At 52.9% G+C, this 68,159-nt stretch overlaps 18 protein-coding genes across 18 annotated transcripts; 11 read left to right on the forward strand and 7 right to left on the reverse strand.

Moving 5' to 3' along the window:
- Positions 1-2,262: 2,262 nt before the first annotated feature.
- Positions 2,263-3,252, forward strand: JN550_011796 (uncharacterized protein; the record flags this gene model as incomplete). The annotated part of the gene is made up of 4 exons (XM_049310200.1): positions 2,263-2,640; positions 2,702-2,900; positions 2,949-3,062; positions 3,116-3,252. The coding sequence occupies 4 exons, from the start codon at positions 2,263-2,265 to the stop codon at positions 3,250-3,252; spliced, it is 828 nt and encodes a 275-aa protein (XP_049166187.1).
- Positions 3,253-9,023: 5,771 nt separating this feature from the next.
- On the reverse strand, positions 9,024-9,929 carry JN550_011797 (uncharacterized protein; the record flags this gene model as incomplete). The annotated part of the gene is made up of 1 exon (XM_049310201.1): positions 9,024-9,929. One exon carries the CDS (start codon positions 9,927-9,929, stop codon positions 9,024-9,026), a length of 906 nt encoding a protein of 301 aa, XP_049166188.1.
- Positions 9,930-14,797: 4,868 nt separating this feature from the next.
- Positions 14,798-17,456, forward strand: JN550_011798 (uncharacterized protein; the record flags this gene model as incomplete). Its single annotated transcript, XM_049310203.1, has 5 exons — positions 14,798-15,073; positions 15,129-15,289; positions 15,355-16,683; positions 16,749-17,176; positions 17,245-17,456. 5 exons carry the CDS (start codon positions 14,798-14,800, stop codon positions 17,454-17,456), a joined length of 2,406 nt encoding a protein of 801 aa, XP_049166189.1.
- A 1,571-nt stretch (positions 17,457-19,027) lies between these two features.
- On the forward strand, positions 19,028-20,700 carry JN550_011799 (uncharacterized protein; the record flags this gene model as incomplete). The annotated part of the gene is made up of 3 exons (XM_049310204.1): positions 19,028-19,233; positions 19,298-19,315; positions 19,377-20,700. 3 exons carry the CDS (start codon positions 19,028-19,030, stop codon positions 20,698-20,700), a joined length of 1,548 nt encoding a protein of 515 aa, XP_049166190.1.
- Positions 20,701-21,513: 813 nt separating this feature from the next.
- On the reverse strand, positions 21,514-25,152 carry JN550_011800 (uncharacterized protein; the record flags this gene model as incomplete). Its single annotated transcript, XM_049310205.1, has 1 exon — positions 21,514-25,152. One exon carries the CDS (start codon positions 25,150-25,152, stop codon positions 21,514-21,516), a length of 3,639 nt encoding a protein of 1,212 aa, XP_049166191.1.
- Positions 25,153-29,252: 4,100 nt separating this feature from the next.
- On the reverse strand, positions 29,253-29,768 carry JN550_011801 (uncharacterized protein; the record flags this gene model as incomplete). The annotated part of the gene is made up of 1 exon (XM_049310206.1): positions 29,253-29,768. The coding sequence occupies one exon, from the start codon at positions 29,766-29,768 to the stop codon at positions 29,253-29,255; it is 516 nt and encodes a 171-aa protein (XP_049166192.1).
- Positions 29,769-31,732: 1,964 nt separating this feature from the next.
- On the reverse strand, positions 31,733-37,318 carry JN550_011802 (uncharacterized protein; the record flags this gene model as incomplete). The annotated part of the gene is made up of 8 exons (XM_049310207.1): positions 31,733-31,960; positions 32,014-32,322; positions 32,379-33,342; positions 33,403-34,008; positions 34,064-34,414; positions 34,462-36,152; positions 36,210-37,071; positions 37,134-37,318. The coding sequence occupies 8 exons, from the start codon at positions 37,316-37,318 to the stop codon at positions 31,733-31,735; spliced, it is 5,196 nt and encodes a 1,731-aa protein (XP_049166193.1).
- Positions 37,319-38,934: 1,616 nt separating this feature from the next.
- On the forward strand, positions 38,935-40,651 carry JN550_011803 (uncharacterized protein; the record flags this gene model as incomplete). The annotated part of the gene is made up of 2 exons (XM_049310208.1): positions 38,935-40,274; positions 40,327-40,651. 2 exons carry the CDS (start codon positions 38,935-38,937, stop codon positions 40,649-40,651), a joined length of 1,665 nt encoding a protein of 554 aa, XP_049166194.1.
- An 820-nt stretch (positions 40,652-41,471) lies between these two features.
- On the forward strand, positions 41,472-42,420 carry JN550_011804 (uncharacterized protein; the record flags this gene model as incomplete). The annotated part of the gene is made up of 2 exons (XM_049310209.1): positions 41,472-41,487; positions 41,540-42,420. 2 exons carry the CDS (start codon positions 41,472-41,474, stop codon positions 42,418-42,420), a joined length of 897 nt encoding a protein of 298 aa, XP_049166195.1.
- Positions 42,421-43,358: 938 nt separating this feature from the next.
- On the forward strand, positions 43,359-44,273 carry JN550_011805 (uncharacterized protein; the record flags this gene model as incomplete). The annotated part of the gene is made up of 1 exon (XM_049310210.1): positions 43,359-44,273. The coding sequence occupies one exon, from the start codon at positions 43,359-43,361 to the stop codon at positions 44,271-44,273; it is 915 nt and encodes a 304-aa protein (XP_049166196.1).
- Positions 44,274-44,983: 710 nt separating this feature from the next.
- Positions 44,984-45,958, forward strand: JN550_011806 (uncharacterized protein; the record flags this gene model as incomplete). The annotated part of the gene is made up of 1 exon (XM_049310211.1): positions 44,984-45,958. The coding sequence occupies one exon, from the start codon at positions 44,984-44,986 to the stop codon at positions 45,956-45,958; it is 975 nt and encodes a 324-aa protein (XP_049166197.1).
- A 250-nt stretch (positions 45,959-46,208) lies between these two features.
- On the forward strand, positions 46,209-47,399 carry JN550_011807 (uncharacterized protein; the record flags this gene model as incomplete). The annotated part of the gene is made up of 2 exons (XM_049310212.1): positions 46,209-47,131; positions 47,189-47,399. 2 exons carry the CDS (start codon positions 46,209-46,211, stop codon positions 47,397-47,399), a joined length of 1,134 nt encoding a protein of 377 aa, XP_049166198.1.
- Positions 47,400-47,524: 125 nt separating this feature from the next.
- Positions 47,525-48,571, reverse strand: JN550_011808 (uncharacterized protein; the record flags this gene model as incomplete). Its single annotated transcript, XM_049310214.1, has 1 exon — positions 47,525-48,571. The coding sequence occupies one exon, from the start codon at positions 48,569-48,571 to the stop codon at positions 47,525-47,527; it is 1,047 nt and encodes a 348-aa protein (XP_049166199.1).
- A 1,361-nt stretch (positions 48,572-49,932) lies between these two features.
- JN550_011809 (uncharacterized protein) lies at positions 49,933-50,898 on the forward strand (the record flags this gene model as incomplete). Its single annotated transcript, XM_049310215.1, has 1 exon — positions 49,933-50,898. The coding sequence occupies one exon, from the start codon at positions 49,933-49,935 to the stop codon at positions 50,896-50,898; it is 966 nt and encodes a 321-aa protein (XP_049166200.1).
- Positions 50,899-52,979: 2,081 nt separating this feature from the next.
- JN550_011810 (uncharacterized protein) lies at positions 52,980-58,564 on the forward strand (the record flags this gene model as incomplete). Its single annotated transcript, XM_049310216.1, has 3 exons — positions 52,980-53,229; positions 53,318-56,110; positions 56,169-58,564. 3 exons carry the CDS (start codon positions 52,980-52,982, stop codon positions 58,562-58,564), a joined length of 5,439 nt encoding a protein of 1,812 aa, XP_049166201.1.
- Positions 58,565-58,941: 377 nt separating this feature from the next.
- On the reverse strand, positions 58,942-61,435 carry JN550_011811 (uncharacterized protein; the record flags this gene model as incomplete). Its single annotated transcript, XM_049310217.1, has 3 exons — positions 58,942-60,436; positions 60,517-60,730; positions 60,886-61,435. 3 exons carry the CDS (start codon positions 61,433-61,435, stop codon positions 58,942-58,944), a joined length of 2,259 nt encoding a protein of 752 aa, XP_049166202.1.
- A 1,084-nt stretch (positions 61,436-62,519) lies between these two features.
- On the reverse strand, positions 62,520-65,193 carry JN550_011812 (uncharacterized protein; the record flags this gene model as incomplete). Its single annotated transcript, XM_049310218.1, has 4 exons — positions 62,520-62,728; positions 62,787-64,087; positions 64,140-64,603; positions 64,660-65,193. The coding sequence occupies 4 exons, from the start codon at positions 65,191-65,193 to the stop codon at positions 62,520-62,522; spliced, it is 2,508 nt and encodes an 835-aa protein (XP_049166203.1).
- A 477-nt stretch (positions 65,194-65,670) lies between these two features.
- JN550_011813 (uncharacterized protein) lies at positions 65,671-67,346 on the forward strand (the record flags this gene model as incomplete). Its single annotated transcript, XM_049310219.1, has 2 exons — positions 65,671-65,726; positions 65,786-67,346. 2 exons carry the CDS (start codon positions 65,671-65,673, stop codon positions 67,344-67,346), a joined length of 1,617 nt encoding a protein of 538 aa, XP_049166204.1.
- Between the last annotated feature and the right edge of the window lie 813 nt (positions 67,347-68,159).

Here is a 68,159-nt window from a genome sequence, read left to right on the forward strand (position 1 = left end):
CAACCAACCAACCAAAAGTAAAATTATTCTGTTGATCGGTATATATGGATAGCCCGTTCTCTGAGCCACGGTAGAGGACACACGTCTGCGTTGGGAACTTCGTCTATGAATAGCGAATGAGAAGAGAGTCGAAGATATTCTTGTTTCGTCGCATGGCTGGTTTAGGTGTTCGTTCGGCAGCTACCGTTATTGCTTTGCGGTCGTCGTCTTTCGAGCGCTATACAGGAGGATGAATGGTGTGCATCATATGGCTAAGGTCCTGAGGTAAATGAAAACTGAAATTTTATCCACGATAGGCTGGTAGAGCTGCGGGTTGCTGTTGTGTGCGTAATGCGCAGTGGACAACGTTCCGGGTTTGTGTTGGCTTCGGTCCAGGGGACTGCGGGAATCTATCTATCGCCAGTCAAGCTGATCTTCGGGTCAGAAAGATTTCTGAAAATACCATAGCGCCAACCTATAGGTCAAGACCTTCAGTACAGCTTCTCTGTTTCGAATTTCTCACAGACGCAACAGTCAATACGGACGGCAGTAAGGTAGGTGAACGAGTAGAGAACTTGATCAGGATACTTTGCATTGAGGTTTCTGCCAAGTCGTGACTCACAAGACCAGCTTCCATGGCTCATATTAGGTCGAACGTCGTCGGCTCAAGGTTCTCAGAGGACTGGTGCTTTGTCTTTAGCTTGGTAGATTCGGTATTCTGGTCTTGTATCATCATAAGACTGCTGCGCAATCCTCTTGTCACTCAACAAGAGTCAGCAGTTCAATAGCATAATATTGAATAGGGTACTGTTGTATGTCGGCATGAAGCTTGGCGGATGCTCAAGAGACACGGAAATGTCTAAGTTTGTCATCAACAATCAAACAATGGAACAGTGGTTTGAGGCATGGGCCCATGTATTTCTCCACGGGGAAAAGGTGGAAAGAGCTCGACCGGTATCTAACTGAACTCTTGATGCCGACAGGGTTGTGCAAGTATCGAAGTAAAAAGCTGGGTCCGAATTCAATTTCTCCTTCAGGTTTCTAGTAGGTCTACCGTCCTTCTGCCACACTACTCCACTGCGACTAACTGGACATATGTAACCAACGCTCATTGCAACTCTCTTCCCAGTCAAAAGCCATGATTACGTCCCCATTACTGTTGGTGTTAGGATGACACAAATCCAACCAAACACGGCTGCATGGCCGGCCTCGGGTTGTGGTGGTAGATGCCATCCGTCTGGGAAAGTGGGGGAAGATGGGCCAAGGTGGCAGGGCTCGAGATCATCTGGGACGAATACTCCAATGGCCCCCGAACAGTTTGTATGTTTTAGCGTCTTGTTTGGCGCCCAGAAAGAGCCGTCAGGTCCAAGCGACGAGACTCGTCAACCCTGCGGGAATCATACACTATGGTATAGAATGGATGCATCATATCCGTCCGACCCGCTATTCATTTCCAGTCATGTTTTGGGGCCTACAGGCTAAATGCACTTTTATGTAGATCGTTCACAGGACAATCGTGTCTGATTGAGTCGATGTGCTCTAAGACCCTGTGAGAATCTTGAAGCAGAGCCAGGTAATGGCTGTCGTGGCCCGTTCCAGGAGGGTGGAGTCCCGCCTTTTAATAGCTTGCTGGAACCCCACGCAGCATGCCGAGACAAGGATCGACGATGTTCATCGCAGGGATCTGAAACGCCACAACGTCAGGCCATGACGGACATGATTGGCCAGGACACACTGTCAGGGCCGGGGACGTCGTCAAGTCTTGTCGCAAGATGGCGCTGCCAGGATGAGTGATTGGAGCCGCGCCAAGACTTTGGATCGTTGTACGCTTCATCTATCCCTGCTGGGCATCGGGAAACGGACGACATAGATGGTATGGAGTATCAGTAGACCACCGTTAGCAGAGGCCAAAATAGAAGCGCACAACAGACGAAACACTCTCGTCGATATGCCTGCTGAAACCCGTCAGATGCGCTGTTGCCCGTCTAGCCAGCCATCGAGGTTCTAGCACGGCGTCAACAAGCTTCATTGTCAAACGGATGACGCGGTCCTGGACAGGAAAGGTTTCTATAAAAGTTGCCCTTCCCGACGATGGTGGTACGATCTTCTTGGACTCACCATCAGCAGGCAAGATCTTGAGTTGAGCTCATTCTATTCTCTATACGCACCGTTCTTCTCATTCTTCGTCGCCGGTTCGACCTCTTTTTTCTGTCCCAGTTTATTTCTTGCTTGTCTCGTTCCGTCTCCACTAGACCGTCAGACCCCATCCAAACTACCGTCAACATGCAGCTGACCAACGTTTTCGTTTCGTTCCTTTTCGCTTCGGCAGTGTCGGCAAAGGGCAACAAGAATGGCACCGATAGTGTCCAGGCCCAGTGCGCTCAGATGGCCAAGCTTACCCAGCAGGTCGACCTTGCCGCCAATGAGACCAAGCTGGCCAACAAGTTTGACAACAACCAGACTGCAATTGATGCGTTCAAGGCAAAGGTTGCCGACAAGCAGGCCAAGCTGAACACTCTCAGCTCAAACACCACTCTGACGGAGGCTTGCGCCGTAGTCTTCGCCCACGCCCAGTCCGTGCAGGCCTGCAGCAAGATCCAGGACTGGGAGCAGCAGATTGCTCTTGCTGCCAACGACACCAAGCTGACCAGCAAGTTCGATGTAAGACATCACATCCTGATCAGAAATCTGACACACACCGGCTAATATGAGTTTATCGCAGGGCAACACGACCAAGATCGATGCTTTCAAGGCCAAGGCTAGTTCCGCCGCAACCAAGCTGGCCGATATGACGTCCAACAGCACTTTGACTACCTTCTGTTCCGTACAGCAGACTGTCCAAGAATGCAGAGCCATGTCCCAGCTCCAGAAGGCTGTTGCCATGGCTAGCAACACGACTGCTCTGCAAGCTAAGTTTGATGGTATGTGCTGAATGAACATCGAGTGAATCGCATACTGACTGTCACCAGGAAACCAAACCAAGATCGACAAGTTCACCGCCAAGGCTGCGAAGGCACAGTCTAAGCTCGATGCCTTGATGGCCAACTCCACCCTCATGAGCACTTGCTCGTCCCTGTCTCAAGGTAAGCTTGCATAATAATTTAAACATATAAGAAGATTGCTAACCGAGGCGTAGCTGCTACCAACGGTAACACTAACGGTGCCGCCACCACTGACTCCAAGACTGCTTCTGCGGCTGGTAGCATCGAGGCAGCTGGCAGTATGATTAGCGCTGCCGTCCTCGCCATTACTGCCGCTATGTTTGTTTTGTAAATTCCTGAATTGGAATATATGACGAGCTGCATTGGCGGATGTGGACATTGAGAACCCAATGAATACAACAGCGCACTGAGAGAATCATGCGTTTTGACACGGATTTGCCGAAACCAGTTGTTTTGATGGTATAGACGCTCGGTGAGCAGTTTAGGAACGTAGCATCTGCAGCAAAATAAGCGTAATGTACATATGATGGCCAACCAGATGCACATTCACTTGAAAACAGTAACGTAAATAAAAAAGAGAACAAAAATAAAATAAAAAGGCTATTAGTCGCCACGGTTCATCAATCTCTGAGGAATGGTCACTGTGATACATAACGTCGAAAGTGTCAGGGTTGGAAACAGAGCAATGTCTCCAATATTGGCCGCATTTGCGCCACAAAGCCGTTCACGATTTCTGCCGAACCTGGCTGCCTCCATACCTGCTCCACCGTGCCGCGCGCCGTTTCTTCATTCTACGGTGTTGAAGCGTTCAGTGACCTGTGACTAGTGAAGCCTATATCCGGATGCATACGGCGACAGCAAGGAACGCTCATCATTCTGTGGATATGCTCCAAGGCTGACAGCACAACTCCATCATGTAAAAGATCCCATCCGTAGTTTGGTATCAATTTGGCACGAAAGTTGTGCAGCGACGATGCTCCCCTCTACCAGGCTTAGGCCTCTACTTCCTCAGTCGATATCGCAACGTGTGTTTGCATCGATGACGATAGGCCAGCGTTCCTTCCTCTTAACTGCATGGCACCGTCAAACTACATGGAAGGCATTCGAGAGTGCCTGCTTCGAATGAAATGTCGCTCTGGTTGAAATTACAGGATGCGAGATGCTGATCTGCTGTCTTCTCTTCCTTCCTCTTTACCCGCCCACGTAACATCCGTAGAACAAATATTGCTATGCACTTCTTCCTCGCTCTCCTCCTCACTCCTCCTCTCCTCGTGGCTGGGCTTCGCGTTATGCGGTCCCTCCTCGCCAGCCTTTTTCTATGGTCGGCGCCGGTCTTCGGACTGGCCGCCACCCGGCTGAAGTGTTTCTGCCGTGCAATGTTCCTCGACTTGGTTTGGGCTATCCTCCCGACCTGGCTCTTGGGCGTGTTGTGGGTGTCGACCGGTCTTGTTACCGGCAGACTGGCGGGTCTCTGAGCGAAAACTATTTTTGAACCAATCGTCATCAAGGTATCACGGCGGGTGACGATGCGCCCAAAAACTTCGTGTTTGCGGTTGACGCCACTGGTTTGAATGTCACTGAAGCCGGGACGGTAGCCATCAGGCATCCGTTAAGGAGCACTTCAGTGTCACCTGGCTGAGGCATTACATCCCGAATCTTTTGAAAAATTACACCTGAGTGGTGACCTCAGTGGAGCATCGCATCGATCAAGTAGGATGCGATGTGGCGATACTGTTCAGAGCACGCTCCCTTTACTGCGCTCAGCTCTTGCACCGACTGGTGATGCTGGAAGCCAGCATTGCACACCGCTGGCTACCAGAACCTTTCGACAACGACAGGCATCCCAATACCGTCAAGCACAAATCAAGGACACGACTCAACAGCAACTCGTCCAACTCTTCAGCACCAACAAGCTACGGAGATTCCTTGTATCAACAACCTCAAGATAATTCAGCACTCATCTCAGCATCTGTCTCGTTTGGCTATCATTACTCAACTGGGAATCTCGTTGCTATGCTTTGACCCGCTGCCAAGGGATGGTCACAGCCATAGGAGTCATTCGGGTGCTCAGTTTCAGCAGTCTTTTGAGGAAGCAGTCGCAACGCAACGGCATACCAGACTAAGATAATACTCCCATGGCATTTAGGTAGACTCACTGGCCTCCAAACTACTACCGAAGTGAGTAGGTGGTCATTGGAATCGATGCGGACATGGCGTTTCGCAGAACTGGGTTGGTGTGGAATATGTTGGGCAGCTTGTGTTCTCCGTAGCATCTTGGATATTAATCCATTCACAACTTGCCATGTATCTGCATGTTTTAGTCTCGCATCAAACCAGGGGGATTGGCGGTTAAGAAAAGGACTCTCTCCTTTGCGTAGCCCCTTGCGTATTGCCTATTTCGAACCTATTGTCAAGCCATCTAATCCCAAGCTCTGTGCCGGAGACCGCACGGTTCTGTTGTACCTCTGTGTCCAGATGATTGCCATGCAGGTACTGCGAATCACTCATGATCTCTCCAACAGTCACAGTCCCTTAAAAGACATGCCCCTCAGTTGGTTCACATCTCAGGTCCTATGCTAAAGTAGAATGGTGAGGAAAGGCGTTGTGCCCATCAGGAAATGGAGGTCCCCAGTCCGAAGGAAACGAATCATAATAGCATTCCACGCGGCGATGACCAACCAAAGTCGAACCATCATAAAAGCATAAGCTGCCCGTTTGTTCCTTTTTGTCAATGGATCAACCAGTCTCCCGATAGGTCCCTTCAAACCTGAGCTCATACGGCATTCCACGCTAACCAAGTAAGGTGTAATCAACAGACATCCTAGAGCCACGAGCCTGGCAAGTTGTGCATGCTTAGGGAGAAAGTATGGGTGGCCTGCGAGTGCCGTTTTCTCTGGAAATCTGGCAAACATGCGAAATGTGATCGAGCTGGGGAGCCCAAAGACCCAAAGTAGGAGTGTTTCGACATGTGCACATATAATGGCGACCATGTCTAGATGAAAGGTGGTGGTCGACAGAACAGTTTGACAGAACAGTTTGAAAGAGACCCATGGTAACCTGTGCAACGGTAATATTTTCGAGGATGGGAGAAGTAATCTGCCGAATGCCTTGGACAATTGCTGGGTTTTAGGAGCTTAAGTATGTCGTAGGCCAGCTGTTTGTAGGTATGGTGTGCGCTGAGCAAAGCAGCATTGAGTGCCAAGCCTCGCTGCCGGTGTATGGCCAAGAAGCATTCAGATAGATCACTGGATGCGGAATTTGTGGTTTGAAATGCTGGTCTTCGGAAGAAAAAAAGATGGGGGAATTGCTTGTTGTCCAGGTGGCAAGGATTTATGTAGGGTGGTAACCTTCAGCTAGGCTAGGCTTGACAGTCGTCGCTGGTGCTGCAAGCTGGCCCCATAGCCAACAGTCTACCTAGGTAGGTAGGTACCTTGAATAATCCTCTGGAATTTGCAAACTTTAAGAACGAAAGAAACGTAAATGATTAATTTTTCAAAGCTTGATGATACGCTGCAACATGACTTTCTTTCATTTTTTTAGAGCTTACATATGGCGTATTTGCCTCCATTTCTGGCTCCCAGAACCTCCGGGTTTGGGCGACTACATGCTTACTAGACAACTCTTGTATAAATATACGTCTTTACGACTATCAGAGCCTGTGCGTATCGCGTAATGCATGACTACCCCAGAGAACCCCCTTAGATAACCATGAATGCGTCAAACGCACTAGCGCAAAACACTGTATGAAATCCTTCTCGCCAGTCGGGTATCTTTACGTATGTTTCCATTGAGCTGATGATCACAGACAATTACCACCCTTGGTTCAGCGTCGTGAAACCTCAAATGCTCAAACAGCCCTGCTATACTGCGCACCGCCAGGAGCATGAAGTAAAGTCGACATATCCGTTCCACGTCATCTCGATATGCATGGCTACTGTCTATTGGGTTGGCAATGCTCTTGGAATTGTTGCGCCACTCCCGTTGGATGCTGTTGCGTAGCCGACCCTGTCATCATATGCGGTGCTGGACTGTATTGCATAACCTGTGACTGCTGGAAAGACTGCTCAGAAGCTATTATCTGAGGGGGCCATCTATTCTGTAGTGTTTGCATGGGTTTTGTATATGGGGAAGGTCCCCCGTCAACATACATCCCATTTGGATGATAAGCGGAAGCTGTTCTTTGTTGCAAGCTTATGTTTTGGCCAGCATACTGCTGCATCTGTATCTGCATTTGAATTTGAGGAGTTGGTATGATCTGTTGGTTCTGAAATAATGGAGGCGGGCTGTTTTGTTTTCGATAAGCAAGGGCTCCAGGCTGGTATTGCTGTGCTTGCATCAGAGAGGTCGGTTGGGGCTCAGCCACAGTTGTCATATCTGTCGGTGGTGCTACAGAGAAGCAAGGTGTTTGTAGCACCTGAGGAATTTCGAAGAGGCTTTGGACAGGTAAGATTGAACCACGACTTCTCGAATTCCTGCTGCGCTCAAGTGAACTATCACGGTAAGCATCAGCACCCGATACGCCGTTTCTGGGAAGCACGGCGCCATCTTGTGAATATACAAGGTCTTCCAAGTCGTGACCTGGTTGGCCACCTATCTGAGGCACTCGGATGTAAGTTTCCGCAAAGGAGTTTTCAAGTTGACCTGCATTGACTGGTTGAGCTTCAGGTTGTCCGCTAGTCGTAGGTGTAGATGCATGTGATGATTTCTTTCTTAATTGAGCTGTTGCTTGGCCAGTTGGCATTGGCGATGACATTTGATGTTGGTAGGATCCTTGTGAAGATGCCGTAGATGAACGTGGACGAAAAGAAGGGCTTTCTCCCCTGGCTGGTTGATTACATGGAGTTCCAGCAGCATCCGTGATATCGCTGTGGCTGACTTGTCCGAGAAATATCTCGGTGGTTTCAAGCCACGCACTCAAGGTCAATTTAGTCTCCTCGACCGCCGTATCATCAAACTTCGGCAGCCGTGCCAATAGCGATTCCCATCTTAGCCCCCGCTTGAGTTTACACTCGGAGCAGCAGCCCAGACAATTGGAGTAGCCGGTCAAGTGGCATCGGCGCAAAGCGTCGATGCTCGTTGGAGGCATTTTTCTGCCTTGCATAACGTCGCCACAGGACTCGTATGGTTGTTCTAGATCTCTGGTGTAGTTTCCACACGGTTGTAGAGGGTCGGTAGGACGTTGAACCAGCATTTGGTCGCAGACAATATACCTCCTTCGACACATGGTGTAATGCTGTGTAGAGGACAGCGCTGCTGGGTCTGCGCTATCTTGAAAGTCTAGCAGTAAGATACTCCAAACTGCGATGCAGAACTTCGTGAATGGGAGTAATGAACTAGACCAGGGTATGGCGGCTTGAAATTGAGAGCAATGCTTTGCCGGAGGGCGAGGAAGGGTCATGTGGATAGATAACATGGTAGGTTCGTGAGAAGAAGAAAGGCAAGACAGGTGTAATATTGCACCTCAAAATTGAGGCAAACCGCTCAATGAAAAGAAAGTTTGCAGTTTGTGGGCACGGCTTTCAAATGGCCTGGGTATTCGGGAATGACTTCTAACTTTTCGAATAACAACAATGGGCAATCTGCCCACAGGAACTTGAAACCTAAAACACAAGGCAGTAGGTACCCACATGCGCCGTACATCAGTCAGCAGCTATGATTCTCTATCATCTCACGGGATCATGTTGGCTTCGACTACGTTCTAGGCGTCATCCGAAAGTCTTATGTGTGGCCATTCTGACTGTGGTGGTGGGCTTTGGTGGTTCATCGACACTATATCGCATTACCTGGTTGGCTTCCTGTGGCTCATTTTCTTGAGCCTAGTCCCTGGAGTTCCTCTCCTGGTGAGGCTTTGAACAATACCTAGAAGCAGGCACCTGCTTGATGAGGTCGCAAGGTTCGAGCACTTGGAATAATGCAGCGTTCTTTGAGAAGCAACCGGAAACTCTCAACTTATAACAGACAGAATCCAAGTGCGACGTGCCAAAATGGGAAAAACGATAGAGCTATAATCGCATAATTGAAGGTAAATTATGATTATTGATATTACCTCGAAGGCAGGATGATATTTAATACTAGTAGTCATCCACACTTAAACTCCCCCAACTAGATATCAAACCAGCTATCCTTCAGTTGCGGGTCTTTAAATGTTTTCCACTTCTCCTGAACAAGCCCGTCAGCAATTGCAGTCTTCGCAAGTTGATCAGCCCGTCCATTGTACATGCTCTCAATGCGCCACAGCATGACTTCACAGCCATGCATGCCGTAAAGACGGAGAAGCTGGAGAAGGTACTTCCAGAGGTCGCGGTTTTCCACCTTGAATCCATCCGCCGTCCACCAATCGTTGTCAAGCCAACCCTTGACGCAGTTGGTCGCCCCGTCCACCACGTAGGTGGAGTTTGTCGCGACGACGATGGCCTCCCAGCCTTCTCTGTACCAGTACCGCCACTCCAGGGCAGCTATCACAGCGCGAAGCTCTGCTCGCTCGCTCGTGTGCGGGAAAACCTGCCCATAGGGGCCTTCACGCTCGAGGGAATGCCGCACACAGCCCTTGAGGCTGCGTCCCGGCTGGCAAACGGAGAACCCGATACCCGCCTTGACAGTCGATTTGTCGTCGATTGAGCAGGCGCCATCTGTGTATATCAGTGGGATCTTGATGGCTTGTCGAGGCCCCACAGCTCGCGGCATGCTCAAGGTGTAGCGGTAAGGGCGGAATCCAGGAAAGCTGTGGAAAGTCCAGGATTGCTCTGGAAACAAGGCCTGGGGAGTGGTGCGTCTATACATGCCCGGCTCACTGAACAGGTCCGGGTTGAATACTGTAGGTAGGAAGATGCCGCCGTTGAGCATGGCAGACTTGGCACTCCAAAGCCTGAAGTCATATGGTAGCTGCTTTGGACTGCGATGCTGGCGCATCCAGTCATGGTCTTTGGTTATGAGTGTGGTGATGAGTTTCGTAGTGCACTCATGGCAGTCACACAAGTCTGAGTAGTGAGGACGCGTGATGGATCCCATAGTTGAAGATGCGCTCGGCCGTCATTGGGAAGAAAGGGCCAAAACTCTTCAGCTCGCCAAGTTCTCTTCTTTTTCTTGTTTTCAGTTGAAGAAAGTCGATTGGAGAAGTCCGCATCCTTCGGCGTGCGATGCGCGTTAATAAGTTAGTTCAGATGATCTCGACGCTAAATGCTTGTTGATTTGGTTGACATAACTCTATAGTCCGAAAACCTTTTCTGAGACAATCAAATTGTTTGGGGTTGAACCTACCGGCTTAATGGTTGTAGTTTATCTCAAAAACAAAACACGGTGATACGACCGGAGGTTTCAATGGTCGACGAGCCAACATGTGAACACATCCGCTCTTCATTTTAGGCCAAAATTTCCATTGTCCATTCCAGGCCAGAAAAGCGACGAACTGGTCCACTTTCGGAAACTCTGTCATGTACGAAGTTAGATGTATGCCAGTGTCTAACATCTCACAACGGCCAATTGCTGACCGACTTGATATCACGCATACGGATAGTATGCAAAGCGTCATCATATTGTACCAGTATTAGCCCTTCGTAGATAGGATTTTGTCCTGATTTTCTGCTGTTTCTCCCTGGAGTTTAGATATTCGTACTCGAAGGCGGTATTGTTGGTTTTGACCCTGGAACTGCCACAATAGTTGATTTGGTCCCCGCCAACATTGAATGCTAATACTATTCTAGACACAGTGGACTTCTACACCTGCAACATAAATCGCGCAAGACAGGATTCGAAAACTTCGGCTCTCATTACTTGATGAGCTTTCGTGCCGTTTCCATGACATGATCGGCCTTGCTTCGTAGATTGCGTCCTTTGGGCCCGGCTAGAAGAGGCTCACGTCTGATAATCCCTTTGCATGGGCCTAAAAAGCGCCACGCATGACAGAAGCGCTGGGTCTCGAGCTTTAGTTGCTCCTTACCCTTGAGGGCAAACGCCCATGCTCCCAAACCGGAAGGTGTTACACGCCTGGCGAGTAGTGACGACATGCGACTGAACACCAACATCGAACCGAGCTGTTGGGACAGCAAGCAACACTCATCTCACGATTGGTATACCTATCTCATTACTAAATAATTTGTCTCCAGTTACATCTAGACATGTGAGCTGTGATGAAATCCGCCTTTGATTCCATTGTGTAGCTGAAGCTCTACTTTGGGGGAGTGTATTTACACTGTAGAAAAGCTCGAAAGATCTGGCAACAGACTGGTTCTGGAAGCCATACCACGTGAGACTTGGGCAACGGAAAATCTTTGAACGGTTTTGACTCTCGATGGCGGCTCGATAGTGGCGTTTCCATCTAGCGGTAACTCCATAATTGTCAAGAACATCAGCCTGACCATCATATCATGGAAACCTGATATGATAGCAACCTTTTGGCCAATCATATCGTACGAATCACTAGAAAGATCGTGGCATGATATCAGATCCGAAATCCTCGCTCAAGGTATCGAGCTACGAGGAGAGATGGGCGATACGAACCAAGAGATCCCTCGCCATCTGGGAGATACACACCCAGTTTCCGGGACTGTCATAGTCAGCACTAATATCTTGGCCTTGCTGGGCATCGTCTGATGCAGTATCGACCTGCACCCATGAGCCAATGGTGGGTCGAGTTCGTGGAGGAACTGTTAGCTAGCGGTTAAATGTGGAATATCCGAAACCCCAACCTCACGTAGAAGCAACCGAGTGGTTCTCAGAAAGAGGCGAATGCTGATCAAGTAATAACTACTATGTGAGAAAGCCGTATGCGATTAGAAGAGTGGCACCATATACAGCTCGGGCTGCCTCTTAGTCGTTACCGAGTGTCTGAGTGGTGTCAAGCATTGAAGACACGGGCAGGCACGAGTTCTCAGCGTCTTGGGCACGCGAAGGATCATTGACCCAGTCGTCCAGCACCACGAGCTGGCGGTCACAGTTGGTTGTCAGCATAGTCTGTGTACATCCTGATGCCCCTTATCTTTGGCCACTTCCCTCTCCCGCAGACAGGCGAGCTGGGACATGCATGCGACTTTCGGCTACAGAGGGCCGCCTCAGGTCCCATGTTCAGACAAAGACGAGGCCGATGGCCGTTTTTACCATGTTGGCATTGAGTGGGTCCGCTGAAGAACTGGAGATCATCGATTCCGACCACCTGGATAGCCCCCCTGGGGCCGAGGCCTCACTCAGGGTCTTCCCACCCATGCGATGCTGCCGCGGGCGAGGGCGCGCTCGCCATCGTGACCTTCTGAGGCGCAAGCGCACATGTCTCGAAGCCTGCGAAGAAGCTTCTCCGCCAACCAGCTTCCTGAAGCGGAAGTCCAGTGCAACGCTCGCACCAAGTGTCACGCATGGGCCGAGTTGTGGGGTGATGGCTGTCAGCATCTAAACGTGGTGCTAGGCCCAACGGAGCAGGATTCAAGGACGCTTTCTACAAATGAGGGCTTGGCCCGCCGGACCCCGGTTGAGACCCCCGCGTGGTGACAGGGGTCGTGCTTGGCGATCATTTGGGGCACAGAACTCTAACAGAACTCTAAACAGAGGTATGTTGAGACGATTGGGCCTGCTGTGGGAGTGAGGCAAGGTACCTCTTGCATCTTCAGGGCCGGGTCGTGCGAATGTGTCAGCAAAGCCAGCCTTTTGGTCCCACGGGATACCGACCCGATATCCTTCGTAGGAAGAAAGTTGATGGACACCTCGACTCCCTGGACTGGGTCCGCACATTAGGTGTGGGGTTTTACCAGAGGTCGCCACAGATAGGCAATGATATGGGATGCCAAGTCGCCGTGAGGAGCCATCATTGGATGTTGGGTGTTCGAAATCCACCATCCCTGACCATCCTGCCACCGCAGAACACGAGAGGTCACAGTGTTTCCCGAACGGCTCTCGCGCGTGGATAATAGCCAGAAGTGGCCATAAAGGCACTATCTGAGAGCGCATCTGAGGACGACGGCCAGGGGCAGGGCCGGGGTCGTGGTCGCGACCAGTCGGTGATTGGTGTGGCATCGGTGAATTGACGACAGCCGGGACGCAAGGGGGGGTTGCTGCACGGCAGAAATCAATGCGTCGACGATAAGTTAGCTATACACACATTCGGATTCAAGCCTTGGGGGATCCTCCGCCAAAGTCTTGGGATGCCGCCATCTGCAAACTTGGCGAGAGCTTCTCTGTGGCCAAGAACTTCTCTGTGGCCAAGAGCGGGAGGCTTCACAGCTAGAAAAGCTTGACCTCAGCCGCGTTCTGGGCAGCAAACAACGACTGTCGACGAACGCATGGCGACATGGACGCCTTGGAACGACCGTTGAACGACGCCGTCGCCAGACTTCCGGAAGATGCTCGCAACTGTGCCACAACACGGCTCGCTTTCTAGCCGAGTCTCCCAGGCAGGGTGTAACTCGTAACTTAGTCTCAATCCGTTCAGCCCCCTTCATCCTGAAATACTGCAGATCAACCAAGTTCGCCAATCACGGCCCCGTGGCGGACTGACAACGCCATGGCGCAGCCGAGGGCCAATTGACATGGTGAACCGAAATGGCAAATGCGCCAACCATTGAACACAGTCAGCAGCGTATAGTCAGCGGTTCTCTCTGTGTCCACCCAGTGATGAGTCTCAGTCAGACCTGAGAACACCTTGCGCAGCAGTTAGCCTAGTGCCGGCTTGCCCGGCGGGCGAGTTGCTCGCATGCATTGGTTGCTGACGACATGCACGGTAGAGCAGCAGGGTGTCTCTCTTTCCTGTGCGCGTTACACGGTAGCAGCAGCAAGAATGCAGGAAGCATGAAGCATGAAGCATATCTCCCACATGCCGACTCAGCTGATAGATTGCTATCTGAGAGTGGTTTCTTGGCCCAGCTTGGCGGTTCGTTGGCGCTGCACGCCGTCAATTTATTGCCAACGGTGCTATGCCATGACGGGCCTTCATTCGCCGTTGCGCACGAGCGCAACCCGGACCCCTGCTGCCCAATCAATGCCGTCCGGGGCAGCAGCCATGGCCAATGTACAGTATCGTCCGCGAGTTTTGATAGCGCCCGTCCTGGGTCTGGTCGGTTACACGGCTGCAAAGCTGGACGACATGGAAAGCCATGCCGATGGCATGGCAGCATCACATCGCATCTCGGCTCCTCTTTGTGTGTATGCGCGTGTGGCAAGGGGTTTGCAGACCCATATGTGCCCGCTCAGGTCTCGACGACCCTCAACCCCTACTTGGCGCAAGACCTCACGGATTGAAGGCTCTTTTTAGAGACACAGCGAGCGAGCGATTCCGACGATCTTCGGCTGATCTAGACAAGCAGTTGATCTTCGCTTGGCCCGCGCCAATTACCACCCCTAAGTTAATGCTTGGAGAACGCAGCGCAGTTGGCAGGCAGGGCAGGGTCTTATCAAGGGTGCTCTATCCTGGAGGGGGGATCAAGCATCGTCGCTCCGTGCCCACAGTGTTTGCCAAGATTTCCACTCTTTGGGTCCACCTGCGTTCTCGTCCTTCGCCCATGGATTCGGGGGCCTGCGGAGATGGCTGCGGCTCACTAGCCTTCTCATCTTGCTGGATAGGGAAGGTGTTGAGAAAGTTTCAAGGTGTTCCGACATATTGGGACACTCTTTCCATCCCGCCAAGACTGCATCCGGCCACCTACCTGCCATCCGGCCTGAACCCCAGCGTGCAGCGCTGTCGCCGGGCTGATAGTAGACGGGTTAAGACGTCTCGGCCTTGCCACCCCAGCCATATACCTGCTCATGCAGCACATAAATAATACCCCCTAGGACCCCTCCCCTATGAACTCTGCCTGAGAGATCACGCTCCGACCTTGCTGGACTCTCGGCGTGCAGCTGCTCCAACAAGTCAACACAATCTTGCCCCGAGCCCTTAGCAAAGGAACAAGGCGAAGATGGGCTTCTCATGGCGTGGGAAGACCAATGCGGCACCGGTCGAGGGCGATGAAGCCTACACGTCCGGTGCCACCTACGAGGTCGGCGGCGAGACGGTCCACCCGGAGGCCGACTTGAAGAAGTTCAAGCGCCTTCACAAGTGGGACCCCTTCCTGGACACCGAGAAGCTCGACAACGTCGACAATGCCTTGGCCTCTGGTGATGTCGAGAAGGAGGCTGCCCTCGAGGGCTCCCTTCTGGTGGAAGACAGCCCGTACCCCGAAGTTCGCAGTGCTGTGAGTAGACCGGCCTTCCTCTGCCCAATCATGCAGGTTCTAACGCCCGCGACAGGTCCGCCCGGGTGATGACCCCGAGATGCCCGTCAACACTATCCGTGCCTGGAGTATTGGTTTCCTGCTGTGCACGGTTGTGGCCGCCTGCAACATCTTGCTCGGTCTGCGTCGATCGCCAACCTACATTACTGCCACTGTCGTGCAGCTGATCGCTTACCCGTGAGTTGTCCCCATGTCCAGCTTCGCCACGCACTTGTTGAGTCGATTACTGACGGCCAGTGCAGCATTGGCAAGGGATGGCACGCGGTTATGCCTAACAAGTCGTTCAAGCTGTTTGGACATGTGCTGGAATTGAACCCTGGCCCGTTCAACGTGAAGGAGCACACCATCATCACTGTCATGACGGCTGCCGGTGCGTCTGCGAGTTACGCCATCGATATCCTTCTGGCCCAGGAGGTTTTCTACAAGCAGTTCTTTGGTTGGGGCTTCCAGGTTCTCCTCATCATCTCCACCCAGGCCATGGGCTTCGGTATGGCCGGCTTGCTACGCCGTTTCTTGGTCTGGCCCGCTGCCATGGTGTGGCCCGCGACTCTGATCTATACCACCGTCATGTACTCGCTGCATGACCACTCCCCCTCAGACCCGTCCTTGACCAATGGCTGGAGAATCGGCCGTTATAAGTTCTTCTTGCTCGTGGCGCTTGGCTGCTTTTGCTACGAATGGATCCCCCAGGTCATGGCCACCTTCCTACAGGTCTTCACCTTTGTGTGCTGGATCGCCCCTGAGAACGTGGTTGTCAACCAGATCTTCGGTGGCCAGACTGGTTTGGGTTTGATCCCCCTCTCGTTCGACTGGAGTATCGTGACCGGTTTCTTGGGCAGCCCTCTGCAGACCCCTGCCTTTGCCTTGCTCAACGTCGCTGCCGGTGTCGTAATCATGATGCTGGGTTGTATCGGTCTTGCGTGGGCTGGTCCGGACTTCATGCAGTACCTCCCCATCTCAGCCAACCAAAACTTCGACCACTTTGGCGCCGCGTACAACACCTCGAGAATCCTGACCAAGGACTACACCTTCGACCAGGCCGCCTACGAAGAGTACTCTCCCCTGATCCTGGGCCCTGCTTTCTCTCTGTCCTACGGCATGTCCTTCGCCACTCTGATCTCTACCGTCGTCCACGTCGCCTTGTTCTACGGTAAGGATATCGTCTCGCGCGCACGCAATGCCCGCTTTGAGGAGGCCGATGTCCACTTGAAGCTCATGCGCAAGTACCGTGAGGCACCCGAGTGGTGGTTCCTGGCAGTCTTCCTCGTCAACTTCGCCTTTGGAATGATTGCCTCGCGGCTCTGGAACACCCACCTGGAGTGGTGGGCATACCTCCTCTGTGTCATTATTGGCGCTGTCTTCATCTTGCCCGTCGGTATCATCCAGGCCATCACCAACCAACAGACCGGTCTCAACGTTATTACCGAGATGATTGTCGGGTACATGACTCCAGGACGCCCTGTTGCCATGATGTTGTTCAAGAGCTGGGGCTACATGTTGGCGTATAACGGACTCCAGTATGTCGCCGATATGAAGATCGGTCACTACATGAAGATCCCCCCGAGAACCATGTGAGTAGCAAAGCATTGGTCCCTTGAAGAGCATTTCGAAAGGGGTTTCTAACAGTATTTATCAGGTTCGCCGCACAACTGTTTGCCGTCGTCTGGCTTTCGATCGTCCAGATTGCTGCTTACAACTTCCTGCGAGGCAACATTGAGGGTATCTGCACCCCGACGCAAGTCAACGGTCTGACCTGCCCCCACGCCAGAACATTCTACAACGCCAGTGTCATCTGGGGTCTCCTGGGACCTGCCAAGATGTTCGGTGCTGGACAGCTGTTCTCTTGGATCAACTGGTTCTGGCTCATCGGTGCCGCTCTCCCGATCGCGCAGTACTTCCTCGCCATGCGCTTCCCCCGCAGCTTCCTCCGATACGTCTTCTTCCCTGCCATCTTCGGAGCTGCTGGTATGATTCCCCCAGCAACGACGTGGTACCTCGGTCAATACGTGATCGTCGGTCTCACCTTTAACTGGTTTATCAAGAAGAAGTTCTTCGGCTGGTGGAGTAAGTTCCCAATTCCCTGCCTTTTCTATCTTATAAGGAGGAAGTCATTGACTAACGGATACCCACAGCTCGCTACAACTACGTCATGTCTGGTGCTCTCGATATCGGTACCGCTCTCTGCGTCGTCATCGCTGCTCTGGCTTTGGGTCTTAGCGGTTCTGAGTTCCCCGACTGGTGGGGCAACACGGTCTGGCAGATGAACCTCGACAACGACGGTGCTGCCGTCACCAAGGTTCTGCCTGATGATGGCTCGTTCCTTGGACCCGCCACCTGGCATTAAACTTGCGGGCAGGCAAGTTGACAAGGCCGCCTGCGGCTCCTCGCTTGGATCCTAGTTTGGATGTTTTATCGCTCTTGGGGTGTGCAACTGTCATTCATTTGCATAAATCAATACCCTCTATATATATTCGACGCATACCACAATGAGAAACACCCTATGGACAGGCAGGAGGTACTTAGCTAAGACCGCATAGTAATTCACGAAGTAATAACCTCGCACCTTGAGTGACTTTAGTGAGATTGTGATCTTTGGGATTGTACATGTGGGGCTTGTCCGAGATTATACTCACATGTATACTCACTTGAATGTCCTGGGCAAGATGTCGTTACTGATGAGTTGATTGCGCCGTGCGTGATAGGTATGTATTGAGACGTTCTGCTGTGCTACATGCCCCATCTACAGTGGCATTAGATTAGCTAGACCTCGGCCAGTGGTTTCGCTGTTAAAACAATCCGGATCTCACTGAGGGGCATGACCATGATCCTCCGGGGGAAGAAACAATCAAAGTGAACTGCCAAGCATATTTAAAAGAAACATGAAATGATAATTTCTCACATGCAGGGTCCCGTCCCAGGTCAGCGGTACGTGGCATTCATTCGATGGCTCAGTCACTCAAACGTGGACTCTGGCCGGGTACGCTACGCTTTCCTTTGCATGATCCACCTGGCCGCTTAACCGACATGTCGGGCCATGGTGCGAATGATGAAAATCCCATCTTAAGACCGACCGGGGAGGGTGGCCGCGTGGTCGGATATATGTTGATTTCCTGCCTGGAACGCGGCGCAGTAGACCAGTAGGCACGTGGGCACGCTGGTTGGGCGAGATGCCAAGCAGCGGCCAAGGCGGGAGCCACAAAGCTTGTAATAGTCGCCAAGGTGGAGCGGCAGCGCGCGACCCACCGGGACTTATAGACGACGTTGAAGGATCCGAGACATCTCCCTGGTCGTGGTCATATTCCCGAATTGGTAGGCAATTGGATAGTGTCCTGGATCTATCGGCAGTAAAACGTACGCACGTGCGCCGACTCAATGGACCTGGAATGTGCTGCGCCAGAACTCGAAGCACAGGATTCATCTCTCCTTGGCGTAGACCGCAGCGCACCGGACTTGAATCCATCGCCGGCGCGCTGGAGGATCGTACGATTCCAACTTCTCCGACTGAGAAATGGCCGTTATACGCACGGCATCTAAACGGCTAGCCGCGATCGCACGTCTCCCATCGGAGGGTGAGATCTTCGGAGGTAGGTCTCGCCGACCTTGGTGCCGCTGCTAATGGCCACCACGTGCCCGCCCATGTATGTGCGTGCCCGCGCCCGCAGATCTCCAGCTAAATAGCGGACGAACCGCAGCCACCCGTTTCCTAAGAATTCGGCCTCTCCCTCAAACCGCACTATCTCCGTGGCCGTAGGTTTGGATTGAATTCTAGACTATACTGCGCTTCTCACGGCGAGCAGCCCCGAGTGGAACGTTTGATACAGTCCATTTATACTGGACGGCAGCTGGTCTGGTGTAGGCAAAATAGGCTCCTATAGCGCCCAACGCCCTCGCTCTCGGCCCACCCGCATTGCCGCCATGTCGAGTGCCGTCCCAATCGGCGACGTTGAGCAGGCCTCTGCCTCTTCGCACACCGGGGAGAAGGGTGCTTTGTCCCCGGACGCTCTTGCGGCCGTCGCCTCCCAAGACCCCGCAGCGCCCTCGGCGCAGGTCTCGAGCAGGCGCCAGAGGCTGTCCGACTTGTTCACCATCATTGCCGCAGGAGCAGGCCTAGCCTCGGACGGGTGCGTAGAAGCGAGAATGAGACACATTGGTATAGTCTTTGCTAACGAATGTCTTACGGAGCAGCTATCAGAACAACCTGATGTTGGTGTCTCATTAACAACGTGCAAGTCATCGATGCCAGAGTACTGACCAAAGGGGATAGGACCATGCTGAACGTCCTCTTCACCCAGGAGTACCCGGACGTCTACACGTCGGCCGTCAAGACGCAGGTGTCCAACGCCCTGCTGGTCGGCGAGGTGCTGGGCCAGGTGACCATCGGGCTGACGTGCGACTACCTGGGCCGCAAGTTCGCCATCGTGCTCACCACGCTGCTGGTCATCGTCGGCGGCATCCTCGCCACGGCCTCGCACGGCGCCACCACCCTGGGCATGTTCTGGATGCTGACGGTGGCGCGCGGCGTCGTGGGCTTCGGCGCCGGCGGCGAGTATCCCGCGGCGTCGACCTCGGCGAGCGAGTCGGCGAACGAGACGGCGCTCCGGAACCGCGGGCCCATTTTCGTCCTCGTCACCAACCTGCCGCTCTCGTTTGGCGGCCCGCTGGCCGTCATCGTCTTCCTCATCGTCATATCCGCCGCCGGGGTGACGCGGCTTTCCACCGTGTGGCGCGTGTGCTTTGGCATCGGCTGCGTCATCCCCATCGTCATCTTCTATTTCCGCATGAAGATGCTGAACTCGAAGCTGTACCGCCGCGGCGCCATCAAGAAGAGGGTCCCCTACCTGCTCGTCCTCAAGTACTACTGGAAGGATCTCATCGGTACTTGTGGAGCCTGGTTCTTATACGACTTTATCACGTTCCCGAACGGCGTTTTCTCGGGGACCATCATCTCCAGTGTTGTGCAGGGCTCCGACATTGTCAAGACGGCCGAGTATCAGCTCCTCCTAGGCGCCATCAGCCTGCCCGGCGTATTCATTGGCGCCTACCTCTGCAACAAGATTGGTCGGCGGAACACCATGATGCTCGGGTTCAGCGGCTACCTCGTCTTTGGCCTGATCATCGGCTGCGCGTACGACCAGATCACCAAGATCATCCCGCTGTTCGTGGTCTTCTACGGCCTGATGCAGTCCTCGGGCAACCTGGGGCCCGGCGACATGCTCGGCCTCATCAGCAGCGAGTCCTACGCCACGGCGGTCCGGGGAACCTGCTACGGCTTCTCGGCCGCGATCGGCAAGGTCGGCGCGGCCGTGGGCACCGAGGCCTTCACGCCGATCCAGAACAACCTGGGCAAGCGCTGGACCTTCATCATCGCCGCCATCTGCGGCATCACGGGTGTCCTGGTTACCCGGCTGTTCGTCCGGGATCTCAAGGGTGAGGACCTGAAGATGGAAGACGAGAAGTTCAGGGCCTACCTCATTGCAAATGGTTGGGTGGGTGAGATGGGCGAGGAGGATCTCAAGGGGCTTGCACAGGAGGGCGTCGCCCCGGGTCTGGTCGCTGAGGTTGAGGAGGAAAAGGGTGTAAAGCACTAGCTGGCGGTAAGGGTGGGAAAGGTTGATGCGTATTGCGGGAGGGCCTTATGACATCTTCACACGTCCGGCAACCTGTGGGCTGGCTGGGCTCGTGATTTACACTCTGAAAATATGGAAGCTGGACTACTTAGTTCGCCAGCGGAACTAATAAATACCCTTCAATTCCATTTCTTGGGTTGGAATACATGTTTGTATTAAGTGTGTACCATCATAGGCTCGTCCGGATATTGCAGACATGCGGCAATACGCAAGCCCCCCGTGAACTGAACGAAACAGGGACCATTCTATATCGAGTTCCACTTTTCCCCATGTTGGCTATCCGAGATGATCCATCAGTCATAGTGAAACAGAGATGCCACACCGCGATACTCAGCAAGGCAATGTTGCTCCTTCAGACTCAAAAAGGTGAGCCAACCATGCACGAGGTTACTCCACACTACTTGATGAGACTCTGTCTGGGTCAGCTACGAATAACTGAGCGCATGGTCACATGATGTATGCAGTCGAAGATAGAGCAACGACGGGCGTACGGGAGTAGAAAGAGTCTCAAACATTAAGAAGCGAAACGCATCAAACGCCACGCTATGCTACCGTTCCCGTCCCGCCCAAGGTATCTCGAGAGAATAAGCAGAACAGGAAAGCAAAGCCTAAAAAATTCCACCCGCTCTCTCCTTCTATACATCCAGACATTCGCCATGCGAAACCCCCTCCGACAGGCTAGGGACCGCCTTTGAATTCCGTGATTACTCTGTTTGAGATCCGTCACTTGGCACTGGGTAGATTAGAAGCCAGGCAGACTTGCATGGCCCTGGCTTAGGCAACTGTGGCGGTCTTTGCCTCGACACGTGCGACGTCATCTGTATCCATAGGCTGCGCGTCGTTCTCACTGGGCTCCCGCACTGCCTGCGTGGCCTGCGTGGGGGTGGTGATCTCCACCGGGCCATTCTTCTGGACAAAGGCCCAGGCACCGTCCTTCTTTCCAGAATCTACTGCCGGTGTTCCCTTCGTGGCGGGGCGGTTCTCCTTATCGCCATCGCCATTGACGGCTGGTGTCGTCTGTGACACCTGAGGTTCCGTTTTCTTGGGCCCGCTCAGATCGATAACCTGAGATCTGTGGACCTCGCTCATGGCCTTCCTGATGCGCTCCCGGCGGGCTTTGCCGCGCAGGCGACTTTGTGGGGCTGCGCCGTCCACCCAGCGAACCTCCATGATCTTAAAGCTCAAGCCATCATGAGTGATCCTTCGCCCGTGAGAAGAGCCGCCCCAGTCCCGGCTTCGCAGCCCATGCATCGTTGTACCGCGGTAGATGTCAAGGGAGGGGAGAATCAGAATCGTGACGTGCAGGTCGCGGTTCGGAGGTACGTGCATCGGACCAGTGGTCGGAGGTGCCTGCAAGACGTCCTGTGGTTTCTTCTCAATGGCCGTGGCACCTCCACGCTTGGATTTCGGTGTTGGCTTGTCCAGTTCCAATAGAGCGACATCAACATCACTGCCCCACTCGCCGCGGAACCACCCGGAGTGAATACATGCAGCAATCACATCACTGTCGTCCGTGTAGACATCCGTTCCCCAAACGGCACAACGCTTTGTGATCTCTTCGCGAGCTGTCGGGTCCAAGTTTGCTCTCGGCACCTTGACAGTGAGAGTGGAGTTCTCGTTGTCCTTGATCAGATCCATGGGTAAGGGTTTCGGGTTGGATCTGTAGCCATCCTTGGAGTGCGTGGTGAACTTCTCCTTGGACAGCGAGACAGAGTAAACCACATCCCCGAGATGTTTGCGAGGTTTGTGGGCACAACTGTCAAGGACCCGCTGGGAGCTGATGGTCCTCTTGGGCTTAGGGACGATGGTTGGACTTTGCACTCGCTGCCTGGCCGCTGCTGCACCAGCTGTGTTGTTGGTGGACCTTGGGATTTGATGGTTGTGAGTCAGCGGCAGGCCTGTAGGGGAGTGACCCGGTGTGCTAGATTTCATGTTCTTGAGTGGAGTGTTGTTGGGGTGCAGCGGAGAAGCTGTTCTCTCCGGGACATGGTGGTGATGGTGGTGATGACTGGAGGTAGCCATGTTAGTATACTGAGACTGGCGGATAGAGTAGTCCGTGGTCACATACTGATGGTGGTGATGGTGGGCGTGGTTAGTTCTTGCGCGCTTTGTGCGTCCTACGGGGGTAAGCCTGCCTGAACTGTCATCGTCGCCCTTGCTGTCTTCATCCTTGGTCTTCCTGTTCCGCTTGCGGGCAGGTTTGGCAGGTGGTTCGGGGGCAGCGGGCTCGGAGGGAGCCTCGGCATCATCGCGACGAGCCAGACCAGCGTTCGTAAAGGGGAGATGCGAGGGCGCTGGACTCGAGACACCGAACGCGCTCGCACCGCTTCCTATGCCGGAAAACATGCGGCCGAATTCGCTCTTGATGCCCGGCTCGGCCGCGGGGGTGACAGACTGCGGCTGCGCTCCCTGGACGGCCTGGGGGAGCGGAGAAACACGTCCCTTGCGGTTGATCTCCCCGATGGCCAGGAAGCCTCCACTTTGCTGGCGAGCCAGTGGGGGGGTTGGTCCGCCATCGTCGTTGGGACGAGCCGGGCGCGAGGATTCGGCCAGGTGGGCGGCAGATCCGCCGTTGTACGCCACGGACGGAGGAGGTGGCCCCTCGTCGCCTGGGCGGCCTCGATGAGGTGGCTGGTGCTGCTGGTGATGGTGCGGGGGTAGGTGCGCAAACCGATGTCGATCGGGAGACTCGTACGGCTGAGGCGCCCCTGGGCCTGGCTGGGACACGGGCACGGCGTGTGGAGGTGGAGGCCCACCGGGAGGATACCGGTCGGGGGGCGGCTGTGAATGAGCAGGATATCCCCCATATTGTGGGGCGGCCGATGCAGGATGCTCGTTCGGCCCCGGACGTGGCCCGTATATCTGGTCGTACGGCCTCGGCGGCGGTTGCTCGAACCCTGGACGTAGCTGCCACCCGGGGGCGGCATCTCGGGGGTCGCGGCCGTAGGGCGGAGGACCCTGCGAGCCAGGACCCCCTTGAGGCCCAAAGTCGCCAGGACGCCCGCCGTGCCGACTCGGATCCGAGGAGGTCCTCTCTCTCCTCTCTCTCTCGCGCATCTCGAACTCGCGGTCCCTCTCCATACGCTCACGCTCCATCTGCTCCATCCTCTCGCGCTCTGACATAAAGGGCGGCCTCTGGTGGTGGAGACGATGCTGCTCCTCCTCAAAACGGGCCCTGCTGATGCGGTCTCTTTCACGAAGCTCGGCGTCCCTCTCGATGCGTTCCCGGTACTCGCGATCACGATCCATGAGGCGGCGTTGTTCGTCGTACGGAATACCCCGGGGCGGGCCCTCTGGGTTGTACTCTGCCTGTCCGGGCCGCAGTTCCTCTCGGCGGGGCCCATAGAAGGGCTCCCCCGGGGGAGGGCCCCGTCCCATGTCTAGCGATCTGCCAGGGCCGTGGTAGGCTCGCGGCTGGCTGCTCGGCCTGGGAGGCAGGCTTCCGGCCGACATGCGACCCGACTGATCTCTTCTATCGTCGGCCGGGCCCAGCGGCGGCCCTCTGCCAGGATGTGCCTGGGGCGTGCCATATCTCAAGACCTCTGGGGTGCCGTACACGGCTTGCGGGGGAGAACCTGCGGCGCTCCCTCTCTGATCGCGGGCATCGTACGGGCGGGCGTGGTCGGTGGGGGTCTGTGGCCGTCTCGAGTAGGGGCCAAAGTCGGCGGCAGCGTGCTGCATCCTCGGCGAGGCGTGAATGGAGCCCGCATACGCCGGGCCGGGCCCCGCCGACCCAGGAGTCGTGCTGGGCGGTGGATACGGAGCTGCATGCGCGGACGGGTGGCTGCCGGGCGTGGGCTCCCTGGGCGCAGCGCCCAAGCCTGCTCCAAGCATGCCAGCGATAGACATGCTGCCACCAGTGCTGCCGGTCCTCGGTATGGAATTCAGGGCTGGCAGCTCGCGTGCCGAGGGGAATGCGGCCGGTGGCCCGATGCTGGGCGGAGGGGCCCTCGGGGCAGGCGGCATGCCGTAGTGGCCCATCTGCTGTTGTGGAGGCGGCGAGGGGGGGCCCATCTTGCGACCCAGGGGCCCGGCGCCGATGGAGGAGGAGCTCTGATGGCGCGAGTGGGAGGGACCCGGATGGGAGGCTGGGTCGGAGCCGGGGCCGGGGCCGAACGGCATTCGGGACTGCTGAGGCTGGTGGTGGTGCGGGAAGTAGGTCGGGGCGTCTGCGGAGGGCCGTCGCTGGTGGTCTGGTCCATAGGCGGCGGGACTGGCCGAGGTAGGATGCGAGGGCGGGTGCGAGGCAGGAGGATAGCTGCTGTTGTTGTTGTTGTTGGCGGCGGCGGCGGGCGGAAAGGGAGAGCGACCGTAGGGGGGCGACGATGGGTTTCGCGCAAAGGGCACACCGTGCTGGTGCTGTGACGACGGCGGCGGCGGCGGTTGGTGTGGTGGTGGTGGCCTCGGGTCCATGACGGGCGAGGAGGAGAGAGGGAGAGCCCAATGCGAAAAGGCGGCTGGCGGTCGGCGGTCGTTGGGTCTGGTCCTAGCTCGGATTAACCTCGCACCTCGTCGTCGTTTTTGCTGCCCGGGGCGGCGGGTGCTGCTCTGGGCGAGCTAGCGACGGTGACGACGGGGGGAACTCGAACTCGAACTCGTCGCCGGCAACGTCTCGGGGCTGGGCGGGTGGCTCATGGATTTCCTGTTGTCATGTGTGATGCGATCCGCAGAAACTTCAGAAAGGTGAGAGCCGGGAAAAGGGCTGGCCGTCTGGTCTGTCTCAGGCAGAGCAGAGAGCAGAGAGCAGAGAAAAAGATGCAGGCAGGCAAGAGTTTCTGGAAATCCGGGGCAAGGTTGGGTTGGCGGCAGCGCAGGCGGTCCCTAGCACCAAGTCCAGCAGCAGCAGCAGCTAAGGTTGGCTGGGTGTACCCGCTAAAGGCCCAAGGGTACCTACTGTACCGTACTGGGGGGGGGGGGGGGCCGGGGGCACGGGGGGCTGCTGTGCTGGAGCAGGACCAACACGACCTTCCATGGAACCCTGCCCCAAGGAAAGCCCATCTGAACCGAAACTCTCCAGCGAGCCCGCGCCAGGTTCGGCCTGGGGCTAGCGGCACACCAGGGAAAACCCACTGACGCCAGACAGAAACCTTTCCAACGTACCCAGGTACCCTGCCTGACTACTGCCCACTGCCCTGCCAGCTTGCCCAGCTTGACCAGCTTGCATGGGGCATGCAGACCGACAGGAACCAGCTTGGCCCGGCCCCCGAGTCTCCCTCCCACCCCAGCGCTAGCCAGCCGCTAGCGGGCCCACTGAAGGGGGAAACTCTGTCAAGCATGCGCAGGGATGCGACCGCCTTTGGAGCTCTACCATAGTACGGCCAGGACGGGGGGCCTCCACCCCTGTTTTCCCTGCTGCTGATCCCTGCTCCGGGTGGGCTGCGGATCACCCAAAGAAAAAAAAAAGTGCGTCAATGATCCATGGATGCTTGTCAGGCCTGTGACACCTTGACACCACCCTAGTTATGCCGTCCGGTCCCTTGACGAAAACGAAAATGTCATCTGGCTGATGGTGATGCGCGACCGAGATGCCATTCTCCGTCTCGGTGTCTCTGACTTGTTTATTTCTTTTTCTTTTTTTCCCCTCCTCTTTCCAACTGGGTCCATAGCAACCACCGGTGAGAGATGCCCACCTCTGTAGTCATATAGTTTGCGACTCGTCCCGGCGGCGGCAACCTCAGAGACATGGAAGCAGATCAATCACATCACAAAACCTCACACCTCTGACCCCGGGAGTTGGTCGCGCGCCCAAGCTTTCTTCTGCTGCTGTCTGTGCACAGCACCGACCAGGCAGCACCAGGCACGAAGGTCCAGTGTCGCTCGAGCTCGAGTCGTAGCTGTCATCGGGGGCCACCCACCAACACCAATTCGTCCAATCCGATTTCTATTTTGGCTGCTCCGCGCCAGCCCGCCTCTCGAGCATTTCCCGCGCTGGCGACAGGCCCCGGGCAGTTGCCAGGCCCATCCCCTGGGCCCTGCCGCCGCGGCCGCCGCCCCCTTGCTGCCACCACCCCCCGAATCCAGTGTCTGCCAAATCCGCCCATCCGCCCATCCGCCCCCCTTGCACAAGCGACCCCAGCTATTTGTCCCTTTCCCATGTTTCTGGTCACGCATCACCACCATCAGAGGATGGGAATGCTCTTTGCCTACCAGCGCCCACGCAGAAGACAAATGTGGTTGCACAAGCAGCTCTCGGTAGGATCTTACGCCGCTTCAAAACAAGCTGTCGCTCGCTTCCTCAGGGGGAGCGCTTTCGCCACTTCCCATGAGGCACGTCTCCCGTCACATTCATACCTTCCTTTCAGCTGCTCTGTAACGGCACGCTTTGCCGGTTCGACACGAGCTACGAATCATCACACCGTCCCAGTCGTTTGTCATGTTGAAACGTGCATGACAGCGCACTCGCACCCCAGCCAGAGGGCCCCCCGCCCCGGCATGCAAGTCACTGCACAAACAAGCGCCTGGAACGCGGGTTCGATGCTCGCTGGGTTGGTTGGTGAGTTGTACAAGTAGATCATCCACGGGTAAATCACCCTCCCCAAGGTTTGCGGCTCGCAGCAGCATTCCCACAAGGTCCCCGGTGAAGGAGCCAGGCCAGGCACAGGGTAGGGGAATCAGCTTCATCAGAAAGCCACATCTCCATGCCCGATTCATGCGGCGAGCTGCAAGTCTCGACCTGCCAGGAACCAGCGGCCAATGGGCGCGATCCCATCCCGAGGCTCTGACGTTATCATGTACATACCGGTAGTATTTCTCGCGCGAGAGCAGCCACCTCCCCAAAGAACTGGTGGTCTGCGCCAAAGAAAGCAAAACCCGACGCCAGCGCCTGGGCCCCACTGTCTGCCGAGTCCCCTGATTTTCATGGATTCACTCCGTCTCGAAGGTCGTCGGTATCTCAGGAATCAGATGAAACTTCCCCTGCTAGGTTCAACATTGTTGACAGTGCCGCCCACGGGGAACCGCAACGTATCTACTTCCATCGCTGAAGCACATCCACGATCGATCTGAGCGGACCAACGCTGCGACTTGCTGCTGCTAACCCGCCGAGTCCTGGCGGTGGTGTTTGATCAGCTAGCTACCCGCTACCTTCTAGCAAGGCCTAGGTCGTGTCTTGAAGCTATGCACGCGTCTTCCACAAATTGAACATCCGCACCAACTGACGGGATCCGGCAGGGGTCGTTCCTCAAGCGGGTCGCACCGACATGGGCCTATCCCTGTCCATCTGCCCGTCCTGGAACCGTAGGGCAGCGCGCGCCATCCAGCACTTTCGCCATGTCCACTTCGCGTCCGTCATTATTAATGCGACGCACGCTCGCGCGCGGATCTGCCACGACCAGAATGCTGGAGTCTTGTTGCCCCAAGTTCCTATGTGCTTACATGCCAATGCAGGCCAACACATTGCTTTGCAGCATCAGCCATGCAGATTCCAGCTCTCTATCACGGAACCCCCATGTCGACCTGGGCCATGCGATTGGCTGTCGCCGTCAATTCGTGTCGCATACTCTCGCCCCGATAAAGTGTTTGCATGACTGGCAGGACTGGTATGCCGCATGACGCTGCTTGCCGATGCCGAGTTTGCCCTGACCGCCTTTCGAGAAGGGCTCTTTTGCCATGTCGGGCAAATACGTCGACCTCGCCTCCCTGCAGCCAATTTATCGCCCTGCTTTCTCGCAACAATGCATATGAGCACGACCATCATTCTGTTCTGAATACTGGTGCTTACTTGACGCAGGATGTTTTCTTTTCGATAAAGCACCAGACCCGAAACGTGTTGGAACTTGCTGCCAACAATTCTATCATAGCTTCCCGGCTGCCTCTGGATGTGCTGGCCTCTGAACTACTGGCAATATGTTGCTACACAGATATGCCTGAGGACAGTCTTCCCAGCGCAAGCAGGTGAGTGAGTTTATGTATTGCATTACACTCTTTTCGAGCTTAGTAAAGATGAATCCATGGCCCTAGTCAGCGGTCAGACATTTGTCCCAGTGTGGTAACTCGACAGGAATTTTCCATTCTAGTACAATGTGCCATGAGAGGTAATTTTTGGCGTGTTCTCTAGCTTTGTCTGTGTATATTTGATGAGGTAACCCCGATTTTGAGGTATAATACACGTTACTATCATGGGTATGATTTTCGTTGAGTGGAAACCTGGACTATAACTGTCCCGGGGCGTACGTCTCTCCATGGACAATGTCCAGCTGCACTTTGAGGCCACATCCAAAGTCCATCGTCCATGCCCGTTGGCTAGATACGCTTCTGTGAACCGTAGAGAGACGTATCCACGGGGTTTCGTAGATTTTGGGTATTATTATTGCCTCTGGCCCCCAGGCGGGCTTAGGGGCCTTGCAGTAAGAAAATAGTGTACAGCATATATATTACATCCAAAAGCGAAGCTTCCCCCTTCCTAAGTCGCTCTCTCACCCTCTCTTTCACACACACACACTCTCTCTCTCTCTGTCTGCTCAAACTCACAGCAAACTTCCACCCACCAAATCCCCGTGACTCCAGCTGCTCAGTCAAAAGTCCGTCACCCGCCCGTTGTAGCTCCAGTCGCCCGCGTGGCCCCAGCGCAGCGGCTCGTTCTTGGGCCCGCCGACCTCGCCCGTCTTGGGGTTGACGTCGCCCTCGAACTCGGGCGGCGCGCCCCGCCGCAGCGGCAGGTTGCTGGTCTCGCCCAGCGTCGCGCGGTTCGTCAGCGCCTCGGCCGCCACCGGAGACTGCACGCCCTGGGGATCCGGGTTGATCTGGCTGCTGCTGCTGGCAGCCTGGGACGCCGTCGCGGCCTCCGCCGCCACCGGGTCCAGCGGCTCCTGCGTGTTGGCGCTGCGCTGCAGCCGCTCGAACTCGGCCTGCTCCGCGGCCGGCAGGCGCGGCGGCGCCGGGTACGAGGCGAAGGGGTTGTCGCTCGGCGAGGAGGAGGAGGAGTAGGCGGCCCGCTGGAGCGGGAGAGCCATGGTCGGGTGAGATGTTGCGCGGAGGCTTGTCGTGCGCTGGGCCAGATGGCGGGCCAGCGAGGGCAGGCGTGTGGACATTTTCGCGGTCAGTCGGCAGGGAACTGCTCTTGGACGGCGGGTGTTTGAATTGGATGGGTAAACGTCGAATCTGGCTGGCTGAGTAGGCTTTCGACTGGTAGCCAAGCTCGCTGGTTCCGTGTTGTGGAGAGTGATCGTGGGGAGGAGAGCCTTCGTCGCAAAAGAGGTCGAGGGAGAAGTGAATAGATCAGAGTGGCGGTTCCGAGGTCCGGGTCTCCACGTTTATCGGCCGCCCGGCCGGAACATTCCGCCCCGCTACACTAGTCCGCCGGTTCTCGGGTTGCCAGATCGGGTAGTGCCTGGGGAGAAACTTGAATGAGTTGGTGCCATATTTTGGCGTCGTTGGAATCCCAAGGCCTGTGAGATGATCATTTCAAAAGTGAATCATCACGACTTAGTATAAATGCCTAATTCAGCGCAGGAGCGATCAAGTTGGTAAGTGGGTAGCCATGCTATTCCATTCCACCAAGTGCGCGTCTACGGAGTACTATGCCATGCCATGTTCAACTCTATAAGACCTCATCATTTTGACATACCATATCAGGGACAAATGAAATCAATCTCGGTACCCCACGTCATAACATGACATGATCCGCAGTGATTTTGTTGTTGACGGCTTAAGCACTTATAGAGCACAGGAATAGATGTTATCAATCTCGTCCAAGACCTGTAATCGCTCATTAATCCCTTACAGGATTGATGTTGTTAGACTTGCATGATAGTACTCTCATGAAAACTCGCCATATTTCCAGATAATTAACTAGATTTAATTCTCCTGACTGTGGCATGTAGCCTTGAGTCGACCAGGACTGCTCTGGACACATCTGTTGTCAGGAATCCTCATCGTCAGTCGGATTGACGACCTCATGTTACATTGCTGTTTAAACCAAAGATAACAGGTATAAAAGCGCCGTAAGGGTTACTGCTCACCAACTCAAATCTCACCAACTCATTATTGCTTTCGAAGACCCTCACTACCATCATACCGAACAATTATGCGGCTTGCATACATCTGTCGCCTCTCCCAATTAGTGGCGGTGTGTTTTGCGGACGAGTTCGCCAAGCATCTAACTCGTGATAGCAGCCTGGCGATACCGTTAGTCGTTTTCGGCGTCGGGCACAGCATCTCTCGGATTCTACCAGCCGCCTTTTCCACCCGCTCCGCCCCCTCTGGTGAGGGCAGCTGGGCTGACCTATTTAAGCGCAATGAACCACCGCCCCCGGGTAATTCTACCAGTAATATTACGACTAAGAACCAAGATATCAAGTTCCCGAAGAACAAAACGTGGGTTTTCCGGTGCGAATACTATGATCAGAATGCAATACTGCGCATTGCATTCTTTGGCATGGACGATCTACTGCAAAAATCGGCCCTGTTCCCAGGCCGTTGGCAACATCCCTATCCATTGGAGGGCTCAAACGTCTACCCACACCATTTCAACAACCGAGAAGGAATTCTGTGGCAGCTGAGTTTTCAGATTTGTAGCGAAATTTCGCACTTGCGGCTTGAATTCCCGATCTTGGAGGATGGCACCACGTTCAATCACACGAACCATTATGAATATCAGTTTCTTCGGTCCATTGGCCAGGAACCTGGGTTTAGAAAACCACACCCGGGCCCGATCCGAGCGATCTATCTTCACCTTGGGCCAGATCTTAATGTCTTGTGCGACGTGGTGGTGCATCGTCAGCCACGTAATTTGACTTTCACGCAGTGTCCTTTGATTGAGGTTGATTTTTAGAATTTGGCAGCCTTGGTATACTCAAGAAAAAACGCAACGATACGACATTTCACAGAACAGTACCCTCTTACGTTGGAATAAATGGTAAAAGCTGATGAAATCCATTTGAATAATCTGACTGATTCCGGTTTTTTTTTTCCTATACTGTGCCCCCGAAGTGTCATGTTCATAAATTTAAAGACTGAATACACACTAGTACCACTACGCGGCTCCGGGCAGCTCCTAGATGCCGTTATCACTCAAACCGGTTGTACCCACAAATCCCAAGCCCGATCCGGGGGTGACGGAGTAAGTCTCGGGCGTGAATACTAGGCTCTGGTTCTGCCTCATGTACTCGGGGTCTACATAGATTGCCACGTCCATCGATTCCTGGGCAAGCTTCGATACTCTGAATACTACATAGATGTCGGCGGATGCCTCAGGCAAAGTCAACGTCGACTTTTCTCGCATCTACGCGCGTGCATTAGTACAAGACGTAATAAGTTGGGGATTTAGTTTCGTACCCTTTTGTACTGGCCCTTGCTCATGAAAAATGGCGTCTCACAGGGTCCTGTTGTGGTCTTCACTTCGATGAGATATTCCGGCCGCCGCTCTGCCCATCTATCCTCATCGAGATAGCCATGATCGATGAGAGTGCTAGTCAGGACGCCCGACGCGTCTTTGTATACAATGTCGGCTGTTTCGCGGCCGTTCCAAGGGTTCATATCGGCGTATTCCGGGTGCTTGCCTACATACTTTCGGATCGTGCTTTGCCAATTATCTCTCGAGAATCTGGGGAGTCTGGGATTCATCCGACTAAGGAGCTCGAAAACCTGTGTTATTGACTTAGCAACGAGCTTGACTAGAGTGTTAGAATCAAGGGACCCACATATAGCTCGCCGGCAGCACCGACCATCCTGTCCCTTTCTAACGGACTGCTGGCGTAGAAACTGGTTCCCACAGGTGCCTCGTCTGGGGTGTCAAGGTCGGATATCGCCCGGCGAAGACGCGTGATGTCAAAACTGTCCTTGCGGGGGAGCGAAGATCCTCGCGCTATGTGAATAACTTTGGAAAGCAACGTGACGTAGTCGGCTCCTACGGAGAATGTATCGAGGGCGCTCGAAGCAAGGTTCCTTCGTGAGATGAAGTATGACGACGTATCGTTTGATGAGTGTTGTCGTGGCATTCGAACGGGACTGACTGAGTCGCGAGCCCTCCAAATCCCTGAGCTTGGCGTGGGGAACAAGGACGTAGCTGGCGTTTCCACTTCCTCAACATATGTCTCACCTTCCGAATCAAATAGGGATGCATCCGCATCACCATGTAGAGCAGGTACCCGTCCCCCGTGATCTGAAGCTCGGGATCCCGTCTGGCGACCAGGGGTGCGAGGCACAGTAGCCCTGTCGATTTGTGCATCGCCTTCAGATGCAGATTGGTATTCGTCCAGGAAACTGAGCTCCGTGACACCCTCCTCGTCCAACGTCTCACCAATTAACCCATGAGGAAGGGTGAGGATGCTTTTGAGTAAGTTGATGCATCTCTCACTATCTCGTGTAGGCACGTTTGAGTACTGCTCGCTCATCATCCACTTGTGGAGAAGCTTTGGGAGATTTTGGACATAGCATTTTTGCTGAAGCCCGCTATCGCGCGGGACATACACCTGAATCGAATCTTCTTCTTCCGCGACATGGAGGTCGCTTCGTTGGCTTTCTACCTCGATTAACCGATCTCCCTGCTGAAGCTGGAGTCGAGATGAAATGCAATCGGTCTCCCAGACTTGTGCTTTCTGAAGCAACGCATACAGTGCTTCTGGTTCCGATTTTGCCCTGGGGCTTTTGCAATGTCTTGCGATGCTATCCGCACAAAGTATTAGTCTGTATTCAGGAGGAGGTTGGCTGAGTCTGAGACCTTACCGACACAAACCGTGGGCCTTTGGTGCCAAATCACGATCCGAGGAGGAGATAGGAAGCTGAGAGGCAGTCATCATTCTTGAAACCTCATTGACGCTTATTTTCAAGGAGCGGACATTAAGCCCAGCCCATTCAAAGGTTTCCTGAAGCTCGAGCGTTTCCTCAAAGTCGAAATTGAGAAAGTTGGCTTTTCCTGAGAAGTATCGGACGAATATTTTCTGATCTTTGAGAGCAAACGGGGTAGATACTGTGCAAAGATCCACCTGTCCATCGGGGTGTTCAACGGGAAACAAGCGAGCTTCTAGTATAGGGGTGGGGTCTGGCTTGTTCCCAGTTTGCGATAGGAGCGAATTGAAGATCTTCCAGGTATCTTTGACATGTCCAATTGACGAACCACCAGACTCCCCCATAAGTATCAGCTTCTCGTACACCATTTGTGCCGTTAAGGTTTTGACTCCAAGGACGCTTGTGAAGAACTTTTCTAGGTCAGGATAATTTTCGTTCAGTGAAGTTTTCCCATCTATGTTCGTGGCAGTCGACCAAAGACAGTCGTCCGTGGTGTGCCAAGATTTTGAGGCAAAAATTAAAGACTTTTCCTTGAAGTTATTCCTAAAACCTGTCAGTCACTCGAATCGGAGTGTCAAGATGTCGAGTTCAAGCTTACATTAATCGCTCCCGCTCCGTCACTGATAGCTTTGGAGCTAACTTCGACAGGTGCGTGTAGATCTCCGTCGGAGCTTCAGCACTGTTTTTTGAGCTCAGAATGACGAGCTCACGAACCAAATCTTGCCATGTACAGTCCTTGATTGACAAGATGTCGCGGAGGAATTGCTCCAACAGCCTTCCACCAATCTCGTTACTCTTGAGAGTATGGTCAAACCGGTATTTCACCGGATAGCACGATGTCATTGTAGAAGGCGCATCCCATCTACATTTAATAGGATATGCCCAACACCATTGACAGGAGTCTCGACCGGGTAGCAATAATACCTGATCACGATCCTCGAAACCTATTCTAAGCGATGTCAGAGTAGTTCAACCAAGCAGGACTCTCTAACTCACCGAATTTCTTCCTGATTTCGTCGACGGGTCTCTGCATCGGATGACTCCCTCGTCTTCAAAAGAATTCTCTCATAAAGAGAATATACTTTTATAGATATCTCCACGTTGGGGCTGCGGTGTTGGTCGCGTATGATCTCCAGGAGCGTTATGTAGAACTTCGTGTTTTCGTGCATGCCAACACCAAAGGCATCATGGAGGAAGCCCCATTTGGATAGGTCGGTGGGTTCCATGGTGCTACTCAAGTCTAAGAAAGGGAACCTGGCGTTGCATTTCCCCTCCAAGTACTCCGAAGCTCGAGTTTCCAATTCTTTCGTGGGGAGAAACCAGTGCTTCAGGGAAAGGCTTCGATCACCAGACTCAATTACGATGTCGGCAATCTCATCCCTGATTTTCTGACTTCCTTGTACCGTTTCACTGATGTCTGACCAGTAATGCTGCAATATACCCACGAGGTCGCAACTTCTGTGATTTACCAAATGCCGAAAGAAGTCCGTGAAGGCACCATTGGCTATCAACTTGGGCCGACTTTGAAGCCCAAGAGATGATTCGAGCCAGTGTTTCCACGCTATTTTGGGCGTTTTCCCATCTAAACATTCTGGAGGCTTGTCCAGGTAAACCGACGATAGAAAGGCCACGGGAAACTTGGGTATATCTTCCAAAAGATGCTTCACACCATATTTATGATTGCTCGACAGATAGACATCTTGAGACTGTGGTGAAAGTAGTTGTTGCGTTTCTGTCAAGACTCGGATCCAGCGATACTCGTCTCGGTGGCTTGAGTCGTGGGTTTGGTATAGGAATGTAAGATGTGACCGAGAAATCTCATCCACCTTCCCTGTTGATCCAAAAGCGCGTTCCTTATTGAAGACGCTTGGATATTTGCTAAGAATCATTTCCCGTACCCTACTTGTTTTAAGCGTCTGCGCGTCAAGCTGCTCAAAAAGCTTCACTCGTTCAACGTTTTCAATGGCCGCCTCAGCAATGATGTTTAGTTCCAGATCTCGTGGAATACGAACACCATTGGCTCTGGGGAAAACAATAGGGCGGCTGCTAGGGCGAGACGAGATCCATCTCCCATCTTCCAAGGGTATCACCTTTAATAGACGCACTTTTGTGATTTCTGAAGTCCACTCCCTTTCGAAAGGGTAGCTTATCAATTTTGCAGCATTGGAGTGCCATCTTTGCGACGATAGGGGCGACTTGAGTCGTGACGTCTTTTGAGAAAGGTCTGCTTCGACGCGATCGAGAAATTCCTGCATATATGGGACCTTAAGGCCCCAGTGTCGTAAATATATCAAGGGATTACACGTATACTTTTCAGAAAGATAGATTTCGGGGGCAATGTCGGCGAACAACGGGGCGCCGTTTTCATCCCGCCCGAAGTCCGTGAGGTACCTAACTTGAGCTGTAGTCTTCAAGGAACCCCCATTTCTCGGGTACATCAAGTTTACTGAAGCAATACTTTTCTTCATACTAGCAATGAGCTCTTTCCAGTATTCATCCCAGGGATAGTCGTCCTCCTGAGGCAGATATTTCATCCATTGAAACTGGAGGGCCTCATCCTGGCAAAGTTGCTCCATAGCTTTGGAAAAGGCGGTAGCAATATGAGGAACAAGGGCCTTGTTTCTTGGCGATGTCGTCACAATATCCTGGCGGGTTGCTTGTGTAACGAAATCGGTATGGATGAGGAACTTGAATAAGTCAGTACGCCAAGCACGGATATCATGAAGAATACAAAATCAACATACCTTGAAGCCCATATCTCTGATCGGAAGAAACGCGTATATCTGCTGGGTTTTGATGAAGGGCGCAGGCGGCGATTCATTGTTCAGGGGGAAAGCGAGAATTACTTCGGCAGTATACAACGCTGAAGCAGTGTGTTCGGACCCCATGGTATTTCTGTTCTCGCTTTTTGGAAGTCCCTGAGCTGTGTGTCTCGTAACGTGATATTGAGCCTTTTCCAACAGGTTACCATTCACAACCTTGTGTAAAGTAACACGGCCACCAAGTTGAGAGTTTGCTGCTTCGAAGGTGGTTTTGCTCTGTTCGCCTTTATCTCCAATTGAAAATTTGATATGTATGCGTCGGATCTTCCTGAGAAACAAGAGATGCGTGCCTTGAATCTCGCGAAATTGTTGCACTATCTGCTCGAGCCGACCGTCCATATCGGATGCTGATCCCGAATCGTGAAGATGCAGTGTGACTCTGGTAATGTTTCGAGATAATTGTGCGTCGGGATGTTCCCATACTGGGGATATCATACCCATGCCAGAGTCTCCATGGCGGTGGGTAAATGAGAATGAAAAAGTTCCTGACTGGATGTGGACTTTATAGGCAGCCATGAAAACAGACTTAAACCCAATACCTTTCTCGCCAATGTACCCCTGAGCACCACTTTTTGAGCTTTTGCCAACATCGCATATAGCGATAAGATTCTCTTTGGTGAAGCCATCTTCATTACATTCCATGACAATCTTGTCCGAGACGATCTCAAAGGATACGTAAGGCTCAATGCCGCTGGACTTCGCTCTTGTGTAGTCATTGTCGTCCGCATTCTGTAATAATTCGAAAACGAAACGTGCACTGCTACTGTATAGATTTTTCGCGAGGCTACCAGGAAAGTTAATGGGGCTCTAGGTCTCTTGTGCTGTTGACTGGGAGGGGGCACCCACGTAATCACCGATGAGCCGATCATGCCATCCTTTTTTAGCATAGCCCCGACAACTGCCCTCCTCTGAACCGCTGTCATAGAGCTGAGAATATCCTCGCTGATATATCCATGATCATCGGATATTCTTGCAACTATCTCTTGGGCCTCCGCCAGGGAATTGGGCCGGTTGGACAGTAGTGGCGGCATGATGATGCTCAATTGAAGGTCTAGCCTCCCGGACGACCAAATTCCAGGAACGAACAGAGTGTATATATACAACAAGCCTTTGGCGCCTTGTTTGGAGGGAGTGACCGAGGAGATGTCTCTTTAACAAGCCCAGAGTCAGGTCATAGCCAAGGCTTGTTAGGAAAGGGTGGATGATTCTAGGTTCAAAGAGCCCCAACAATAGAAGCTGTGCGAATTACCGGACTAGATACATATCTTACTTCATACTCTCCATTCACCACACCAACAGGCATGTGGCACAGCAGGATTTTGTAACTGATCTGCAGGGGTCGAAGGTTTCTCTATAGCCTGCATATGGCCGTTCAGGCGCTTCAAGTTCGCCAAACAAAACGCAGAGATAAGCGCCACGATCCTTCCACTGGCCGCGGCAGGTCCCGACAGTACGGCCACGGTGCTTGGGTCCCCACTCTCCTCTCTCCTTTTTAGCAACATACCATTGCAGGGCCAATCAGGCTTTCGGGATGCATCGCTTAGCGATGTGGACTGGTTTCGTGAAGCGCTTCTGTGTCGAGTCCTGATTAGCGCATTGTAACAGCCTTGCCCAACACGAAGGATTGTCTAGATGCATCGTAGATTCAAGCGACAGGCTGATACACCTTGCAATACACCTTGCATTTCCAGATGCACACCGTCCTCCCCGGGTGCTCGCCCTCCTGTGCTGTCGCATTGATGTTATTGTGTTGGCCCGATCAGATCATTGCTGTGCACTGTGTGTGCGACTTTGCTCTTGCAGCTTCCATGCCTGTGCCTCCATCCTCTTACAGTCAGCATTGCATCACCGCAGACCATCGACTTTGAGGCCTAGTAAATCCATGGCTCCCATTGCTTAGCTTGACTTACTTCTCAATCAGTTAGGATACACGCTCATACTACAAAAGCCATAAGCACATGTGATTAATCGCTTGCCGGATTGCTACCACAGACTAGCGTGGAGTAAGGACGAATGGCTAGCCCATCCATACTGGCACCTAGGTATAGTCTTTATGTACTTAAATTTGCGTGAAGGTCATGGAGGATGCAAATGACGATGGGAGGGCGAGGTCGAATGCGCATGTGGGCCCAACAGGTGTTAGGAAAACGTCTGGTAGAATGCGGCGAACCTTACCGCTCATCTGAATGCATCCAAAAAATGGGAAACCGCATATGGACGAGTTGGCCAATTGTTGTTTCGCTAACCTACCCTACCTAGTAGTTGACAGGTGGGTACGAAGTACATACATACCTAGATATCCTTGCAGCCCCAGGTCACACAATGGTTATGCTATGGTAGCAGCCTTATGAACTGCCATTACATTACACGACTGAACTGACACATTTATGGTAATTCGCGACAGCCCAAAATTGTAGATTTCTGAGTTTGTAGCCGCATGTGGTTCTGAGACCGACTACGTCATGTCACCACTTTACGTCATTATTACTTTGGCCTGCAGGGGAGGGCATTCAATTACAAAATACCCAAGCTCCCTCAAGCTCCGCAGTGTAACCAATCACTCACTCGATACCTTCCTCGCCACCACTCTCATCTCCTGTGTGTGAGCTCAATCGGTATTAGCCATTGATTGCGAAGCCTGTACCCGATGACAGGTTCAGGAGCTGAACAAGACCGCTTTGGCGGCTGGTTCGGCGGCAACAAAGCCGACCAAGTCAAGGACGCCGCACAGCAGCACTTACCCAAGACATCCGGGGCCGAACAGGACCGATTTGGTGGATGGTTCAGTGGCGACAAGGCGGACCAAGCTGCGGACGCCGCGCGACAGCATCTACCTAAGGCTTCCGGAGCCGAGCAAGACAGATATGGAAATTGGTTTGGAAAAGGCCAAGCAGATCAGTTGAAGGATGTTGTGAATGATCACTTACCCAAAACATCTGGGGCCGAGCAAGATCGATATGGCGGATGGTTTGGAAGCGGCCAGGCTGACCAGGCCAAGGATGCCTTCAAGAGGCATATTCCTCACGTGTCGGGTGCTGAGCAAGATCGATATAGCAGCCATTTTGGTGGAGACAAACTCGATGAGGTTCAAAGACGCCTCCCAAAGACTTCCGGCGCTGAACAAGATCGTTATGGCAGCCACTTTGGCCGCGACAAACTTCCTTCACGAGCTGACGTCCAGAAGCATTTGCCCGAAGGGTCCGGTGCTGAGCAGGACAGGTACGGTGGTTGGTTCGGCGGAAATAAGGCTCCCTCTGCCGAGCAGATACGCGACCGACTACCCCGGACCTCTGGTGCTGAGCAGGACCGCTATGGATCGCACTTTAACATTGGCAATGAGCGGTATCTCGGAACGACAACTCTGGGCCTTCTTCAACACGCCGTCTTGCCGTCTTTTGGATTGCATGCTGGACTTGGTGCTATCGCCTACGGCATTGGTCGTTATACCGATAGGGCGGAAGCAAAAGACTACCTCTGGCCTAGCGGTCAAGTTGTCAATGCTTGGTGGAGTGCCATCGGAGTTCCTGTCGTCTACGGTGGACTGTCAGTCTCGGCCGCTTGGGCTGATCTCACTTACGACCAAAAACTCCTTCTCACAGGCGTCAGCGCCTGGGGATTGCGTCTCTTCTACCGCATAGTGTCTCGTAGCGTGAGACGTGGTCAAGATGATGCACGATACATGGCTGCAAAGAAACAGGACCCGGGCTTTTGGAACAAGGCGCCTTTCACGTTATACCTACCCGAGGCTGTTGCACAGACATTGATTACACTGCCTTTTGTCCTGCCTTTCCGTGCTCCCGTCTCGAGTGCTGAGTCGTCCTTGTCAATTGGTCCTTCGGCGATCTCCCACGGGCTGGGAATTTTTTTATTCGCGGCTGGTTTCGCGACTGAAGTTCTTGCGGACTCGCAGCTGGAGTCTCATACTCGGAAGACTGGCAATGCTACTCTCAACCGAGAGGGTGTTTGGAGCATCGTTCGCCACCCCAAGTAAGCAGCAACGACTTGGTGTACCCTTTATTTCTTGCTAACCAGTGGACAGTTACCTCGGCGACGCATTGTGTCACTTTGCTTTCTCTGTTCTTGCCTCCGGGGCTGGACTGTTGCATCCGCTTGCCGCGCTGGGTCCTGTGATAAACTATGTCTTCCTCCGAGCCGTTGGTGGCGACAAGGAAAACGAGGCCTCTCAAGAGGTACGCTACGCCAAAGAAAACCCACAGAAGTTCCAGGAGCTGCAAGAGTACAAGCAGACCAAGAACAGCTTCTGGCCGAGCGTCAAAGAAGTGAGGAACAAATGGCTTTGGACGGTTGTTGCTGTTGGTGCCGGCGCTGTTGCGCTTGAGCAATCGCTTGTCCCGCTGTTGTAAGCTGAAAAGTGGAATCCCGCAAAATGAGAGATACTGTTTGAGGCGATCGTCAGCCAATGTATTAATAAATTCCAAATTGGCCAATCAGCGGTGTTGTCTGGTTAAGTCGCTAGGCCCGCTTGAGGAAGCAATTCTTTCCATGCAGCACCTTCCGCATGGCTGCCTTCGTAGTCTTGATCTTTGTGCCAATCTCTTGTCCGATCTTGAACATGCAATGATTTAACCACGATCTTATTCTTGGGAGACAAATATGTTTGGAATGGGACAACAATCTCGGCTGGACCACCTCGCACTTCTTGGCGTCCCGATGCCCGATGTCCGACGACCCACCAACAGGGCTGTCGTTTGTCCTCGAATCTCAACCGTACCGTACAAGCGTAGTCTGAACACCTAATTTTTGCGGCTTCACAATGCACTGTTAGACAACCCGCCAATCCCATCAATAATCATAGTATAACCGAGCCCCAAAAGATTACCGCAAAATCACAGCTCAAGTAGAGAGTGGAGCATACTGATGTCATTTGATACTAGCAATGGCCTATTCTGCTTGGCTTGGTTGGGCTACCGCGTGGACTTGAGTGCTAACACCTTGACCAGGATACAAAGGCTGCATATTTCCCACGCTTGTTGCGATCTGTTTACCCTGTTGAGTTGCGTGAGAGGCGGTGACTGTGTTTCAGTATAAAGAACCGGCGGAAACCCAATAGTTGCCCAAGGGAAGCAGCACAGACCGTTTACTGGAAGTCACCATTGATTTCGTCGCCCTGTTTGCTTGGGTCCACTTGATCTCTATCTTGATAGTTGGACTCATAGGAGCAAAATGGGCATTCAGACGCGTATGTTGCTCGTGGACAAGATTGGCGTGAACTATTCTGACTTAACATACAGGTGCCACTTCTTCGGGTTATATTGATCCCAGCTTCCCCAATCCCGGCGGTAGATGGGATACCTACGTCATCATATACGGCTACACACCAGCATTTTCGCTTGCAATCTTCGCTGCCGCCTGGTTCGCTCTCTTCCTCGTCGTCCACCTTAGCCAAGCGATACGCCACCGCAGCTGGTACTTTATCACTTTCCCCGTGGGTTTGCTATTCGAAGTCATCGGTTACATTGCGCGTTCGCTCTCGGCAAAGAAGGATCCGTACAACTTGATCTACTTCATCATTCAGTATTTCTTCATCGTCACGGCACCAGTATTTCTTGCCGCAGGTGTCTACACAATATTGTCCGCGGTTATTGCCAGAGTCGAGTCGGGACGCCGGTACGCCTTCCTCTCACCAAAGGCCATAATATGGTTTTTCGTCGTTTCCGACGTCATCTCCACGATCCTGCAGATCACCGGCGCTGCCCTCATTGGCGTGAAGCAGTCCAAACGCGAAGATCCGACCACAGCGAATAACATCTTGCTGGGCGGCCTGGCATATCAAGTCTTCTCGTTGGGTATCTTCCTCATATTGACCATCACATTCCTCCTTCGTGGACACCGAGCCATCGCCAAGGCAGGCTTCATGTGCTTCTACTCGGTCCTGCTGGCAGCAACAGTCTTAGTGTACCTGCGTACATGTTTCCGCCTTGCAGAGACAGCCGAAGGACTTGGTGGATCTCTATATTCGAGCGAGATACTGTTTGCGTGTCTTGAGTTCGCTCCAGTTGCACTTACCGTCCTTCTCTTCGCTGTGTGGCATCCAGGGAGATGCGTTGGAAGAAAAATGGTTCCTCGAGATAGCCTGCCGAGGAAGTCAAAGACACCAGCTTCGTTCCCGTGACAGCATTGCTGCGGAATTCCAATAAATATATCTACAGTATAGTATAAAGTTCTGCTGACATCGATTTTCTGTTCTTCGTTCACATTGAACTTAAGTAATGACTCAACGTGGCTCGGTGGAGAAAATGTTTTTGGCATTGCTATTCACGCAACATGATTTCTGCACAGTCGAACAACGGTCCACGGCCTTACAGGCGAGGAATCAGCTTGGGAAAATCGGTGAGAAAGCGAGTTAAGAACAGGACGGTAAGTAGTTCTCAAAAGCGCCCAAATCAAGATTGTTATATATCCTGGCGCCTATGCCTCACCAACGTATACCGGATCCACGAACTAAGTACTCCATAATGGAGATTTGAGCACTGTAGAGAAGTGTATGTCAACAACCTGCTACCATCTATATGGAAATAGGGATAGTTACTCTAGCTAATCGAAAGGGTCGCTCGCCGTCCTCGAGGATGAAGATAGATACTCTCTGGTCAAGTAAAGGTATCGGTCATGATAAAGTGGGGACATGCATGCCTTACCGAGGACTACCACCTTCGGTTCACTAATCGAAAAACGGAGTCTACCAACGTCGATGCAACACACCGGCCGTGCTGTCTCGGTGTTTGCTGTGCTGACATACTACGCTTTAGCAACAGTCTTTGAATGCTGTATTACACCAACGTTTCTCTTGGCAAACGCCGATATGTATCAAAGCATGCATGCCTATGGCCGATGAATCCGGCCTTTGACATTGGTATCGCTGAGCTTTTACTGAAATGTAGCCGAGTAATGGGTCCGTAGGCGCGATTGAATAGCGCCACCACACAATTCCTGTCATATGCCTGACAGTATTTAATGACACCAGACTCCAGGCTTTCATGAGAACAAAAGTTTTGGACAATCATCATTTGACCATCTAATACAAACAAGCACTCTCAACGCTTCGCTGCTGATATGGCGGTCTTCAAAAACGTTGTTCTAATCGGAGCAACTGGCGCTATTGGCAGTGTTATTCTTGAAGCTCTGCTGAAAGAGTCAGTTTTCGAAGTCACGATTCTCCAACGCGCTTCGTCTCAGTCAAAGTTGTCTCCAGCCTTGAAGAGTATCAAAATCGACGATGGGTATCCAACAGAGGCGCTCATATCTACCTTTCAGGAACAAGATGTGATACTCAATTGCATGACATCGATGTCAGTCGCGGACCAGTTTCGCATGATCGATGCAGCGATTGCTGCAGGGGTGAAGCGGTATGTCCCCAGCGAATACGGGTTGAACAACCTGCGATCCGACGCGCAGGCTGTCAATGCGGTTTTCCGCGACAAGGACAAGGTCCAAGAATACCTTCGCTTGAAGGTCTCAGAAGAGGCAATTGAGTGGATGAGCATTTCATGCGGAATGTGGATCAAATGGAGCATGATCAACAATTTCTTAGGCATGCATGTGTCCGATAAAAAGTTCGTCTTCTGGGACGATGGACAGGGGCTATTTTCGTGTACCACGGAAGAAAACACAGCAGCAGGTGTCGTCCAGGCTCTGAAGACACCGGGACTCACCAAGAACACGAATGTTTTCCTCAGCGACTTCGCAATCTCACAGAAGCAACTTTTGAGCACCATTGAAAGAATACAGGGAGCGAAGTATGCGACTGAGACCGTCGACAGCCACGCCCTGATTCAAGAAAAGAAAGAGGCCGTTAGGGCGGGAGATGGACTCGCGACATTCGCTCTTATCGAGACAGGCTTCGTCACTGGCCGGTTCGATGGTCACTTGGAAAAGGAGGGAAAGATCATGAACGAGAAGCTGGGACAGCCACCAAAAACAGTTGACGAGGCTGTTGAAAACGCTTTGAAGGCGCTTAACGCCGTGTAGATCGACTTAGCTGCTTAGTGCGTCATTGTGAACTAGACTTATACTTATGGCCTTGCAATACTTCCATGACAGACGTACACGTGCCTTTTGGCCGATAGGCTGTAGTGCTATACATATGTTGGGAATTTTCCCGCCGGCGGGATGAAATCAATCCGCTACCGCGTCCGCGGCGCCCGTCAGCCTTTAGCGCCGATCCTCCAAATAAGCTCGACTCGGGTGCGCTAAGCCTTATCAAGCTTCGAACCACATAGTCGGGCTATCTCAACTCCGCTCAAAGCCACTTGAAGGGGGTCACTAACCTTCCACATTATCGGCTTTTTGCGCTGAAACCTATGGCCACCTCTTTGACGTGGGAATTCTCAATGAATAAGCTGGCGGACCCGGCCATAGCGCTGACCGAGCCCGGGTCGCGCCCACGCCGGCCGCGGTCCCGTTCCCCCAGCAAGCCCGATAAGTCCGGTCTTTTGTTCCTAATGCCAAGAGAGGCTTCATGACAGATCCACTTCAACACACAAGTAGTATATAGGTTTCTGTTAGTATATATATACAGTCGACATTACCGATATCTAAAGCAAGACATAATTCATCACAGAGGAACCCTACCTGTATCTACAAGACCTCTTCTCTCACTCAAACCATTATATAAACAAATTTTGGCCACACTGCTCAAACTTCCACTTCAGCCTATCGAACCCTTCACCCTCAGAGCCATGCACTTCTCACGATCTGTGATAGTCACTGGTGGAACGACGGGCATTGGTTATCAGGCCGCATTGACTATTGCCCGAGCTCATCCGGACTATCTTGTAATCATTTCAAGTCGCTCTGACAAAGAAGACGCCGCGACCACGATCAACAGAACCTTGGGCCAGAGCAACACTGTTTACAAACGCCTTGACCTGTCAAATTCGAATGACGTACGACAATACGCCAAGGATTGGGCATCTGGCGGCAACCCGCCGATCCAAGCACTCGTCCTCAACGCTGGTCTTCAGTTCCCCAACGAACTCAAGAAGACCGACGAAGGCCTCGAGGCCACTTTCGCAATAAACCATGTAGGCCATGCTTTGCTATTCCATCTGCTGGCGCCGCAACTGGCCGACCAAGGGCGCGTCGTGGTCACCTCCAGCGGCACACATGACCCTGCGCAGAAGTCGGGCCTGCCCGATGCTGTGTATACCTCAGCTGAGGAGCTTGCACGCCCATCGGCTGCAACGGCTGGGAACTCAGGCCTACAGCGTTACTCCAGCAGCAAGCTTGCGAATGTCCTCTGGGCGTATGCCCTGCACCGGCATTTGCAGGAGATTGTGCCGCAGAAGAGCCTGACCGTAAACGCATTCGATCCCGGTTTGGTGCCGGGAACCATGCTTGGGCGTGAACACCCAAAGTTCCTCCTATGGATTTTCAACAATTTGGCCGTGAGAGCGATTCCGCTCCTGAGATTTCTCCTCTCAACGCCAAATGTCCATCTTGCGAAAGATTCAGGCAGACGACTGGCAAGGCTTGCCGTTGGCGCAGATGTCAGTGGTGTCAGTGGAAGATATTTCGAGGGCGAAAAGGAGATCAAATCAAGTAAGGATAGCTACGATGAAGGCAAGCAGGAAGACCTATGGAACTGGACCGTCAAGTACCTTGCCAACGGAAATGCCACAGAGCTGGTTCGGTTTCAGCGTATCATTGCATAGTGTTGGGACCTTGTATATATATATAGCGGCTCCTTATTGCTGATAATTGCAACTCTATAGACTACGCGCACACATGTTAGGCTCCCACCAGTGCTGAGATAGTGCTGATTATGGTTCGTACCTAGTTGATCGAGCATACCCCGCACTGTCAGATTCCGAGATTCTCAATTGCCCACCACAGCAATCATGTTTGTCAGCCTAGACTTGCACAACAACAATAGAGCGCCTCGTAGGCCTGGAAAACAACACCATGTCTGAACAGCTATATGTACCGAATAAGATTTCTCCGTCACAGCGAGTTCCAAACAAGGAAGCACTTTTGACGGAAGCCCTAGAAAACATCGTGACTGGCTATCCTCCCCGGGAGAGCTACGATATAGAGCTCAAAGGGTTTTGGAACGGACCAACGGGCATTGCCTACTTATTTCTTTGCGTCTCAGTAGCGTACCCTCGCCTAGAAATCGCCTCCAAGTCTGCATTACATTGGGCAGAGGCATACTCGACGGCCGATGGACGCACGGAAGCCACCATCCAGCAAGCGAGCCAAAGGTGTGGCATTTCTGCGCAGCTGATAAGCTACCAAGCTGTCCGCGCCGCTGTGACGAAGGACATGCAGGTTGTGGACGAGTTTGTCCAGAGTGTGTCTGTGATTCCGAGCCGCAAGCATGAAGATGAATGGCTCTGGGGCATGGCTGGTGCCTTGTACCTCATCCGGGTCGTCAGGCATTGGGTGCCCGCAAGTGCGAAGGCGCTCGAGGAACCAACAAGCCTAATAATGGAGGCAGTCATCGCCAACGGACCTGACTGGGAGTGTAACAATCATCAATGGCTTGGTGCGGCACACGGCGACATTGGTATTGTCACGGAGCTTGTGCTTACATCGCCCAGCGTGGCGCCTCGCCTGGAGAAGAAGCTGGAGCAGCTGCTGGACCTGCAGACGAGCGACGGCAACTGGGCTGTCATACCCGAGCCTAAGCCTCATCATAAACCATACGTCCAGTTCTGCCACGGCGCTCCAGGATTTGTATTGAGTCTGAGGTCGCTGCGCCCCCATTTTCCAGGCTTACAGGACAAGATAGACAGAGCAATCAATCTCGGCAGTGAGTTGGTATGGAAAGAAGGAGTACTGAGGAAGGAACCAAGTCTATGCCACGGCATTTTTGGAAACGCTCTGTAAGCATCTCCCAACAGAGAGACCACAACATTGAACTGGTATTAATCAAAAGATAGGGCGTTGATGCCAGATCAGAGAGACCACTTGCTAGCCCAGGCAACGCCAGACAGTGTTGCTAAGGCACGGGCAGCCGATCCAACCATGTTTGAGGAGTCAAACTATGGCTTTCACTATGCTCTATTTACAGGCTACTGGCCAAGTGCTGCGTGGGCTTGGTTTAGCTCTACCAGACAAGAGTCCTCTTTGATTGGCTACAATGACGTGTAAATCGTCTCGGTCCCGGGAGGAACCAAGAGATAATCACCTGGTCTGGTTGGGATAATTCTATGTAGTAGCTCTTCAGATCTATACGTTTCGCAACGTGGTCTGCATCTTCTCTAAGTAATAGTTGGTCAAGAAGCATAGAGAGCTTCCCTGACCCGAATATACTCCTGTTTCTCGGCAGCATACTCGGGAAGAAGAGTTGACAAGGGCGTGGCTGATACCGATGGTGCGGTGCAGATGTCCGGATCCAAAGTCCGCACCTTGGCCTTGCGAGGCAGTGGCAAGCCCTTCTCGTCTGGTAGGCCCTCGGCCTCGAGCTTGTCCATAGCCTCCTGACCTTCGCGATCCGCAGCTTGCCTCATCCTCGCCCAGAATTCGTCGTCAGATAGCTTCCAGAGCTCCTCTTCTTTCACACTCCCACCCCGAATCAACTTTCTCATGAGGCCAGCTGTTCGGATATACAGGTCCCCGTGGGCCGGGTTGCCCCAGACCTCTCGATCGCAAGCCATGTATGCCCTCGCTATTAGCAAGGCGGCCTCTGGGTCTCGTAGGACTAGTAAGCGTGAAGGGGAGGTTGGGCTTGGGAGCGCTTTCAGTGAAGCTATAACACGCTGAGCATTCTCCAGAGTCAATTGTCCGAAGCCGACGGCATCGCGCAACCCATAATCAAGCCGATCGGCGCAAAGTCGCGGAGCGGGCTGTTCCACGAGCGGGTACAGCTCCTCATCCAGGGGTTTGAGGTCCTCAAAACCGTGCTTTCGGAGGATGTCCGGGATCCCTGTCGTCAGCACGTAGCGCATCTTGTGGACTTCGTGAAAGCTGCCCTCGCCTGGCTCCGACAGCGCGAAATCGATGACATGGCTCATCGTGGTGTGGCTGATGTCGTGCAGGAGGCCGGCGACCTGCTCATCCAAGCCCGCACCGACGTGGCGCACGAGGAGGAAGGCGCCGACCGAGTGCTCGCACCGCGTCACCTTGGGCGTGATGCCGAGGAGGCCGGAGATGCCATGCTGGTTGACGCCGGCGAGGCGCGCCACCGGCTGGGAGCTGAGCAGCTCGACGAGGACGGGCTCCGTGATGGTGTGCCTGCCGTACAGCGCGTCGTCCACCACGACTTGGCCGGCCGTCGAGAAGTCCAGAGTCTGGAAGTGGCCTGACTTGAAGGCGGACGTCATCGCTGGTTGGCTGTGCATTGGTGCAGAAGGACTGCAGGTCGGAGCGGACCCCGAACGGCGAGCCACGGTGCCACAAAACATGTGAAAAGATACCGTAGGTCCGCTTGATTTTTGGGCGGGGCACCAGATGACCTTTCTCCCGGTACGGTAATGTAATTCGCACAATAGTAGTTAGGCCGTCGAGCCAGGGGCCAGGAGCGCGCCGCGCCGCCATCTGTTCGTGCATTATCGCCAGCCAAGACAGCAGACAGCGCAGCGATACCTCTCTTACATAATACCGAACGTCAAGTTCGGCAAATTACTAAGCCTTGGAGACTAGGATTACGAGCAACGCTTACAAGGTGGAAGACGCTCGGAATTGTCCTAGGCGGCCAATTATGATAGCAAATGCCCAATAGTGCGGTGGGTAGAATGGGCCATGTGCTGTAGATCAGCTTTTGCTCGTTATCTCGAGACCTGTCCATTGGGCGCTTCTGGCCGACCTGACCCCCAAGGGACCCCCTTATGCCGCCAGCTAAGTCCTGGCCGCTGCACCCATCCTGGCACATACCCGTATTATACCTAGTAAAGAAAAATGAGGTGGCATGTTGGCGGCCGTGGCGCTAGACCCCTGGGCCATCCGCGATTGGACGGACAGGGCTGTGGCCGGGTGGGCGGTGCTGGGGTCATGTGTCATGTCTGTATCGACCGGCGCCGGGATGGGATGCGGACGCTTGAATCATTTTCCTGATACTGTACCTACCTATTCATATCTCTCTGCCGCTGATACATGCCTACCTACACACGGTAGCATCGCTCCTCACGTTACAGCACCCCGTCATATAACGTAGCCCTTGCTTCGACGTGCCTTGAACCTCCCAACAGAGGGACATGGGCAACTGATTCATGGAGGTGCGGTAGCGATGGAATGATCGACCAGCGTGGAAGCGACCACGGCTGAAGTGCTCTCTGCCCTCGTTTCGTAACGCGACATCGAGAAGTACAAAGCTGTCCAGGTCCGGGGAGACGAGCCTGTGCGTTAGCCGCCCCGCTCCCGGCTCTCCCGCAATACTGCCGGTCCTGACCTTGGTCCGCCTCGATGGCACGCTGCTCCCCGGTACCCTTTAGCATATGTGAAGCACACAGGGCGTCGTACGGAGATCTGTATGTCAAGCCGGGCATGCATCCTACATTTTATATCCCACGAATCCTCATGACGAGATCCTCTTGAGCGAGCCAGATCCTCTCACCGCCCATCTCCCTATACGCCATCCGGCCTGATTTCCCCCGAGTACGACGCACGGAACCGCATAGCAGTAGCAGACATCCGACGGCGGCGCAACATCACTACCATTCGGCACCCGTAATTGGAGGAGTTAACCATGGTAGGAGACGTGGCCCTGCTCACCCAGCTCCCCTCGGATGCCTGGTTTGAGGGTTTCGCTCAGCGGCCAAATGGCCAGCTCCTCATGACGCGGCTGGACCAGCCGGAGCTGTACACATTGGACGCCGAGGACCCGGATGCCGAGCCGCAACTAGTGTACACATTCGAAGATGCGACGGCGGCAGTCAATCTGTGCCCGATAAAGGGCAAGCCCGACGAGTACGTCGTGATAACCGCCATGCTGGATCTGGCCACCGTCTATATAACAGATCACGTCATGTGGCACGTAACGCTGAAGGACGGCCAGGACATTAAGGTTGAGATGATAGCCGAGCTGGATGCTGGAGCGGCGATCGGAGTGATTCCAGTTTCCGAGCGCCTGTTATTGATCGCCGACTCATTTCGAGGGACTATCCAGCGGTTTGACCTGTCAACTGGCAAAACATCGGTGCTAGTGGACGACGACGCGCTGAATCCTGCGACGGAAGGGCCTTATGGGATCAACCGATTACGACTGACCGATGGATATGTATGGTTCACGAATAATGGAACCGGCACTCTGTATCGGTTCCCTGTCAAGATTTCAGATAGCGACATCGAGATGACCGGGCCGATCCAGCTTATCTCGGATGAGATACCCCATTGCGATGGATTGGCCGTTACCCCAGATATGAAGGAAGCATATACGGCAAGCTATGTAGATGGTTGGCTGTGGAAACTAGATATCGACCCAGAGAGTGGGAAGTCGGAGCTGGCCATCGTCATGGAGAACCTCGTAAGCCCGACGGCGGTGGAAATCATGGACAGCAATGGGAAGCCCAAGATATTTGTGGTGTGCTGCGGCGAAGTCGAGGTCGGCTGGGTGAACTCGGCCGACAAGACGTCGTGGAGCGAGTTCCGGGATCTATCGGTTAATGCGCAAGTTTCTGTCACAATCACGGAAGAGGTGGTGGAAAGTGCATGACGAAGTTGTTGGAATGCAGATAGCGAGTGAATCTGCGGATGCCATTGGCCCTTGAATTCCATTATCATGGGATTTCCATCTATCTCCTGATGTTTTGTCAGCGGGCACCATTCTACCGTACGTTTGACGCCGACGCTCATTGACGTGATCTTCCCCTCTGCGAATACGTGGACCGCCATGCAACGCCGTTTACTGCCAGACTGCCACAAAACATTGCCGGGGCATTCGCGAAAATGTGAAGGGGCCCAGAAGTGAACCGCCCCTCCCAAGTCTCCACCGAGGCGCCTCGAGGGTTTCCGCACTGCGTACCGTATCGCAGCTCGCCCCAAGACCCAACGTGAAGGGCTGGGCTGGTGAGCCCCCTGGCACCCACGAGTTCATGACAAATCTTGACCAATCCCTGATTCGCGGCCGCGCATGCAGCAGCAGCAGCAGCAGCCAGCAGGAGCAACGTGGTTGTGGGAATCCACATGCATGGCGACATTTCATCGAAAGATTTATCCTTGGACGGAAGCATAATGCCTCACCGCAACTTATTTGTTCTTTTGCATCCGGTTGCCAAGCGGCACCTTCGTGGGGCCCGGGTTGAAACTTTCTGTACAGACGAAAGCCTCGGCTGAGCCCAGAAACTAATATACCAATCGTACAAAGGTGACGCTCCTAGCTCGGGTGCGGGTTCTGCGTCCCCTGTCGACGTCCCTATTTGATCCATAAGAAGTATCCTATTTAACAAACGGGTCTGTTGGAGAACGAAAAACGTGCGACATTGTCGGTCCGATACTGGCTGTTGATGAAGTCGGAATAGAACATCACAAGCCTGTCTCGTCGGTATTGTCTGCATCCAAGCACTCCTTGCGTTGTCGTCGCATGGTGCACATGCCGCCACGCGACGTGAGCCTTGGCAACTGGCTGTGGGGCGTTCTCGTCCTCGCAGCAGGACAGGGGTGGACAGGACCCTGGTTTCGGACGGACTCACGCAAGGGAAACAGAGACACCCCATACCAGAACCTTGCAATAATTGGCTGATGCAAGGGGCTCGATAACTCCGGGTGGCTCCTGACTCTCGAATATCATATCTCAGGCAAGAGGAATATGCAGTGAGAGCCGTGGAGCAAACCAGAACATCCGAATGTGTGGCGTTGCCCGCGGCGTTGCCCGCCTCAATAAGCGTTATGCCCGTGGTTGCAGGATAATTCTGCAGCAGCAAATCTTAAATAATTGAAACCGTAGTCAAGATTGTTTTCTTCTTGGTTTTAGGTTTGTACAGTACACTGGAAGACGCTCAGATAGAACGGAATGCCGAAATTCCATCCAAATTACGCACAGTCATCCGTTGGCAACGCCCGGGCTACCGGTTCGGGCCGCGAAACAGCAGCCCGTGTTGTACGTAGTGCAAATTCAATCTTCACCATGGCCCAATTACGTACTCGCACTAGTATGTTCCCCCGAGTCAAGACGAGAGGTATCCACTTGAGCGGGAGAGGTCGCTTGAACAAGTGTCAGATCATGCCCCTGATAAGGGGGAAATATTGTTGAACCCTGCTCCTAAGACGGGCAGACGATACAGTAAAGGCATAGGCCCATTGATAAATGACCATACGGGTATCGTTCCTCATAGTCAAGGCCTATTGCGGAATGGCCAGCTTCGTGGAAGAGCTCCGTAAATCCCGCAGAAACCGGGGGGCTCAAGGATGTAACGATTGTGTTATAGTAAACACCGTCTCTACCTCAGGACAAGCCCTCTTAATCTCAACCCAGTTTTAATTGATAAAAATATCTAGCTTTTTATCGGCTGTACTTACTATCTCCCCAGTGTCAGATGAGGGGAAACAGTGTAGATCGTTGTATAAGAAAGAACAAGGACCCATAAGGCTTGAGGCCCCTAGCCTAGATAAGCGGAGGAAGTATGCATGTGAACCTAGCTCGCTTACCAAACTAACACTATAGAGGAACTACGAGGCTATCGGCTGCAGACATACCTGCTGACCACATAAACGAACCAGTTTCTGAATTCTGGTGCCCTGATCTCCCTTCGTTGCTCAGCTCAGTCTCCTCTCCCACCAAGCGCAGACTATCCCAATATGTGGACTCCTGAGAGTGTCACGTCGAGCAACTCGAGTGAGAGGCTCGACTCCGCATCTGAGGTGACCGAGCCACTGTCACCTAATCACATTGAAGGAGTAGGCTCGTTAAATCGAGACGATGTAGCCATTATCGGCATGTCCTGCCGTGCGGCTGGAGGCAATAACACACCCGAGAAACTATGGGAATTCCTTATGGACAAGAAAAATGCCTCGGGTGAGGTCCCACGCTGGAGGTGGGAGCCATGGTGTAAGTCACTACTCAGGCTGAAGGCCACAGAAAGCCTTTCGATGGATGCCCCTGCTGAAGAATGTCGAGGACTAACTGAATGATATAGTGCGCCGTGATGCCCGCAATGCTCGGGAGCTAGAGAAAGCTATTGACAGAGGTTATTTCATCGAAGATCTCGAGAACTTCGATGCCTCATTCTTTGGTATCTCCCCCAAGGAGGCAGAGCAAATGGATCCTCACCAGCGTCTGGGGCTGGAACTCAGCTGGGAGGCTCTGGAGAATGCCGGAGTTGATCCCAAAGCCCTCAGCGGATCCGACACAGCAGTATTTATGGGTATCGACACAGACGACTACTCACGTCTGCTAATCGAAGACATCCCCAACATCGAGGCTTGGATGGGCATTGGTACTGCGTTTCATGGTGTGCCAAACCGTATCTCCTATCACCTGGATCTGATGGGCCCTAGCACGGCAGTCGATGCTGCGTGTGCTTCGTCATTAGTGGCTATTCACCTGGGTCGCCAAGCCATCTTGAACGGCGAGTCTGAGCTCGCCATTGTTGGCGGCGTTCACGTTTTAGTGGCCCCAGGTCTGACGTGCATGCTGGGCAAGGCCGGAGCTCTCAGCCCAGACGGCATCTGCCGTTCATTCGACGATGCAGCAAACGGCTATGCTCGAGGTGAAGGTGGTGCCGTTGTCATCCTGAAGCGTCTTTCGGCTGCCGTTGCCGACGGGGACAACATTCTTGCCGTTTGCAAGGGAACTGCCGTTGCCCAAGACGGAAAAACAAATGGCATCATGGCACCAAATGCAAAGGCGCAGGAGCTTGTCGCGCGCCAAGCGCTCGCAAGAGCTGGCATCGACCCGCGGACCGTGGGCTATGTTGAGGCCCACGCGACTTCTACTCCCCTAGGAGATCCTACGGAGATCTCCGCCATTGCTGCAGTATACGGATCTGGGTCAGGAAGACCACGTGATGAGCCCGTCAAGGTTGGTTCCATAAAGCCCAACGTGGGTCACCTAGAAGCTGCCGCTGGCGCTATTGGCGTGGTCAAGGCGATAATGGCCATGAAGAAGGGCAAGATACCACCACAGGCTTTCTTGACCAAGTTGAATTCACGCGTCGACTGGAAGAACTCAGGGCTCCACGTTTCTCCTGAAGTCATGGACTGGGCTAGTGAGAAGGGGCCAAGAAGAGCTGCCATCTGCTCATATGGATATGGTGGAACAGTCTCGCATGCTGTTATCGAAGAGTTCGTTGATAGCACCGTCAAAAACACAGAGCAGCTGCAACAAACGGAACCAAAGCCTGTAATCCTCACCATCTCGGCGCAGCAGGAGAAAAGGCTAGCTGCGCAGGCTCTGAATCTTTCCGAGTGGCTCAGTACCCCTGAAGGCAAAGGAACGGATTTGGCAGCTGTCGCCCGCACTCTAGCACTACGTCGCGCTCACCATGACTACCGTGTTGCATTTGCTATTGGTAGTCACGAAGCGGCCATCGATGAACTCAAGAAGTTTGCCGCGGGTTCTGAGGAAAGCTGCGACAACAGCCCTCGCGGGAGGGTACTCCAGACCGGCAATGGCCTTGCTAGACATGCCGTTTGGGTCTTCTCTGGTCATGGCGCTCAATGGACCGATATGGGCAAAGAGTTGCTACATGAGGCCCACTTCCGAAGAGCCATCAATGCACTTGATCCAGTATACGTGAAAGAAGCTGGCTTTTCACTTATTGGTGCTCTTGAAAGTGGCGACTTCGAATCATCCGAGCGCGTTCAATCTTTGACCTATGCAATGCAAATCGGTCTGAGCCAAGTGCTGAGATCGAAGGGGCTAGAACCTCAAGCAGTCATCGGCCACTCTGTAGGTGAGATTGCCGCCTCCGTCGTTGGCGGTTGCCTCACTCCAGAAGAAGGCGCATTGATCGTCATTCGTCGGGCGAAATTGTACGGAAGCATCCGTGCTTCAACTATCGGAGGTATGGCACTCGTGAACCGGCCCTACGACGAGGTTACAGCCGAACTTGGGAATAACCCCAATCTGTCTGCGGCAATCGACTCTTCCCCCTCGACCTGCGTCATTAGCGGCGAAGAGGCAGCTGTGCAGCAATATGTAGAGACACAAAAAAGCCGGGGCGTCAAAACGTTCCGAGTCAAGACGGACATTGCCTTCCACAGCCCTATCCTTGAACAGCTTGCTGCGCCCCTCAAGAAAGCATTGGCTGAATTGCAGCCAAAGAACTCCAAGATACCAGTGTACTCGACGTCGAAGAGCGACCCTCGAACACCAGCTCTACGAGACACAGAATATTGGGTTAACAACATGATCAGCCCCGTACTGTTGAAATCGACCGTAAATGCGGCGGCGGCTGATGGATACCGAGTATTTGTTGAAGTTTCTTCACATCCAATTGTACTTCATTCCATCAATGAGACCCTGCTTTCAGGCAACCTGGACGAGGATGATTTCATCACTGCATCAACAATGAAGAGAGATACCTCACCTCTTAGCTGTGTCTGGAACACTGTCGCACAACTTTATGTGAGTGGCGTGGACGTCAACTTCGCAGCACAACTCGGCGAGGAAGGCCAGTGGTGTCAGACGATACCGGGAACCCCTTGGGTCCACAAACCATACTGGAAACAAGTTGAGACTGGCCCACTCAACCAGAGCACTACCCACGATGTTGAGAAGCACACTCTACTCGGCCAGCGCACTACCGTTGCCGGGACAGATATCGTAGTGTACGAAACAAAGCTTGACGACAAGGTCAAGCCTTTCCCGGGAACCCACCCGCTGGATGGCACAGAGATCATCCCCGCGGCGGTATATATCAATACTTTCCGCAATGCGACTGGGGCCACAGCCCTTTCGGAAATTAAGCTCAATGTTCCAGTCTCTAGTAAGTCTACTTTCTTTGCACTCTTGTAACTTGAATCAGGGGATTGACCAAAATTCAGTCAGTGATGAAACTCGCAACGTGCAGATTATTGTTGAGGGCCAACAAATAAAAGTCGCCTCTAGCACAATCACGGAATCAGAAGATGGCGAAAAGTACTGGGTTGCACACAGCTCATGCCAATGGGGCAAGCTTGACGCGGCTTCCAGCGTACCTCAGACTTTCGATGTTGAGGCTATCAAAAAGCGCATCGGAACCCGTCTGCCCAACAGTTTCGCTGTGGACTATCTCACCAAGATCGGTGTAGAGGGTATCGCGTTCCCATGGCAAGTCACAGAACACTATGGAAACACGAAAGAAATGATCGCTATGGTTGACATGGATCCTGAAGCCCAGGAGCTGAGCTGGGATCCAATGTCATGGGCACCGATGCTTGATGCGGCGACATCGGTTGGATCATCAATATTTTTCAGTGAACCCAAGCTTCGGATCGTCTCACAGATCGATCGTGTGAGCCTTTACTCATCAGAACCTCTGCCCAAGATTTGCTACCTTCTCATTGAAGAAGGCACTGACGCGCAAAGCCCTGCCTCTCACGTCAGCGTTCTAAGTGACCAAGGCTTGTTATTGGCCAAGTTCACTTCCATGAGATTCTCTGGTGTTGAGGACGCGGTCGGCGCCAGTGGTAGTGTTGACAGCCTGGTACATCGGATGGATTGGATCCCACCCAAGTTTTCTGAGAAGCCACACCCACTCGTTCAGGTCGCTGTTGTATCAACCGACCAGGTTGTTGCGAAGCAGTACGTCGAGAAGTTGCAGCTAGGAGCAGACAAGGTCTTCTCGTGTCTCAGCGCAAAGGATCTGGACAATCCTGACGTCGTCGCTGCTTTGACCCAAAAGGATAGTGCAGTCATCTACATTCCCGCAACGGTTGGGTCTGTAGATGACGTGAGTGGCAAGTCCATGGACTTCATCTGGGAGACGACTAGCATTGTCAAGTTCATCGCTGAAAAGTGCATCGACACCTGCAGACTATTCGTCATTACAGACTCTGTGTTTGCTGGTAAGACCCCGACAGCCTTGGCGCATGGCGCGTTGTACGGACTTGCACGAATCATCGCATCGGAACACCCAGACCTATGGGGTGGCCTCATTGATAATGACTCAAGGGATACTTTGCCAATGATAGCCCTGAAGTATGTGCGAGATCAAGATGTCCTGCGCTTCATTGATGGTATGCCCAGACGCGCCATCATGAGACCCTTGTTGAGAGGCCAACGCCACGAACCAGAGTCATCAATGTCGCTGCTCCCTAAGCCTGAAGGAACTTATATCATTACTGGTGGCCTTGGAGCTCTGGGACTGCAGACTTGCAACTTTTTGATCGAGAATGGAGCTCGACGCATCGTACTGCTGTCTCGTCAAGGATTGCCCCCTCGCCGAAAGTGGCAGGAGCTGGCTGCGGCTGACGACAAGCTAGCAGCAATTATCCAGCGAGTCCAAGACTTCGAGAAAGCAGGGGCTTCCATCTACCCCGTTGCATTAGATATTGCTGCTCAGGGTGCTTCAGAGAAGCTACAAACGATCCTCGAAACCCTTAGCTTGCCCCAGGTTCTTGGTGTGGTACATGCAGCTGGAGTCCTAGAGGATAGCCTGGTCCTAGAGACAACACGCGATTTATTTGAACGAGTCTTGGCTCCGAAAGTCAAGGGCGCACTCACATTGCATGATGCGTTCCCACCCGGCACTCTGGATTTCTTCGTTCTATACTCCAGCATTGGGCAACTTGTTGGTACGGCTGGACAAGCTTCCTACGGGTCTGGAAATGCTTTCCTGGATGCACTCGCAACGTACCGACGTGCGCAGGGAGACAATACTGTCGCATTCCAATGGACAGCTTGGCGGGGCTCGGGTATGGGCACATCTGAGTTCCTAACCCTTGAGCTGCAAAGTAAGGGCATCACGGACATCTCAGGCGAGGAAGCATTCCGCGCCTGGAAACACTTGAGCCAGTATGACGTTGACAGCGCCGTTGTCACGCGCTGCCGCACAATTGAGGAAGACGAGCCTGTTCCAGTATCGCTGCTTGAAGATGTAGTGGTGCGAAAGCCCCGGTCTGGAATCATTGGTGCTGCCAACGGCGGTTCTGCAGAGGAGGGCACGGGTGGCGTTTCGAAGGACGCCAGGCCCGACTCGCCCCAGGAGCTACAGCAGTGGTTGACAACCAGGATCCGCGAGTGTATTGCTTCTGTGCTCATGATCACTGATATCGAGGATATCGACCTACGCATGCCGGTATCAGATCTTGGTGTCGATAGTGTGATGACAGTAGCTCTGAGGCAAAAACTGCAGAGTGTGATGAAAGTTAAGGTGCCGCCGACATTGACATGGAACCACCCTACGGTGAACCATTTGGTGGCGTGGTTCACAACGAAGCTGAATGATGGGACATCATAATGAACTGATTTTATACGTCGCTATAGATCTCATTTCCAAATTCACGACACCATGGATGTCTAATTTCTCAAGATTATCATAAGCCAAGAATATAATAGCTTATAACCTATGCTGCACTAGTAGTTGCCTAACCATTTCCTGGCACTAAAGCGGGAAATCATTCTCTATTTTGTCTTGTGGAGACTTACGCATTGTGCCTTGTGCTAGGGACTGGTATACGGAGAACATTCCCATCGTGTAAGCCCGATGATATGGGCATTTCGGCACGGATGTAGCACGTGTTTCATCTCTGGACTGAGGTCTCCATTAAAATATGGCCAGTAAGTAGATCACCTGTTGAAGTATGCTTCAGCCACGCAGCCGCATAGTAAGTCTTCTTATCCCTGGACCCATTGCCGCTTTCGGAGCGCCAAAAAGCGGCTTTTCATATTCCCATCCGTCTCACTAAGGACGAGACTTGGTTCGCCTAACAGTAGGCACTTTCCAACGAGCCTCCATCGAGCACCTGTACTGTCGCTCACACCAATATCATTGCAACTGGAAACTCCATTATTGTCACCATGAGCATCAAGTCTTTTCGCTTTTTCTCCTTCCTCAAGCGGCTGCAATATCCAGACCCGGGGGACGTTGGATGGGGAGTCCACCAGATCCGTCGGAATCGCAAGTCGGTATCCGCTTTGGTCATGATAATCAGATAGGAAACGCAATGCCGGATAGCCAAGAATAGCCCCTTCGCCTTCGTTGCAGCGGACTATCCCAGGGCATGGCGTGATCATGTACAGGGCTCGTGGGTCAGTGAGAAAGGTCAGAAAAGAGAGCATGATCTCTTCATCGCTGTTTCTATCCTGAAGTGCAGGGATGGAGCAAGTGTCAGAAGTTGATAGCCGGTCGACCATCTTCTTCGCTGCTGGACGAAGTGCGTCGTCTCCAGCAAACGGCACGAAGCGCGCGTTATTGAAAGAAGGTTCAACAACCTCGCGCTCCAGGACAGCCCAAAAACGACGGATTCCTGCCAGGCCAATGTTACAGGCTCCGGCGAGGACTTTCCTCCTGAAACTATCGCAAAACTTGTCATCTTTTTCAGAGTCGTCCATGTGTGGATTGAACCCCTGGTTTTGAAATTCAACCTTCCGCGACTTTATTGGATTGTCTGGGAAGATTTCATATGTCGCCTTAACTTGGTCGTCTGTTATTTTCTCAACAGGCGCCTCAAAAAACAGCAGGTCTAGCTCGATGTGGTGGCTCGATACTCTATGCAAGCCTCGGACACCGCCGACTGTGAATTTTGGAAGACCAGTGTCGAGCCCCCCAGTCGGACGCGACAACCACGAGTTTCCATGGCCTCCCCTCTCGTCGAGAGTGAGCAGAGTATAGTCGTTGGTATAGTCGTTGTCCATCCACGTTAAGGGTCTCTTTTCACCGCATGCGAGGGCGAGTGTGGCCATGACAAAGAACACCCGATCATGATTTCTAAAGTGGCCAACGAAGTAGAGAGCTAACCCGCAGAGATTGATCGAGATTGATACAATGTCGGACGCAATACTACAATCGGTATACGATGTAACAAAGAAACGTGCCAGGAGCGATGACCTCTCGGTGCCGGCTCCCCTGTGTGGAGGGTCCTGGTAAGGCGATGTCTTATTATCGCCAATTGTCCAGCGGATTGTCTTGCGAAGAAAGTCAGGTCCATGGATGTAGTTAGCGGAGCTCATGCTGGCGTGTCGTGCATTCTGGAGCGTCATGTATCTCAGCTTGTAGGCAGAACCGTTGCCAACTGAGGAGGCCAATTTGACAACGAATGTCGCGTTATGGTTATGGTATTGGTGCCGCAGGTCGCTCCAGGGCTTGTTGACTTCGATTTCATGCCAGCACCTAATTCCGGGACCATAGGTGTCAGAGAGCACAGAGCACACAACAAGGATGAGCCGTGGAGCCAGACGGTAGAAACGTACCATGATCTGGACCACCAACGTGAATTCTCAACCTTGGCACATAGGCTAGCCAGATGTGGGACATCTGCCTTCTCCGGTTTCCAAATAGCTTCATCTATTGTCTTGGGCCAAGGATTGTTGTACTTTTCAAGCACCCTGACCTCCTCCGGCGTAAATGTCACGTCTTCAAGAAGAATAAGTAGCTTTCGACACCTGTCGTAGATTATGTCCATCACTATACGCCGAGTAAGTCAGTTGCAAGTATCCAAGGCAGCTTGAAGTGGCTATTCATTACGTCAATGACGATGACAAGGCATATAGGTTACACGGAGGGGGAATGCGACGCAAGAAACAAAAAGATAGGGTTCTTAGCCCCGATTAGTCACTCACTGGCTATAGACTGCTGTTTCTCGACCTCGTCACTTTGACGGATGCACATCTGATCTATCCAGATACCTTCTCTGCGAAAATTGGCATCTCCCTCGGGCGCGCCGCCGTGTACACCACGCTCGGAGAGAATGGCATCGACGAAGGGCCGGCTAAAGGGCCATGGGGCGGAGGGCACTGATCCGTCCCCCGGCCAGTCATTGTCGTCGTGGCGCCAACAGTAGCTCACGGCGATGAACTGCCGAAACACATTTTCACTGTCGAACGGCACGTGTCCGAGATCGCTCTCGCAGATCAGGCGAAAGGGGTTGTTGATCAGCGTATCGGGGTCGCGGATTCTGAAGGAATCGGCCAGTTCCGGCGACCATGTCTTCAGATTGCGCAGTGTGACCTCCGCCTCCTCCCGATTTTGGTTCAGGCGCTGAACACTGTCAGAGAAAAAGTTGAGACGGTTCTGCTTGGATACCGTCACTTCGAAGAGCGTTTCGGTAAGGCGGCACACGATGGGATTATCCTCGCCGGGTGATGCGGGGCGAGGCTGTACGGCTGACATTTTGCGGCGACGCCTTGGTGAAAAGTCAAACGGGTGGCGCGTCTCAATTAAGCTGGAGGTCAACGTACCACCTACAGCACGAATCACCTGTACAGACTTACTCTTTTTTTCCCAGTGATACACCTGAGCTTGTGGCTTAGGGGTCGAGAAGCTGAGCTGCTGAGCTACGTGGTGGGCAATGCCAAGAGCTGAAAGCTGGCTCGATTGGACGCAGTTTGCCAAGCGCTGTACTATCCCATTAGCCGGCTTCAGATGTATCGAGGCAGGTCAGAGGCATATCGCTATGAAATACCACCCCAAAGCTTGCAGTGGCAACTGTGAATATTATACATTATAAGAATATTAGTAAGATCTCATCCATGTTTATTGTTCTCTGGTAGACCGGACATACCACAAGAGCACTGCACGCTGGTTTGATACAGATGTGTAAAAGGTGCATCCTGGTGTAATAAACCTAAACCACAGGAGTTTGCTATGGACGGTCCTGGCGGAGAGCAAATTGACAGAATCGAGCTTAACTTGATATACGAAGAGAGAGTTGGGCGCGAGATATACTGTCACGGAGCTTTAGAATCATTTGATATATTTGCTTATTAAGCACGTGGTCTATATGTATGAGAGTCCACATCAAATCTTCCAAACTGACCTGTAGTATCATCGGCACTTGAAGATCTTTACGAATCGAGAAAGATCATTCTCTTAAAAAGACACAGTTTTGGGTAGTTATAATAATGATGAGGAGTGTAGGATGGTAGTTAAAAAGCTCGGCTCTGCACCTGCTGCTGTTATCATGGCGGTCTACATCAGACAAGTGTACGGCCCAACCCTTATTTGAGGTCTCTTTCTATGCATTAACACTGTGTTTAGTTCGACAACGGGCTCGACTATGGAACAGCAGCCTTGGGCGTCACCACCGAGGCAGTCTGATTGCCTTGTATATGCAGAAAATGGCTATCTGCTACTGAAAACTCATCATCTCTTCCGGTAAGGTGTTATGAACTTAAACAGATCGAATGTCTCGATCCAACCCTGGCCTTAAATTGCCCCCTGGCGAGCTTTTTCATGGGGTTCGCTGACCCTGACCTCATGAACTTAGCAAATATGTCTTCTGCATATTGGGACTTGAAACCCCCTTCATGAGGTTTTGGATCTCGCTGCCTAGAAGATCCTGGCTTGGCGGAGGGGGGAAGTTGGCCGGATCTTGGTGAACGAGCTCCTCCATCACGCCCACTACGGGGTTTGGGCTTAGACTGTGAAGATGTATCTCGGATCGGAGAATCCGCTGCTCCTGATCTGAAGAACTCGGCAAAAATATCATCTGGATTCGAGAAGTTGAAAGCTTCGCCTTCACCTCCACTTTTCGAAAATTTGAACGTTCTGCCATGCGGATCTCCCTGTTCATCAAATCCTGGTTCGGTCGATGACGGGTATTCTCTGTGTGGTCGTGGACGGGATCCTTTGTCACGCCGGCTATCTTCCTCAGGCCTTACATCGCGTCCGCTGTATGGCCGGTTGGAAGATGGTGTAGACGCATCAGGCATCCTGAGCTCTTGGGGTCCGTCTGTGGAAAGACGGTCGTTTCGATTGATATGGTTCCGCAATTGAGCCTGTTGTTCGTATGGGTCTACTAGCGAGTTGAGACTGGCGAGCACGGACTGCACCTGGACAAGTAACACTTTCCTTTTCGCTCTAACCTGTGCTTCCATCTCGTCACCTTCAGAGACAATTTCATCCAGCTTGAAGAAAATTTCGTTATCCGCCCACGCGTTCAGCTTCAAATATTCCTTGTGACGCTCCCGCATGTTCCTGGGAGGTGACGCTGAGAACGCAAGGCATCGATTTAACAAAGTGGTGTTCCAATAGCTTTCTACCGCATCGAGCTTTTCCATGGCTGGGGACGTCGGCACTCCGGCCGAGGTGATTGGTTCCACTGTTCCTCTCCTTGCCTCTGTAAGGTTATCGTCATCGTTGCTTGCAGGCCCAGTAGCCATGCGGTTTGTTGCTAGACCTCCGATGACAGCGGTGGCGGGGTCAGAGCTTCTCCTGTCGCTTTCGCCATTTTGCCTATGATCGTAATCACGATTGCGGCGACGATTCTCATCATGGGAGGTCGCGGCATCAATGGTCGCTGCAGCTGCCGCTGCAGCGAGGATGCGACGCATCTTGTCTCCGGACGATGACCCAGGTTCTTTATGCACCCGGAATGCTTCGGCTGCTCCCGCGATAATGGACGCTGTAGCAGCTTTCTGCATCCCGTTTGAATCACTACTAGGCGTCTTCGGCTCGTAAGTCCCACTACGCCTCCTTGGCTCGTCCTGCCTGTGATGCCGCCTTTCGTTCTGGTTCATGCTACTTCCAGATGAGCTCCGTGCACGTGCTGTGGGGATCCGATGGTAATCAGGTGTTGGCGATGGCTTGAGTGTCCGCTCATAAACGAGACGTTCTTCTCTTGAGAGTGGGCTTGGAGGTGCATAACCTTTGTTATAAGATGGCCGTTCAGATTCCTGAGCTGCACGCTCCGCGCTATACGGTCGGAGAGGGATCGTCGATCTGTTCATAGGATCGGCGATAGTGCTCCAGCTTCCTGATGGTTCTTCGTCGCGATACCGAGGCTGGTCGGTAATATTGAACGAAGGCAATGGCGCAGGAGGTCTTTCAATAATTAGCTACACATAAGAGACTTGACATGAAATGGGTGATGTACCTTGTTGTGCGCTGATCAGACGGTTGAGGTTCATCAAACTTCATCTTCAGCCAGTCATGATTGAATGCCTGATGTGCGTCAAATCTCGACCGTGGCTCAGCTTTCATGGCGCTTGTGGTGAATGATATGGAAGCTTTACTTGCTTCAATTTGGTACAGCTGTTCCACAGGAAACGGCCTGGTCGCAAGTTGATACTCCCGCACTTGGCCGTATGACGCGAATGTACCCTTCCCACAGAGCATTCGATAGGTCATCTCACCAAGGCACCATATATCAACCGCGTATGGGTCTGCCTTCTTTGGGTCAGAGTCGCCAAATCCAAGCAGTTCAGGGGCGAGGAACCCTGGAGTTCCTTTGACTGTGGTTGAGCTCCCAATCACCCCTTCGATACGCTTGCTCAGGCCCATGTCGCATATTTTGACCCACCAGTGATCTGTTGGTGGAAATGACTTGATAAGGATGTTCTACCATTTGGTTAATATTGCATCTGACTTGCATGTCGCCTTAAGGTTTTGCATACCCCTGGCTTGAGATCGCGATGTGCGAATCCTTCCTCGTGCATAAAGCACAACCCTTCCACCACCTGTGAGACGATCTCCTGGGTGTCAGACTCTGGCAGTCTGAAATGTTTGGTCAAGTAATTCTGGAGATCACCGTTCGGGCAGTATTCCATAGTAATCGACAGGGAGTTGGTGCCTTGATACCACCCGAATGACCGGACGAAACAGCGAGCGTATTTCCTGGTCGAGAATTTGGCCAACGCCTCTAATTCATACTTGCAAAGGTCTAAAATTGACTTTGATTCGGTCGAGGTGATTTGCTTTACGGCTCTGTACGCGGCAGAAGAAGCCTCGCCGAGATTTTCCATAAGCTGTTCCTCAAGCCAGACCACGCCATTGCCGCCGCTCCCAAGGATGTGCTTCTTCTTCCAGGCCTCTCGCCTAGGTGTAGCCCGGCGCCCTGGCCGGTCGTGATAGATGTGGACGGTACTGTCGGCATTGAAGATAGTTTCGAGGCGCGAGTCCCGGACCAGCTCCGGCAGCCTCAGTGCCATTGAACCGGCTGCTGAAACATATACACCTCGAGTCTAGGACCACAGCCAGGACAGGCGGAGCTGACGTTCGCAAAGTGCACAAATTCAATCAAATAAGAGCTCACCTCACTATCTGTAAAATTCACTCTTTGCAGATGCATAATGCAAGCACTGCCCTGTGGCCATGTGGCTGCGCCGCTGGCTTTGCACCACCCACTGCGGCTGACTTCAGCCCCCAACATGGATTTCCATCATGGCGATCTTACAGCAGCAGCGGGGTAATGTGGGCCCTTCGGGCCATGAGACGCCTCATAGCCTCGCCTCACAGCCTTGAAGATAGGCAGAAGAATATGCTAGAAAACGTGTGTCCAAGAATAGCAGGAAACAACAGAAGCCTGTCTCTACACGACTGCAAAGAGGTCGACATACTGTCTTGCTGTGAGGCAAGCATCCAGCAGTGTCTGCAGCATTGTAATTGCGTGCTTACTATACGACAACATGTCGGGAGCCGAACTGCCGCTCGCTATTATCGGCGCAGTGGACCTCTGTATCAAGTGAGGTTCTCCTTTGAGGCTTCGATAACTGCATACGCTGACCGTGACTCGTCACTCAGGTATGGAGGCAAGCTCATCAAACTATGCGCCGCTTTTAAGGGGGCGGATAATGAGATTACTGAGCGCATCTTGCGATTGGAGGCTGGCTGGTTCAAGACGGAGCTGCAGCTAGACTTCATGCGACGTGTTCCGTCTCTGATGGCTGGCTATCATCGCCAGCTAAATGAGAAGATTGTCGAAATGTTGCAAAGCAAGCTGAGCATCGTTACGACAAAAATTGAGCGAGTTGTCAAATTGCCGGATGATGACGGCGAGGAGTCTACTGCAGGGTATATCAGCTCAAAAGTAAAAGCGAAGAGATGGAAGTACGCGGTGTTCAAAGAGAGTATCGACGAAGCCATCGAGGAGTTGGAGTTGTGGCAGCGGACTGCCGATCCCTCTTGGTATCTCATTCTCAAAATAGCGAACTCTCAGGTCGATCAGGTGCTCAAAGCCGGTGATGCTACTACGGCTGCATTTTTCCCGTCCACCAAAACTATTCGCGCGTGTCTCCGAACCGATAATGGCACTGAGGTTCCGGGAATCTTTCTCCCTGCCCATGAACTAGAGAAAATGACTGTGCAGCGCATTTTGTTCTGCGAGGCAAAGGCAGCCACACGAAACAGCACACGTAAAGGTCCTCAAAACTTTCTACTCGCTTCTATGGAATGTCCACCTATCGCAAATCGTCAGCTGGTCAAACGGGACATGCGCGATCTGGCCCGAAAGCTACAGCATGATGACCCTGGAACGTTTGGACTTCTCTCATGCAAGGGGGTTGTCGAGCAGCTTGAGTCTACAGAGACTGATGCACAACCGCGTGTGTCTTTCACCATGGTGTTTCGTGCTCCTAATAATCTTTCAAATCCAAGGAGTCTGAGACATTTACTCTTGTCGGGTAACAGTCGAGTCGCTCTATCCGACAAATTCGACATTGCCCGTCAGATGGCGACGGCCATCAGCTACGTGCACACATTTGGCTTTGTTCACAAGAACATTCGTCCAGAGACCTTGATTTCCTATGTCGGTACGCAAACATCTTCATCACCAGCCGTGTACTTGTTAGGCTTCGAGAACTTTCGCAAAGAGGAAGGGAGAACCTACCGAATAAGCGACGATGACTGGGAGAAAAACATGTATCGGCATCCATCGCGCCAAGGACCCACTCCGGACAGCGAATACATCATGCAGCATGATATCTACAGCCTTGGCGTATGTCTTCTCGAGGTTGGGCTCTGGGACTCTTTCGTATTATATGACAAAGAGACCGAAAAAGTGAGTCCAGCCCCGGTCTTGGGGTTACAGCAGCACGATCATCCAATAAATCATTTGGATTTTACGAATGCTCTACTCCGCCTTTCACGCGACGAATTGCCGCGGTGCATGGGCAGGAAATATGCGGCTATTGTCGAGACGTGTCTGACATGCTTGGATCCCGACAACATCGGCTTCGGTAACGAGAGCGACTTCATGGACGACGACGGAGTGTTGGTTGGTGTCCGATACATTGAAAAGGTAAAATCAAAGGTCATCGCGCAATTCCGAGACATTAACAGCACATACAGATTCTATCTCACTTGAACGGTATATGTATATGAAGTACCTGTCGTGTGCGTCAATCGATACACCATATTATAGCCAGTCATCGAAGATTCTATAGTGAATCAAACTCCAGGAATTCGCTGTGGAAGCCTCGGTTGCATATCACAGCTGGCGATATAACAAGACCGACCTCGACTATTGCAATATATCGAAACTAATTGCAGACTTTTGTATGAAGTTATAGAGAACATTAGAGGCGCAAAAGCATCTGCTTCTGTAAAAGAGCAGTCTATGACAAGCTACCCATCCCAACTCACCGAATGTACACCTGCCACCTGCAAACCTGAGCAGCTTATTGGACCATAATTCATCGTTGGAGCTAATTGAAATGCAAAAGGTATTTATTGAGTACCTGTCCATAGAAATTGAATTTGACAGAGATGGGCGATTTAATGTCATTCCTGGGTGACATGGATACTGATAGCCAAGTCTCGTAATCATGCTCTCTGGGACAGGCATGGGAGGAGATGCTGCCTATCTTTTATGGAATATCGCAAAAGCCAAGACTATCTAGGCGTTAATGTAGTTCTGCAGGATAATGCTGCTCCTGAAGCCACTGCACGTCTCCCTAGACCCGAACCACACCTCTAGCCACGTGAATCTTACTTAAATAACAGTCTTATTCTGTTGATGTCACATTGGGCTCGAAGGTCAACTACGATTGGTGTTTTAAACTGTATGGAGTGGTATGTTACAAGATTGAGTCTTGCCTCTTCTCCCATAGAGGCAGCAGACTGGGAAAACAGTGAAATGTGTGGGCGGTACGGAGCCGGGAGGGCCATAAGACACCTA

The sequence above is a fragment of the Neoarthrinium moseri genome, assembly GCF_022829205.1.
Source record: "Neoarthrinium moseri strain CBS 164.80 chromosome Unknown scaffold74_Wmoseri_CBS_16480, whole genome shotgun sequence".
Classification (NCBI taxonomy): Eukaryota; Fungi; Ascomycota; class Sordariomycetes; order Amphisphaeriales; family Apiosporaceae; genus Neoarthrinium; species Neoarthrinium moseri.